The sequence below is a fragment of the Tenrec ecaudatus genome, chromosome 2 (genome assembly GCF_050624435.1).
Source record: "Tenrec ecaudatus isolate mTenEca1 chromosome 2, mTenEca1.hap1, whole genome shotgun sequence".
NCBI classification, from domain to species: Eukaryota; Metazoa; Chordata; class Mammalia; order Afrosoricida; family Tenrecidae; genus Tenrec; species Tenrec ecaudatus.
In genome coordinates this window covers 34548381-34620088 of record NC_134531.1, presented here as the reverse complement: position 1 = coordinate 34620088, position 71708 = coordinate 34548381, and the positions used below count along the sequence as shown (strand labels likewise).

General features: G+C 45.8%; 2 protein-coding genes across 2 annotated transcripts in view; both read left to right on the top strand.

Moving 5' to 3' along the window:
- The first annotated feature begins 11239 nt into the window (after positions 1 to 11239).
- UGT3A2 (UDP glycosyltransferase family 3 member A2) lies at positions 11240 to 37286 on the top strand. Its single transcript, XM_075543007.1, has 7 exons — positions 11240 to 11480; positions 12877 to 12978; positions 21337 to 21451; positions 25165 to 25696; positions 31558 to 31789; positions 33208 to 33427; positions 35796 to 37286. Exons 1-7 carry the CDS (start codon positions 11387 to 11389, stop codon positions 36070 to 36072), a joined length of 1572 nt encoding a protein of 523 aa, XP_075399122.1. The 5' UTR covers positions 11240 to 11386; the 3' UTR covers positions 36073 to 37286.
- Positions 37287 to 54087: 16801 nt separating this feature from the next.
- Positions 54088 to 71708, top strand: part of CAPSL (calcyphosine like) — a 22062-nt gene continuing 4441 nt past the window's right edge. The window contains exons 1-3 of the mRNA XM_075543006.1: positions 54088 to 54224; positions 62935 to 63112; positions 63376 to 63585. Coding sequence (XP_075399121.1) covers positions 54088 to 54224; positions 62935 to 63112; positions 63376 to 63585 — 525 coding nt within the window. The remainder of the gene's footprint in view (positions 54225 to 62934; positions 63113 to 63375; positions 63586 to 71708) is intronic.

Genomic DNA, 71708 nt, shown 5'->3' with positions numbered 1-71708 from the left:
GGGGCTTAGGTAGAGAGCAATGTTTTGAGAATGATGAGGGCAATTCATGTACAAATGTGTTTTACACAATTAATGTATATATGGATTGTGATCAGAGTTGTATGAGCCCCTAATAAAATGATTTCAAAAAAAGAAAAGGTGATTGGACCAATGGATTCTAACAGGGGTTACTAGATAGTTAACAGAGAGAGACTCATCTACTCTGGGTCAAGACCACAGGTAGACTTGCAACTATTTGTATGGTTCTATTTTTTTCCCTTAAAGTATTTTTTTCCTTCTTTTTCTTTGGGTGTCTATCTATTTAAGATAGGTAGAATAAGCAATTTCATGAAGACAGCAATAGGACCAATAGTTTTCAGCAGGACATGGGAGGGAGAAGTTGGGGACAGGGGAGTGCTGAGTCAACAATGATGAGAAGGGCGTAGTGTTCCTGTTCATGTTTGATCAATTGAAATATATGCGGGAGGAATGACTGAGAGGTGAATGATGGGCAAACATGATAATGAGGAAGGAGGAAAGGGAAAACAAAAACTTAAAAATTATATGTAGGTATAAATATAGATATGTATAAGGTATAAAAATAGTGTATTATGTAAATATATGATGATATTAGGAGATATATATAAATACAACAGTGTATATATATATATATATATATATATATATATATATATATATATATATATATATATAACAAAGAAGCAGATGTACTTTGGACCTTAACTTAAATCTTACCTCAGTCCATGAACGGTTTGTTCTAGTAATGTGGTAATGTTTGATATTCACCCTCCTGACAGGATCTTTGAAGACAAAATGGGTGCATAAGGAAATGTGGTGAAGACAGCTCATGGTGCCCAGCTATTAAAAGATATAGCATCTGGGGTCTTAAAGGCTTGAAGTTAAGTAAGCTGACTTCTAGCAGGGAAGCAACAAAACCCACATGGAAGAAGCACACCAGCCGGTGTGATCAGGAGTTGTCAATGGAAATAGGTACCAGAGGTTCAACCATAAGCAATCAAATTGACATTAAGGAGTGTAGAGAAAGTGGAGACTCCCAAACCCACCTGTAGGATGATTGGATAGTCCTCCACAGACGGCCCACACGGAAGGGATGATATGCCCAGGGAGCAGTGTAGCACTGACGAAACCCTTAAGTAACCTCTTGTTCTTTAATATTTCTCTTTTGGTCTGAGTTTTACATCATTAATCTAGTTAGTTTTAGTTTTTTTTTATCTTAGTGTTACCTCATTACTGTTTTGGTCTTAGTTTTACCTTATTGATCTTGTTATATCTACGTATATTCACTTGTATAATTAAGATCATTCTATGTATGACATCTAAGATAGATAATCCTTCAGAAACAGTAATGGGAGTGATGATTGCCTCGGGGCATGGGAAGAGGTGGTGGGTGGAAGAGGGAGCTGATTGCAATGATGACTGTATAACCCCAATCAAGAGGAAGGGATAACAGAAATGTAGGTGAACAGATACATTGGCTGCTGTAAGATACAGATATATATATATAGAGAGAGGTTCCTGGAGGTAGTGGGGGGAGGTGAGGATAAAGTGGATGTAAATATGTATAGGTTTAGTATTAAAGTAGCAGATGGATATTGGCCTCAACTCAAGTACTCCCTCAATGCAAGAACACTTTGTTCTGTAAAACTGTCATTACATAATGCTCACCTTCCTGACACAATCTCTGAAGACAAAATGGGTGCATAAGCAAATGTGGTGAAGAAAAGGAATGGTGTCCAATTATGAAAAGATACAGCATCTGGGGTCTTAGATGTTTGAAGTTAAACAAGCGGACATGTATCATAGAAGCAACAAAGCACACAAGGAAAAAGTACACCAGCCTGTGTGACCACAAGGTATCACTAGGATCAGGCATCAGGCATCAATGAACAAAAAATCATATCATTGTTAATGACGGGGAGTGCAGAGTGGGGACTCAAAGCCCACCTGTAGGCAACTGGGCATCCCCTTACAAAAGGGTCACAAGGAAGATATGAGCCAGTCAGAGTACAGTGTAGCATTGAGGAAACATACAACTTCCCCCTAGTTCTTTAATGCAACCTCCCCTCTCTTATCATGATCCCAATTCTACCTTACAAATCTGGCTAGACCACAGCATGGACACTGTTACAGGTAAGAGATGGAAACAGAGGGAATCCAGGACAGATGGACCAAGCCTCGGTAGCATGGTAACCTAGCAAAGAGGTGCTGTTATGTCAATTCCCACTCATGGGAAAGGTGCAATACAGAGAGAAGGTCCCAAGGCAGCCTATGGGTGAGCTACACATGTGCTCTGAAGTACGTATGGACATCCCGATACGGTGCAGCACCTCGTCTTGTGGAAAGAGGTGGAGGAGGTCATGCTGAGGGAAGTGAGCCAGGCAGAAAGGACAAGCACAACACCAGTTCGAAGTTCAAACAAGAGAATGCACATGCGGGGAACTGGAGCTATCACACAGTTTCTGATACATACATCATTAAAAAAATAAAAAGAAAAGAAAAATGATGCAGATAGCACCTTTGCTGAAAGACATCTTCCCCACCCATCACCACCACTCCCATATGCCTTTAGAGAGGCCCACAGAGGGGTGGGGGAAGAAGAAAGATGGCTATGGAGGACCAGGACACTAATCCACCCAGGGCAGGGCGTTGTTTATCTCTCCAAAGGAAAGGGACTGGAGACAGTCGACCCCATTCCTCCTCCACAAGCCTTGAGGGTGAGGTTCCTGCTCCTCTGAGCAGCGCTTTCCCAGAGATGCCTGCAGGGCCGCCCTCAGCTTGAGGTGGCCCTTCCCTCCATGACAGTGCCACAGAAGATGGCCCTGAAGACACGGTTTGGCAAGTGCGGCCTGTCTGACCGCCCACGTGGGGACACACTAAGGGGACTGCAGCAGAGCAGCAATGGGAGCAAAGCCGCAGAGACCCTGAGGAATCTTGATGGTAGACTTCTGACTCGGGCAGCACTCGGCACTCACCTGAACTGGTTGGAGCATATTCACAAGGGGCCACACTGAGAGTCTGAAGGTGTAACCGGGTGGGGGTAGGGCACTAGACCTCTCCATCCTTGACTGCAGGGAGAGCACGGGGTTCCTGTAGAAGGTGCGTCCTTCGGAGACGAAAGTTGAGGACGAAAGGGGTATAAGTGCTGTTAGGTAAGTGGATCCTGGGATATTGATTCCTGAAAGAAAAGGGATTGGACCGATGGATTCTAACAGGGCTTCCTCCTTAGTTAACGGAGAGATACTCATCTACTCTGAGTCAGGACCACAGGTAGACTTCCAGCTATTTGTATGGTTTCTCTTTTCTTCCCTTAAAGTTTTTCTCTTCTTCTGTTTGTGGTGTCTATCCATATAAGGTAGGTAGAATATGAATCTCACGAAGACAGCAACAGGACGGATGTTTTTGTGCCGGACATGGGAGAGGAGAAGGTGGGGAGAGGTGAGCGGTGAGTCAGTAATGGTGAGGAGGGCGTATTGTTCCTGTTTCTGTTTAATCAACTGAAATATATTCCAGAGGAATGACTGAGGGGTGAATGATGGGCAACATGATAATGGGGAAGGAGGAAAGAAAAAAGAAAAAGAGGAAAGAATAAGGAAGTGAAAATTATATATAAGTATAAATATAGGTATATATATGTACATCTATAGTCATATAATGATAGGCATATATATGTAAATATAAAAATATATAGAGAAACATATACACATATGTAAATACTACAAGGAAGCAAATGCACTTCGAACCTCAACTTAAATCTTACTTCAGTCCAAGAACGGTTTGTTCTAATACTGTGGCAATATTTGATATACACCCTTCCACCAGGATCCCTGAAGACAAAATGGTTGCATAAGCAAATGTGGTGTAGAAAGCTCACTGTGCATGACTATTAAAAGATATTGCATCTGGGGTCTTAGAGGCTTGAAGTTAAACAAGCTGCCTTGTAGCAAGGAAGCAGCAAAGCTCACATGGAAGAAGCACTCCAGGCTGTGTGTTTCATGAGGTGTCGATGGAAATAGGTATCAGAAGTTCAACCATAAGCAATCAAATCGACATTAAGGAGTGTAGACAAAGTGGAGACCCCAAACCCACCTCTAAGACAATTGGATAGTCCTCCACAGAAGGCCCACATGGAAGGGATGATATATGCCCAGGGAGCAGTGTAGCACTGATGAAACACTTAAGTAACCTCTTGTTCTTTAATATTTCTCCTGCTTACTATTTTGGTATTAGTTTTACCTCATTACTCTTGTTAGACCTGTGTATATTCATTTGTATGATGAAGATTGCTCTATGCCTGACATCCAAGATAGATAAAGCCTCCAGAAACACTAATGGGAGTAATGATTTCCTGGGAGTATGGGAAGAGGGGGTGCGGGAAGAAGGAGCTGATAGCAATGATGACCGTATAACCCCATTCAAGAGCAATGAATAACAGAATTGTAGGTGAAGGGAAACATTAGCTGGTGTAAGATACAGGGGTTGGGTGGGTGGGGAATATATATATATATATATATATATATATATATATATATATAAAGGATTCCTGGGGTTACTTGGGGGGGGGGAGGGTGTAAAGTGGATGCTTAAAACTCATGGTGGAAGCAATTGTACCATTAGGCTTGGTTGAATTTAATTGTGGATTGCTATAATATCTGTAAGAGTTCCTAACAAAGTGATTTTTTAAAAAGAACACCCCCCCCCCAAGAAAAAAAGAGTCATAGTAAATCAAAGCATTGACCACAGGGCAGGGACACTAGTGCTTGAGGGACTCAACTTAAGAGTCTTGGAAAGTCTTCATTTATGAAGACAAAGAGATTGAAAAGGAAGCATGGAGCCAGGAAGGAGCAAACACTGTATAAAAAGGGAGGACAAGGGGGAAAGCTCCCTAAGTATCATTTGGAGGGCAGAGGGTGGCGGGGCTACAAAATAAGGACGTGCATTCAAAAACAATGGAGTCACTTAAGCAACAAAAGCAAAAGTATATTTAAAAATAAAATCTGAACAGGGATTATCTTGAAGACATTCCCATGGTCATCTCTGGGATAATTTGAACATCAAAATAAAAATGCGGGTAGCTAAATGATTTTATGTCAACTAGACACTCCTGACTTGAGGTGGAGTCAAGCCTATCAATCAGGCCACAGCCTGGTAGTGCTTCATGGGCCATGTATCCTTCTCATAGGGAACCAGGGAGCCTCCTCTCTCTGCCACTGGCCCTGAAGCTGCTGAAGCCCTATGATGTTTCCACAGACCTTGGATCCACTTGACTCTGCCCCCACCAGCTGTTGACCTTTCTGCATTCTGCATCATTGCATATGTGCCTCAGTGAGTCTGAAGAGGACTTATGAAGTAGTATCAGGCTTATGGATGTGAGTTGAACTGGGTTGGGATGCATTCTTGATGCATAATTACTCCTGGACATAAAGCTCTCATGTGTGTCACTGGATTTGTTTCTCTAGTGAACCTGGCCTCCCACAGTTGGTAAGACATAGGCATCCCACTCAATGAGACTAAAAATTGGGAGAGAAAGGTAGATAGTTCAAGAAAATACTGACAGATGGGGCCCAAAGGAAACCTCTTTCTTATTGTAGAATCTAAAGTAATTAATATGAAGAGAAGCTGCTTAGAAGCATCATTATTTCGGATGATGTAAAATATGACAAAATAATAATAATTTATAAATTATCAAGGGTTCATGGGGAAGTGGGGAGAGTGGCGGTGGGGGTGCGGAATGAGGAGCTGATACCATGGGCTCAAGTAGAAAGCAAATGTTTTGATAAAGATGATGGCAACATATGTACAAATGTGCTTGACACAATGAATGGATGGATGGGTTGTGGTAAGAGTTGTACGAGCCCCCAATAAAATGATTTTTTTCAAAAAAGAAGTCCCTCGTGCATATGTCTTAATCTGTTTCTCTGTGTAGCTGTCTTTTCATTTGTACTCTGTCCAGATGTTCTGAACTTTGACCTCTGACCTCTCAATGTTTGCAAAATCACTGTACCCTGTGTGGTTTCTCCTCCCTGCACAGCACGTAGACAAGGAACCCCAGGAGAAAACTAGAGCCATTATGGGGCTGCTTTTTCCCAGGGTTCACACTGCCAGCTGTCTAACATCAGACAACTTGACTTATTGATTTTGGTCTCTTTTTATGAGTGCTTGTAGGCCTGATGGCCCCTAACAACAACAGCAGCACCACCACCACCAACAACGACATGGTAGGATTAGCATCAGCTAGTTACTCTATCAGACAAGAAAGGTTAAAGGCAGAAAGCATTATCAGAGACTAAAATGGTGCTGCCATCGTGAAGATTAATTGTCCCTGTGGCTGAGAAGATGCAATATATAAAAGATATACTTCTGACAATGTGTAGGCATCTGATGATTTGGGCCTAAAGTATGTAGAATAAACTCGGCGAGAACTGCAATAGGAGATAGAATCGTAGTGGGACAGTACTAACATGTTCGAAATAAAACGTCCAAATATTTCTAAAAGTAGAGCTTCTTGGGACCCAATACCCAACTTTGGTGATTATTAACTTCTGACGTGTTTTCTCTCTCTTGTATTCTTACTCACTTTCAAGTTCTCATTTCCCCCCAAATTACTTGGGAAATCCTAAAAGTCGTAACAGTTCATTTGTCAATGTTTCAAAATGTGTGCCTAAGAGATAAGGGCTTCCATTTTACGGAAGGAGCCATGGTGCACTGTTGGATAAACAGTGGGCTACTAACCACAGAGTTGATGGTTCAAACTCACCAGCTACTCTGTGGGAGAAGGAGGAGATGTCTTTGCTCCTGTAAAGATGTACAGCTCAGAAACTCTCTTTAGGGGTCTCTTTGGGTCAGGATTGGCTCCATTAAAGTGGATTTTTGTTTGTTTCGCGTAGCCACAAGAGTCTTAAAACACTTTCCCCAAACAGGGCACTAACCCTCCCAAGAGGAGGGTATTGTTTATATGTCCACAGGGAAAGAGGGACCAGACTTCAACCCAGTGGTTCAAGACGAGAATGCAACATATTGGGAATGAGTAGCGAGGTCTGAGGAGCCAGCCCCAATCTCAACTAAGTGGACAGCCACCCCTTTCCCAAGAAGAATTTACTTCAGAGGGCAGCACTGAAGCTACAGCTCAGGGAGAGGGACATGTCTGATCAGACCACAAGGGAACAAATGAAGGGAGAGGAAGAGAGAGTAGAGCACATGCTGGCCCACCAAGCCTTGAGGACGATATCCCTGCTCAGAGCAGCCAATGCAAAGAGAGAACCGTATGGCCTGCCCCACTACAAGACATGATATCCCTCACTGACCCATAGCCCCAAGGGGGACAACACTGGAGACACAGTGTGGTAATTGCACCCAATCTGACCCCACCACACAGAGGCAAAACACTAAGGGTGTGCAATAGAATAGCAAGGGGAGCAGTGCAAGGAAGTCCCGAGGAAGTACCAAAGATAAACTTTGGGGTCAGGGCGTTGCAGCCCCTCAGAGTCCACTGGAAAATACTCCTAAATGTCAACAAACAGACCTTGAATAATTTAGTCTTTTCTTTTTTTTGGTCATTGGTTTGTTGTTCTTGTTTTGTTTGCTTTTGTTGCTTTGTTTTGCTCTGTCTTGTTTTTGTGCATATTATTGTCTCTGAAAGTCTATCTAGATAAGATAGGCTGGATAAACAATCTGGAGGAGAAAACAATGGGACTCACTGTTCCGGGGTGGAGGTGGGGGTCATGAGAGAGGGAGAAGTGGGGGAAAGGAAGTGGTGTTAACAAACCCAGGGACAAGGAAACAGCAAATGATCCAAAATAGATGGGGAGGAGGGTGTAAGAAGCCTGGTAGGGCTTGATCAAGGGCAATGTAACTAAAAGGAATTACTGAAACCTAAATGAAGGCTGAACATGATAGTGGGACAAGAGGAAAGTACAAGGAAATAGAGGAAAGAACTAGGAGGCAAAGGGCACTTAGAGAGGTCTAAATACAGGCATGTACATATGTAAATATATTTATATATTATGGGGAAATAGATCTATGTACATATATTTATAGGTTTAGTATTATGGTAGGAGGTGGACACTGGGCCTCCACTCAATTACTCCCTCAATGCAAGAACACTTTGTTCTATTAAACTGGCATTCTATGATGTTCACTTTCCCAACACATTCACTGGAAATAAACCAAGTGCATAAGCAAATGTGCTGAAGAAACCTGATGGTTCCTGGCTATCAAAAGACATAGCATCTTGGGTCTTAAAGGCTTGAAGATGAACAAGCAGCCATCTAACTGAGAAGCAACAAAGCCCACATGGAAAAAGCATACCAGCCTGTGTGATCATGAGGTGTTAATTGGATCAGGTATCAGGCATCAAAGAACAAAAAGTCATATCATTGTTAATGAGGGGGAGTGCAGAGTGGGATCCCAAAGTCCATCTGTTGGCAACTGGACATCCCCTGGCAAAAGGATCACAAGAAAGAGAGGAGCCAGTCAGGGTTCAGCGTAGCAATGATGAAACATACAACTTTCCTCTGGTTCTTCTTCCCCCAAGACCTATTATGATCCCAATTCTACCTTATAAATTTGGCTAGACCAGAGGATGTACACTGGCACAGATAGGAACTGAAAACACAGGGAATCCAAGATAGATGAGCCCCTCAGGACCAGTGGTGAGAGTGGTGATACCAGGTGGGTGGAGGGAAGGAGGGGTAGAAAGGGGGAACCTATCACAAGGATCTACATATAACCCCCTCCCTGGGGCATGGGCAACAGAGAAAGTGGGAGAAGGGAAACATCTGACAGTGTAAGGCATGAAAAAATATATAAATTACCAAGGGTTTATGAGCGAGGGGGCGGGGAGGGTGGGGAATGAGCTGATACCAAGGGCTCAAGTGGAAAGCAAATGTTTTGAGAATGATGATGGCAACAAATGCACAAATGTGCTTGACACAATAAATGGATATATGGATTGTGATAAGACCCCCAATAAAATGATTAAAAAATACTTTCCCAAATCAGCAAAACCTACTGTCAAATATGGTGCTCACACATGTCTGGCAGCCCCCACACTTTGTAGAGTCCATTTGAATGGCAATGTGAAAAATGAGCACGCCTGATACTTGAGTCCTCACATCTCCATCTGGGCCATTTTCTTTTGTAACAGTTGCTACCGTCTGCTTTGTTTATTACTGTGTACGGCATCCTTCTGTTCAACAGAAGAGCATTTCCTGGCAAAGAGTTAGCTCTCAGTATAATTATTGAATAAATGAATGAGTTTGAAAGTAATGAACAAATCCATTCTGATAGGAAAAAGAATAGGAGATGGCCAGGAGCCTGGTGATGCCCGTTAATGCTCTATCATCTATCTATGTATCTATCATCTATCCATCCACCTATCTACCTATCCATCTATCCACCCACCCATCCATCTATCATCCATCCATCCATCCATCCATCCATCCATCCATCCATCCATCCATCCATCCCTGTCCCACCACTGTGAGCCTGGCAGTGTGAGAGTAGATGAAAGTTTTAATAATGTAATCCTTCACTGGAAACAGTTTGGGGATTGCACCTGATCTGACCCTGCCACACTGAGGCAAAACACTAAGAGGGTGCAACAGAACAGCAAGCGGCGAGGTCCCCAGGGAACCCTGAAGGTGGACTTTGGGGCCAGGGCACGGTGCCCCAACAGACTGAACTGGAAAACACTCCTACAGGCCAACAAACAGTCCTTGAACTAACTATAAGCTTTTTTTTTTCTGCTTGTGTTTTGTTTTCTTGTCATTGATTTGTTTTTATTGCTGTTTTGTTGTATATTGTTGCTTGGTTTTGCTGTCTTGTTTTTGTGCATGTTATCATCTCCACAGGTCTTTCTAACTAAGATAGGCTGGATGAACAATCTGGAGGAGAGAACAACGGGACTGACAGTTCCGGGGGGACATGGGAGAGAGGGTGGTGGGGGGAAAGGTAGTGGTGTTAACAAACCCAAGGACAAGGGAATAACAAGTGATCCAAATCGGTGGTGTGGAGGGTGTAGGAGGCCTGGTAGGGTGTGATCAAGGGTAATGTAACCAAGATGAAACATACACCTTTCCTCTAGTTCCTAAATGCTTCCTCCTCCCCCACTATCATAATCCCAATTCTACCTTGCAAGTCCACCTAGACCAGAGGATGTACACTGGTACAGACAGGAACTGGAAACACAGGGAATCCAGGGTGGATGATCCTTTCAGGACCAGTGGTGTGAGTGGTGATCCTGGGAGGGTAGAAGGAAGGGTGGGTTGGAAAGTGGGAACCGATGACAAGGATCTGCATGTGACTGACCCTGAGGGACGGACAACAGAAAGTGTGTGAAGGGAGATGGAGGACAGTGTAAGATATGACAAAATAATAATTTATAAATTATCAAGGGTTCATGAGGGAGGGGGGAGTGGAGAGGGAGGTTGGAAATGAGGAGCTGATGCCAGGAGCTTAGGTGGAGAGCAAAATGTTTTGAGAATGATGAGGGCAATGAATGTACAAATGTGCTTTACACAATTGATGTACATATGGATTGTGATAAGAGTTGTATGAGCCCCTAATAAAAACGATTAAATAATAAAAAAAGAATGCAATCCTTTAATTTCAGATGCAAAAACAAGACCTGCGGACAGAAGACAGTAATAGTACAAACCAGCACACTGGGGCCCGCTTGCTTGGTTGAAGAGAGCACTGAGGAGGGCTGACCTATTTTTGATTTGCATCTCCACTAAAGGCAGCCTGTGTGGGCAGGGAGAAGGCAGAGCAGACTTCAGGGAGTCGCCCGCCCAAGCCTAATCCCACAAGGGGCAGCGTTGGACGCTGTCTTCAGCATGGAGTTGGGGACACAGTTCTCCGAGTCAGGAAGGACGCAGACTTCCAGAAGCGCTCACCACGCTGGGACCCGCGCCCCGCGCCAGGAATAGGGTTCCGTTTGAAGAGCTGCCTGGCTCTGCGCGGTGAAACAGGGGGTGGGGGCCGCAGAAATGAGGCGACTGGGCAGTTAGAAGGGGGCCGGCTTACTAGAAATATGGTAAAGGGTCCAGCCCGGCGTGCCGGTCCCTTCAAAGCAGAGCTGCGCTCCAGCAGATGATGTCTTAGAAGTTCCTAGGTGGGGCGGGGCGTGCGCTCCCGGGTCAGCCCCGGGCGAAGGACTGCGCCCTAAACTTGACCTGCGGGGGGAGGGGGAGGCCACGTGAACCAGCCAGCCCAGCGGGAAGCGGGGCAGAAGCGGCCGAAGGGCGAGAGGGCCTGACCCCCAATCCGCCCCGTCTGAGCTCGCAGCCCGCGGTTCCCGCGCGGCTCCCCAGCTCCGCTCGGGGGCCCAGAGGGCGCCCAGGATCGGGGTGCAGCGCTCGGCGGGAGCATGGCTGTGTCGCGCGCGGGGCTTCTCCTCTGCCTCCTGGGGACCGGGGCCCTGCTGTCAGAGGCCGCCCAAATTCTGACCGTGTCTTTAGTGGGTGAGTTCTGACTCCCGGGATCCCGCGCAAGGATGCAGGGACCCAGCCTCCCAGGCTGGGCAGATGGCCGGGCAGGACGAGCGAAAGGGGTCGCTCTGGGGTCAGGAGGGGACAGTACTCTCCCTTCTCCGGGTGCTGGAAGCTGGAGAGCCCATCCTGCGCAGGACCTAGCAGACTTCGGGGTACATCCCACACCAGTTTGTTCCCCAAGACCACCTTCCTCACAACTTCCACTATCTCTTTTAAAGTGGGGATGTCTTTCTTTGAAAATCACGGATCAAATCTTAAAAAGTAAAATCCTTCGAAAACTCCACGAATAATCTTCTCTCCCTCCTCTTAGTCTCAATAGGAGTGAAGGAAAAGCCCCCCCCCCCCCCGACCTCCTGGGAGTTCGCTGTGGCCCTGCCTCAGATGACAAGGGAGGGGGGAGTTCCTCTTGCCTCTAGTGTAGTCTAGACCCTTGCTCACTAAGACCCACTGGGGACACTATACCCATAGCACCCAACTCTTCGATGGCTGAAAATGAGCAGCAGGAGCAGGTCGTGTGAGGTGCAGGGGGACTTGTACAGACAGCCAGCGCTACCCAAGGACACACGACCTCCAGAGTAAAACCTGTTCCAACAGCGGTAGAGTCACCAGGCCCTTCAGCTTCCCGCTCTGAGCAGGTGCGATTTCCTGATCTGGCTTCCTGGGTTTCTGAGTCCTCAGATTCCCTCCCTCAAAGGAGGCATCTCTTCTCTGTCCTTAGGATCCTGAGATTGCCCTATGCGCAGTGCTTCGCAGCTTCTCCAGGAAATTCTATCCAGCCGACTGGCCCCACAGCTACCCTGTGAGGTTCTAATACTAATACTAGGTTGGGCAAAGTTCAGGTTCAAATTGAGAAACTTCCTGCCAAATTACTGTTGGACTGCAAGGATTTGGGCTCAAAGTCTTGACTCCACCCCCTTTCTCCTGTGTCTTGGGCTCACTTTGTGGTTCCCATATTCCTGGCCAGAGAGGGTCTCAGAAATGGCTCTGATTGTCTATTAAGGAACATTCGCAGGAACAGCACCATGCCAAAATTTCCACCGTGCAGCTATTTCTTTGGCATATGGTGCTTCCATGAGGCATGGCACCCCACCCTCTTTCTACACCCTTCCCCCCAATCCCTGGCTGAGGAACTCCTTATCCAGGTCTAGACACACAGACATTGGGTCCCAGGACAGAGCTTTTTCAACAGAGGATAGATTGAAACAGCATGGATTTAGGAAGCCAGCCTCTGAGTGTCTGGGTGGAGACAGTTACCTAAGGGAGATGGGGTGACCGATGAAGCTTTTATTCATCCGCTCACTACTCCGTTTCTTGGTTTTACCACTCTTCATCTCCTGGGTTCTCAAGTTGTACATTGTTTTCCTAGGGGGAAGCCATTATCTCCTGATGGATCAAGTGTCTCAAATTCTTCTAGATCATGGTCATAATGTGACCATGTTGCAACAGGAAGGAATGTCTTTGATTTCAGGTATGTATGTTTTTCTTACTAATTCCAGGCTTACTTGATCTTATATCAGGTAACAAGCATCAAACACTCCCATTTTGGTTTTTGCTGCCATTTTAGGCTGTGAGAATGAAAAAAGCGCTGTGTGTGTGTGTGTGTGTGAAGAAATAGGTAGTTTTATAAGGTTCTGTCGACGTGACTTCACACTCCACATCGCCTTATTTCTCCCGGTTACATGGATGCCAAATCTATCTCAGGCGACTTCCCACACATTATTTTGGGTCACTTTGCTCACTGCCACTTCATTTTGTGAGACTCAAACATACCAACGATCATGAAGATGGCCCAGGATCACATGACGGCCTGAATCCGTGCCAACTCAATGGTAACGAGCAACAACAGCATGGCTTTAAAAATCTACCGAATGTAGGTGTTCCGTTAGGAATGTAACATTCCTAATATGTAAGCATCAGGTCTCTCCCTGTCTCATAGAATACTTTCCCTCATGTTATGAGACCTGATTTAAGAAAGTTCGCTTCTATATCCTTATTTTCTGCAGCTAAATTCCTAATTGCTCGTTGAACAGTTCTTGACATTCCAGTGATTGTCTGTGTGAGTTTGGATGCAGTTGTGTGAGTTTGTATGTATATTAGAAGTTATTTTTTAAGTGTTATTGGCACCCACTCCACACATATCAGACAATTGAATCATTCAATCGTATTAGGAAGAGCTGTGCATTCATCCCCATCAATTTCAGAACACGAATATGTCATGCAGTCCCCCTACCTCCTGCCTTCTGAACTCCTGTTATTTGGAAGTCAGTGATATATTCTATACTTTCTAGAGTTTATATAATTGATCCATGTTATTTTGTGTAGGTATATAGTTCGTTCCTGTTTATTGTTCATTAGTAATGGGTCCACAGGTGACAAGAAAGGTTTTGTGCTTACTGATAACCTATAGGTTCACAATTCAAGACCACCCAGTGGAAACTCACAGGGAGTCACTGAGTCAGCAGTGACTCGATGATTTCTTTACTTTGATATGTCCTTGTTATCCTAATTGATAACATCTGCATGGGAAAACCTCATTTCCCTCCAAAAAAGGTCACATTCCCAAGTACAGACACTGTGATTTCAACATATTTGGGGTGGTGGTGGGATTGAGGAAGAGGATACAATCTTTCACATATTGATATACCATTAGACAGACAGATAGACTCCACCACATATTGATATACCATTAGAAAGATAGATAGAAGCCATCACATATAGATACACCATTGTTGTTGTTCGGTGCTATTGGTCGGGTTCCAACTCATAGTCACTCAATGCAAGCAGAATGAAACACTGCCCCGCCCTGTCCCATCCTCGCACTTGCTCTTGTTTGAGTCCATTGTTGCAGCGTCTGTGTCAACTCTTTCTGTCAAGGACCTTCTTTTTTTTTTTTTCTGCCTCTCTACTTTTCCAAACAGGATGTCCTTTTCCAGGGACTGGTCTCTCCTGATAACATATCCACGTGTGTGAGTTGAAGCCTCATCTTCAAGTCCAAGAAGCACTCGCACCCTGGCTGTGCTTCCAAGACACATTTGTTCATTCTCAGGCAATGTGTTACTTGCAGTATTCTACGCCAGCACCGTAATTCAAATGCATCCACCCTTCTTTGGTCTTCTTTATTCAATGTCCAACTTTCAAGTGAATATGATGCAATGGACGGTACTATAAATTGGATCGGGCACACCTTAGTCCTCAAAATAACATCCTCGCTTCAAAGATTGTGCAGGAAATTTGCCCAAAGTGGTGATGTTAGATTTCTTGACTACTGCTTCCCAGCAAAATGAAATTGTTGATAACCTCAATCTTTTCTTCATTTACCATGATGTCACCTATTGGTCCAGTTGTGAGAATTTAGGGGTTTTTACATTGAATTGTAATCCATATTGATCATCAGCCAGTAATTCTTGATCATCAGCCAGTGCCTCCTGTTTGCTTTTGGCAAGTGGATCCACTAGCGTGTGCTTATCCAGTTGTCTTCTGATGATGCTTAGGTTGCTGACAGCTCTTGGCTCATCCAAATCAAGCTGCTATGAAAATTTATACTTAAACCTCGATGTGCACATGATGTAGGTTTTGAGATTGCTAGTGATAGCCACATAGAAGAAAAAAGGTTCTGCCATTGTCTACTACTATTATGTACCACTACTATCATAACAAGAGACTATGTGGGGAGGGACGTGCAGCTAAATAGGGGAAAGAATGACTTAAAAGAGGAGGGGAGGGAGGTGATGGGATTTTTATGGTAGTGGGTGAGGGTACCATGAGGGTTCCCCAAAGTGCTTGGAACCTCTTACTGGCACCAAATGAGGGAGTAACTTTTCCTCCATTGACCAGACGTGGGGAAGAGGAAGGGAGAGGAGTGGACTGTCACAAAGGGAGCCAGACTCTTAATGTTCTCCCCCAAGGCTCGAGAGATGACTGGTAGTGATGATCTGGTTTCTTTGTTTTTATTGGATTTGAACTTATTTAAGCAAGTCATTATGGTACTTGGTGAGACCTATAGCCTAAAGCCAATAAGAGAATAAATATTTTCATTGACCATTTTATTAAAAAGCCCAAGATTATATACACCAAAGTGTAAAATTTGTGTCTGGTCACTATTCTGCATGTCCAGGTGCCTGAAAGGAAAGGGTGTCTTGCTGAGACTTTATTATGCTTCTAGCAGGTGGAGGGACATGTGTTCTCTCTCTCTCTCTCTCTCTCTCTCTCTCTCTCTCTCTCTCTCTCTCTCTCTCTCTCTCTCTCTCTCTCTCTCTCTCTCTCTTTCTCCTTCTTCCCTCCTACCCTCTTTGGAAGTTACTGGGTTTACTATGGCATGACAAGACTCTCTAAACTGCTCAGATTTAAAATGGTCTTTCTTCAGAGAGTTCCAAATCGGTATCTTCAGGGTGAGGGGTTTCCTCCAAGGCCACGAGTGCATTTCTCTATAGTCACGAAGACATTTGCCACCTGCCTCTTTTGGGCCTCATCCCTCGATGCCACATCACATGTGTGCTCTTGCCTCCTGATGGTGGGGCTGTTGCTTGGATAATTAGTCAGCGCTTATGCTAAAATGGAAACAGAATTCAACTGGAGATAGATAGGTAAACCTTGGCCAAGATGCATGACTTAGAACCATTTTATTTATTTCCATGTGGTTTTTATTTTTAAACCATCACTTTATTTGGGGGCTCATACAACTCTTATCACAACCCATATATCCATCCATTGTGTCAAGCACTTTTGTACATTTGTTGCCATCATCATTCTCAAAACATTTGCTTTCTACTTGAGCCCTTGATATCAGCTCCTCATTTACCTCCTCTCCCCTCCCCCTCCCTCATGAACCCTTGATAATTTATAAATTATTATTTTGTCATATCTTACGCTGTCCGACATCTCCCTTCACTCACTTTTCTGTGTCGTTCCCACAGGGAGGAGGTTATGTGCAATCTGTTCCCCCTTTGTACCCCACCTTCCCTCCACCCTTCTGGTATCAACTCTCTCACCACTGGTCCTAAGGGATCAACTATGCTGGATTCCCTGTGTTTCCAGTTCCTATGTGTACCAGTGTGAGGGAGTTTATTAAAGACTCCGCATGGTTTTTAATGGGGGTGATCTTTCAGAAGTAGATCGCCAGGTCTTTCTTCCAGGGCACCTCTGGGTGGATTCGAACCCTGCAACCTTTCCATTAGTAGCTGAGGGCTCAAACGTTTGTGCCCACCCAGAGACAGCCCACAAAATCCTATGAGAGAGAGCTCTGACTGTCCCTGCCGGCCAAGGTCACCCAGCTGGTTCCCGCAGCCTGGCTCCAAAGGCAGCTCTCTGCAGTTGATGGCTTGGCTTTGTTCTCTAGTGTTGAGGCAGCTGAAATGCCCCCGTGTGGGTGCTTTGAACAAACAGAAATCGATGTGCTCACTGTTTGGGAGACCAGAAGTCTGAATTCAGGGGGCAGGTGCAAATGAAAGCTTGCTTTCTTGGTCAGCTCTGGAGGCAAGTCCCTACCATCAGTATTTCCGTGGGTCTCAGAAGGAGCCCAGTGGCGTAGGAGTGGTTACACATTGGGCCGCTGACCTCCAAGTTCAGCAGTTCGAAACCACCAGCCGCTCCTCTGGAGTAAGAGGAGGTTTTCTACTCCCGGAAAGAATTATAGCTTAGAACCGTTTTAAAGAGCCATGATCTCATACTCCTGTCTCTAAATTCCAGTGATTGAAACGTCTGAGTTAATTTGGTTAAATATTTGACAAATGGAGCCCTAGGATTGGCCCTAAACCAGTTCAAAGTGCAAGATTGCAAGCAGACAGTAACTAAACATCCATGCTCACCAGTGAACTCGCAAATGGTCTTGTGGTTGCCCTTGGCTGTGGGGTCAACCCTTCACCCCAAATTTCCTGGTACTGATGTTGAAGCCCTCTTGGTGATGGGTACACATTATATAAATGTTTATATATAAATGTATACTCAAAAAAATAAATAAATGTATACTCATATATTTATAAACATCAATACATACAAATATATATATATGAATAGGAATATGCAAACCATTGTTGTTAGTTGAATCCAACTCACAGTGACCCTGTAGGGCAGAGTAGAACAACCCCACGGCATTTCCAAGGCTATACAATGTCATGGACATAGACTGTCACATCTTTCGCCCGCAGAGAACCTGGTGGGCTCAACTTTCTGACCATTCCTTTAGCAGCTGAGCACTTTAAAAGCTGCGCCCAGGGCTCCCTGAACTGTCACACAATGAGGCTTTTTGGAACTGCAGAATAGGCTCCAAAGAACTCCGAAGAAGGAATGACTGATTGAGCTTTTTGTTTTGTTTTGTTTCATTTGAGGTTCTGGCTTGGGCAAGCGTGAGGTTTCCCCTAGCTCAGTGGTTCTCAACCTGTGGGTCGAGATCCCTTTGGGGGTCGAACGACCTTTTCACAGGGGTCACCAGATTCATAACAGTAGCAAAATGACAGTTATGAAGTAGCAACGAAAATAATTTGATGGTTGGGGTGGGGTCACCATGACATGAGGAACTGTATGTGTTAAAGGGTCGCGGCATGAGGAAGGTTGAGAACCACTGCTGGACCTCGGTTGGCATGACATGAAAGTCCACCAGCAGCAAGAGAGGGAGCAGGTGGGCTTTATTTTTTTTAATCATTTTATTAGGGGATCATACAACTCCTATCACAATCCACACATACATCAATTGTGTAAAGCACATTTGTACATTCATTGCCCTCATCATTCTCAAAACATTTGCTCTCCACATAAGCCCCTGGCATCAGTTCCTCATTGTTTACCCTCCCTCCCCACATCCCCTTCCCTCATGAACCCTTGCTAATTTATAAATTATTATTCTGTCATATCTTGCCCTGTCTGACGTCTCCCTTCACCCACTTTTCTGTTATTTGTCACCAAGAGGAGGTCACATGTAGATCCTTGTAATAGGTTTTCCCTTTCCAACCCATCCTTCCTCTACCCTCCCAGTATCACCGCTCACACCACTGGTCTTGAAGGGATCATCTGCCCTGGATTCCCTGTGTTTCCAGTTCCTATCTGTAACAGTGTACATCCTCTGGTCTAGCCAGATTTATAAGGTAGAATTGGGATCATGATATTGGGGGGGGGGGGTTTTGAAGCATTTAGGAATGAGGAAAGTTGTAATTTTCATCGTTGCTACATCACACCCTGACTGGCTCATCTCCCCCGAGACCCTTCTGTAAGGGGATGCCCAGTGGCCTACAAATGGGCTTTGGATCTCACTCTGCACTACCCACCTCATTCACTGTGATATGATTTATTGTTCTGATGATTCCTGATAGCAGGTGAGCTTTCTTACCAGCTTTCTCTGATGAGGCACCGAAAGGGGAGGGGAGGGGAGAATAGCTATCCCCAGTTACACTTAAATGAAGGAGTCTGTTTCACATGGGCAATTGGGGAGTTCCTGGGTGGGGTAAAAGGCTAACACCCTTATTGTTAATCTAATGGTCAGACGTTTAGTACACCCAGAGACACCTTAGAAGAAAGGTCTGTCAACAAAGCTATCACAGAAAACCCAGCAGAGGCTTCAAGCGCTTGTGGGCATGGAAAGTGCATTAAGTAACTCCTCTCCCCTTTCCCACAGCAACCGAGCAGCTAGAATTGGGAAGAGGAGGGGACTGTGACACGAATGACGAATGCCTCCACCACCAGTTGCCTCCTCTGCCAGTGAGACAACTGGATAGTGCCTGGAAACCATTACTGAATATTTTCTTTCTTTTAAAAAATCATTTTATTGGGGGCTCATACAACTCTTATCACAATTCATCCATCCATCCACTGTGTCAAGCACATTTTTACATTCGTTACTCTCATCATTCCCAAAACATTTGCTCTCCACTTAAGCCCTTGGCATCAGCACCTCATTTCCCCCCCCTCCCTCCCTACTCCCCCTCCCTCATGAACCCTTGATAATTTATAAATTATTATTTTGTCACATCTTACACTGTCTGATGCCTCCCTTCACCCACTTTTCTGTTGTCCACCCCCTAGGGAGGAGGTTATATGCAGATCCTTGTAATCGGTTCCCCCTTTCCACCGCACCCCACCCTCCCTCTACCCTCCTGGTGATTCTTAGCACCGGTCCTGAAGGAATCATCTGTCCTGGATTCCCTGTGTTTCCAGTTCCTATCTGTACCAGTGTACATCCTCTGGTCTAACCAAATTTGTTAGGTAGAATTGGGATCATGATAGTGGGTGGGTGGGGGGAGAGGAGGAAGCATTTAGGAACTAGAGGAAAGTTGTATGTTTCATCATTGCTACACTGCACCCTGACTGGCTCTTCTTCTCCCCATGACCCTTCCGTAAGGGGATGTCCCATTACTGAATATTTTCATCAAAGATTCTCCAGAAGAATTTTTATCAAAAGGGGGAAACTACAGAACACACATTGAGAATTTCAGGAGATCCAGACATTCTGGAACTACTCAAACTTTTGACCTAAGGTCATCTTTAAATCCCTTGACGTCTTCTTAAAACTGACCGTAGTTTAGCTTAACAAGCAAAGAATGTCTGCTTGAGCAGTGTGCTCTTTCAGGATGTATTTATATGGGGACAACTGGATCACAGCAACTGGAAAGATGAGATAGGAACTGTAGGGGTGATGAGTTGTGTGTTAACGGGGAGAAACAACTAAAGAAATGAAGTATGCAAATGGCTGCACAGCTCACAGAAGGCAGTCATTGTTGCTGAGTTGTCCCTGCAGAAGCGGTTGAATTGGTGGTTTTTCTTTCTCCAGTTTTTTCTTGTGGGAGTTTACATTTCAGCTGGACTCTTTATACAACAGTGTAGACTACAAATCAACCTCCCCAATAGTTTACCTTCCACTCCCTTCTGACTGTCACTTGACTTGACCCTCTTGAGGATCACTATCTTCTTTTATCCCCAAGTCACACCCGTCTTCTTCCGCCTAGCCCATTGCTGTCCCCCAACCTCGATAGTCTCCAAAGTCTGTTCTCTCTGGTATGAAAGTCTGTATCTGAGATTTGTATAGCTTTTCTCTTATAGCAGTGGTCTCTTATAATAGTTGTTCTTTTGTGATTGACTAATTTCACCCAGCATGATGGATTCCAAGTCTATCCATGTCTTGAGGGCCTTCCTGGTTTCAAGGTTGTCCTCTGCGACGCAGGGTGATCCATTGGGTGTACGTAGAATTGGTGAATGCTGCACTGCCCATGTTCCCCACAACCCAGACAAAACCTGGTCCCCAAAGGAAAGCAAAGCCTAAGCACGATAGTTCAGGGATTCGGTGGCGACTAGTGGTTGTCCTGGGGCAAAGGCCAATCCGGTGTGCTCAGGATGCAGTGGACTAGAATGCTTAATTTAGCTTTTATTGCTTTTTGACCGAGAAAGACTATGTGCACATATCACTTTAAAAAACGTTTTCTAAAATGGAACATTCAAACAGGCTTGTAGTGAAATACAAACTTTACCACTCACTTTGTATCCCACCTTGACAAATGACCTTGAACTGAACTAGTCTTTGTCTTCTCCCCTATGAAGTGTACGCTGCCATGAGTTAAGCTGAATAAAAGCGTTGGGATCACTAGAAGGTTCTCAGTCCATGTTAACAGTTTATATAATGCATGGGGAAGAGAATGTCCTCATGGCATTCGAATATGGTGCAGGTGAGTATTTGAAGAGTAAAAGGTGGATTGTGATAGGCAGATATTGTCAAGTCCTCATCTCTGAACCCCCCCAAAAAGGGGGTGGGGGAAGCACCACCCAAAGACAGAGGGTATTGTTGGAATGAATACAGTTGGGTGTTGTGATGCTATTACATTTTTTTCCTTTATTGGTATTTTCATAGATTTTAAAAAGGGAAACAAACCTTACCAAGTTATCAGTTGGCTTCCACCTGAAAGTTACCAAGAAGAATTTATGAATTATTTCAATTTCTTTGTCGAAGAAGCTTTGAATGACAGGTAATTTTCACCTTATTCCTTGAACCTGAGAGTCATTATTTCAGTAATAAAAGCAAATGGAAGGATCCATGGATGCTTTGAGTGAGGTAAAGCGAAGGATGACATGGATGGATGGATGGATGGATGGATGGACAGACAGTTGAGTATGCAAGTGACAGCCAGTGGAGATTCTGCAGATGCGCTGTTCTTGCCTCTTCCATGATTAGCATGAATGCAATGCTGCCGAAACGGATGCTTTGTTTCCTCTGAGTTTTCTTTGTTAACACGTTTCTTATAATTTTTGTCTCTAATTTCCCAGCACAGAGATGCAAACAGGCACTTTCGATTTTGGTTGGTGGGGTCATCAGAGAATCTCCACCCCCACCCCATTTATTTTTTCCTCTCTTTTTCTCACATTAGGAATTTTGGGGGCCTAGTGAATGAAGTGCTGGGCTGCCAGCCACAAGGCGGGCAGTTCAAGTTCACCAGCTGTTCTGTGTGGGAAAGAGGAGGCCATCTCTCTGGGGAAGATTTGCAGTGATGGCAACCCTAGGGAGAAGTTTGAGTTTGCCTTGAGTCGGAATTAACTCACCGGCAAGGGGGTTTGGTTTTTCCTCACGTTATCTAGTTAGTGACGGAAACACTGCTTTTGAAAAGGTTGAACTTTTGACCACGGCAAGTTCTTGCAAACAACCAAACAATTAGTCTGGTGCACCAAGGAGAAGCCCAGCCAACTCTCTTTTACCTGGACTGCAAAGGAAACTCCATTCCCTTAGACAAAGAAAGGATGCAAATCCCCACCTCTCTTGGATTATCACAGTGTCTGTACACCTTTTGTTTTTTCCCCTGAGGATATTCTACATATTAATGGAATTCCTGGTCCTGTGTGACTTTTTCCATGAAGTCTTCTTCCTCATTCAAGCTGGATGATTACATTTCTTCTTGTCTAAGTCTGAGCTAAATCATTCATGTAACACCTACCGGTAGCTTATATCAGTTTGTGTTGTTAGTTATAGTCTCAAAGTCTCCCAGTTGGATATTTTGGGGGACAGATTACAAGTAACAGTGCCTTCTTAAATTAGATTTTTTATCTATTTACAAATAATTATAACTGGTAAATTACAACCTGAGAATGTATACCACCTTACTGAAATCATCCAAAATATTTGGCAATCACTGAATGTCATGATAAGTTCAATACAAAACTGAGGCCAGTTTCAACCCACTAGGGGACTTGGAAGTGGATTCTGAAGACCAGCGTAATGCCAACAAGTTCTTAGCCTCAGGGTCTTCTCTAACTCGGGTCCCCTAGTGGGGTGGTGTGCTGGTGATGGGGTGTCTGGAGTGGCTCTCTTACTTCTCCGTGCAGACAGATGGCCCTGGGACTTCCTTAGCTTCTGTGCCTGTTTCCTATGTCTAGGGCATCCTCATCGATTTACACCGTTGCTCTAGGAAGAGTATTATTTTCTACGTTGGCAATGATGCCATAAAAAAACAACAACAAACAAACAACAAAGTAGGAACCGCATCTGGCCTCCTGTTTTAGGGAGAACAGAGATGACCATCAGCATCAGCCCAGGACCATTTCCTATGAGATGGACGTCAGACATATGTACACCCACCCGCTTTTTACCCATTCTGAATCCTAACCTTCCCTCTCAAAGCATTCTCTCCACTGCGGTGAGAAATTCATTGCAGTGGCCACGCAGAACTCACAGACAATACCCACTGTTATGGGCCTTATTAGGGAAGTAACAGGTCCCAATTCAGAATCAGAGCTGCTCAGGATCGATTTCTCTGATCAGGACGGCCTCTTCTCAGCAGTGCCTACAGGCATAATTAGACCCTGCAGTCCTTTGGGCTTTGCCCTACTTTCAAAGAGGGTTACAATGCTCTTTTGGCTCTGCTGATGATGCTCAGAGGTACTCCATTCTGCCAGCAAGCCTCGCCCTCCGAGACACTCGGCTTTCTCGCTCTGTGGGCTGAGAGCAGCGCTGCCCGGTCTGCTGCGGCTTCTGCCGCCTTTGCTTCCGCGGTTGCTGCCGTTTCTCTGCCAGTGCTTCCCGCCATCCCTGCTGTCACGGCTCTCGCTTTCCTGGATCGACAAGGTTCAGTGCAGGAAACTTGGGTCCAAAGGACAGGCTCTACTTCTGGCTCTTTCTTTCTTTTTTTTATTTATGAGATTGAATGCATATGATATATCATTCCATATTTTAATCATTTCAAGTAGAATTGTACAATTGCTACCACAATCAGTTTCCAACCATTCGTTTTCTACATGGACTACTTGACATCGTCTCTCTTTTACCCTTGGCACCACCACTGTGCCCCCATCTCCTGAACCCCTTATCCTGCTTGCTGTCCCCATAGGTTCGTCAATCCTGGGTGTCATATACCGAACAGGAGGGCCTCCTTTTCACCTCCGAGAGGGCTCATGTTCAGCCTAGGGGGATGATAAAATGGACCAATCCTCATGTTAGAATTCCATACAACTTATTCGCAGGTTTCCACCCCCATAAGGATGCTCTATACATTGCTCTCCATATTAGCAAGCTATCCAGTCCCCTTGGTCGGCCACATGGACCTCACACTTGCAAAGCCCTATCTAGCCATTGAGTGGGTTTTACAAACTACAGTTAGAAGGGCCGTGAGAAGTAATTCACAGATCACAGGTGGTCTTCGGATAGTTCATACTTGCCCTCTTCTTCTTCATGTATATTATGCAAAACTGCTTCTAGTTTTTTTTCAAATTAGTCTTCAGTTAACTTTCTAATGCTGTTAAATAATGGGAAGATCCCAAGTGGTGCAAATGATGCAGCCCTTGGTGACCAGCCAAAAGGTTGGTGGTTTGACTGCACCAAGCGATGCCCATGTAGAAAGGTCTTCTGGCACTGGACTTCTGAAAACCCACAGCTATTGAAAATCCCCAGGCAACAGTGCTTCTCTGAAACATACGTCGTCCCCATCCGTCAGAATTGATTTTTAAGGTAGGGAAATCATTGCGAACAGCATGATCCCTAAAATGTCCTCAGAGAGAAAAGTCCTCATGAGGAGTCAGGGAAGCTACCCCATCCTCTAATCTAAATATCCTAGCAAGCGCCGTGAGTCATGTTGAACAAAAGAGGAATGCGCTTCAAAGCCAGGATTTTCACTGACCTATTTATTTTCAAATGACTTAACCTCTGAGCATAGGAAGGTGGAAGTCTTGATCTCAGCTGAGAGTTTGGAGTCATAAAGAATCAGCAAAGAGCCTCCTGGGTGAGGAGATCAGTTAAAGGCAGAATACATAAGTGATTTAAAAATAAGGACAATCGCAGGTATGCTTGAGACTCAACTGGCACACAAAGTTTGGCTGAGGAAACAAGACAGGTCACTGGTAACAGTGTCAGCATGTAGTGGAAGCTAACCAGGGCATCACAGAAAGTGTCCAGGAGAAAGAGATCCATGAGGACTACTATGTTGAGAGGCAAATAGAGCAGAAGGCCATCGAGAAATGGATAGGATCTGGATGAGACGTGAAAAGGGAGGGAGGACCGGGGACCATTCTAAGGAGCAGAAACACATAGACCAGGGAGACTGCAAGAGAGGATATTTGTGGGACATTGGTTGAATAAGTGGGCTGGTGCTAGAATGTGTTCTTGCTTCTCTGGAGTTCTTTCTGTCCCCAGGATCATGTATGTATTGTGACATTCATACCTCTCACAAATGTTTACCATTTATTTTCTTTTATACAGATCAACATTTGAACATTTTTTAAAGTTCATGGAAAACCTTGCAATTCAGTGCAATCATTTGCTAAGAAGAAAGGATATCATGGATTCCTTAAAGAATGAGAACTTTGAACTGGTGGTGGTGGAAATTTTTGACTACTGCCCTTTACTGGTAGCCGAGAAGCTTGGCAAACCCTTTGTAGCTCTTCTTCCATCCTCCTTTAACACTGCGGACTTTGGCTTACCCAGCCCCTTGTCTTATGTCCCCATATACTACTCTCTGCTGACGGACCGCATGGACTTCTGGGGACGAGTGAAGAATCTTCTGAAGTTCTTTGATTTTTCTAAGAAGCAATGGCAAATCCGATCTCAGTATGACAACGTCATAAGGGAGCATTTCCCAGAAGACTCGAGACCAGTATTGTTTGATCTTCTACGGAAAGCGGAGTTATGGTTTGTTAACTCTGACTTTGCCTTTGATTTTGCCAGGCCCCTGCTTCCTAATACGGTGTATGTTGGAGGTCTAATGGCCAAAGCCATTAGACCCGTGCCACAAGTAAGTACCACCTTAGTACCCTCCTCGGATTTTATGCCAAGGCCCTCACGGTAGAATGTTGGTGGCTGCCTCTGGCCAGTGGGAATCTAGGCTTGAAGGAGGCAGGCAAGTGAGGTACCTAGGGAAACACCCACTCTCATGGTTACACAGGTCAGCATTGTTGTGTCACCCCAAGACTGGAGGGTGTGTTAGTCTGGGTTGACTAGAGAAACAAATCCAGGGCACTCACATAGGAGCTTTTTGGGTACCATTACAAATCATTTTGGGGGGCTCTTACAGCTCTTATCACAATCCATCCATCCATCCATTGTGACAAGCACATTTGTACGTATGTTGCTATCATCATTTTCAAAACATTTTCTTTCTACTTGAGTCCTTGGTATCAGCTCCTCATTTTTCCCCTCCCTCCCTCACAATCCCTTGATAATTTATAAATTATTATTTCTTCATGTCTTACACTGGCTGATGTCTCTCTTCACCCACTTTTTCTGTTGTCCATCCCCCAGGGAGGAGGTCATATGTAGATCATTGTCATCGGTTCACCCTTCCCCTCTCTTTCCCTTACCCTCCTGGTATTGCTACTCTCATTATTGGTCCTGAGGGGTTTATCTGTCCTGGATTCCCGTGTTTCCAGATCTTATCTGTACCAGTGTACATGCTCTGGTCTAGTCGACTTTGTAAGGTAGAATTGGGATCATGATAGTGGGGGAGGTGGGGAAGAAGCATTAAAGAACTAGAGGAAGTTGTGTGTTCCATTGGTGCTATACTGCATCTCATCTCTTCCTTGTAACCCTGCTGTAAGGGGATGTCCAGTTGCCTTCAGATGGGCTCTGGGACTCCACTTCCCACTCCCCATCATTCACAATGATATGATTTTTTTGTTCTTTGATGCCTGATACCTGATCTTATTTATACCTGGTGATTATATAGGCTGGTGTGCTTCTTCCATGTGAGCTTTGTTGCTTCTCAGCTAGATGGCTGCTTGTTTATCTTCAAGCCTTTTAAACTCCAAATGCTATATCTTTTGACAGCCAGGCACCATCAGCTTTCTTCACATTTGCTTATGCACCCACTTTGTCTTCAGCAATCTTGTCAGGAAGGTGAGCATTGTGGAATTCCAGTTTAATAGAACAAAGTGTTCTTGTGCAGGATACTCATATATGTATAAGAGAGCTTTATATTGTTACAAGAGCAATTTTAAATTGAGAAAACACCCCAGTCCTGTCCAAATCAAGTCCTTAAGTCTGATATTAACCTGTATGTCCAATACCAATAATAAATTCCTCTTCAGACTCATGTAACACATGCAATGATGCTGAATTCAGGAAGATCTCAGGCCAGTGGGTGGAAAGTCTTATGGATCCAGTGGCAGTAGAAACATCTCAGTGCTGGTAGGGGTCTCTACATGGCTCCTCCAAATACAGGGCTGTAGTTCCATCAGCATAACTCCATGTGTTGGTCTGGCCTCTAGTGAGCTATTTATCTTCATCACGCCTTCAAATGAGGTCGTCAAGCTGTGACCTGATTGACAGGCCGAACTCCACCCCCTCACTCTTTTTTTTTTTTTACTTGCTTTAAAAAAAAAAATCTTATTAGGGACTCATACAACTCTTGTCACAATCCATACATACATCAATTGTATAAAGCACATCTGTACATTCTTTGCCCTAATCATTTGCTCTCCACTTAAGCCCTTTGCATCAAGTCCTCATTTTCCCCTCCCTCCTCGCTCCCCCCTACCTCGTGAGCCCTTGATAATTTATAGATTATTATTTTGTCATATCTTGCCCTGTCTGGCATCTCCCTTCACCCCCTTTTATGTTGTCCATCCCCCAGGGAGGAGGTCACATGTAGATCCTTGTAATCGGTTCCCTCTTTCCAGCCCACTCACCCTCTACCCTCCCCGTATCGCTCCTCACACCCCTGGTCCTGAAGGTATCATCCGCCCTGGATTCCCTGTGCCTCCAGCTCCTATCTGCACCAGTGTATATCCTCTGCTCTATCCAGACTTGCAAGGTAGAATTTGGATCATGGTAGTTTGGGGGGAGGAAGCATTTAAGAACTGGAGGAAAGCTGTATTCTTCATCGTTGCTACATCGCACCCTGACTGACTTAGCTCCTCCCCTACACCCCTCTGTGAGATCACCCCTTCACTCTTTTTTTTTTTTACCCCTTCACTCTTAATAGTCTCAAGTTGATGCCAGATTATGTAACTACCACAGAGGGGTATCCTTAAATCATGTGATTTAGACTCTTCTCGTTCCTTATCCTAGTCCTGGCTTTCTGAAATAAGCCATTTCAAAAATGGTCTCTTTGCTAGCACTTTTGTTTTGTTTTGTTTACAATGAGTCCTGTTGGTTACACGTGTGCAGAGCCTCTGGGGAATATTCTCACCTCAGTCACTCCAGCATTCTTCTCTGTGTTCTTTCACGGTCTCCACATGGCCTCTGTGTTTCCCCATTTAGATGTGCAGCTCTCGGTGCCTCATCTGCTCTTTTTGTATCAAAAGTGATTAGGTTTAAGACCCATTGTACGCTGCTATGGTCTCATTACATCACAAAGATAAGCTTATCCCCAAATGGGATCACATCCACAGGCACAGGGGATAGGATTCCAATACCACTTAAAAATAGTTTTATTGGCATATAAATCACATACCATACAATTTAATAATTCAATCACATTAAGAAGAATTATGAAATCATCACCACAATCCATTTCAGAATATTTTCTTCTTTCTCATACTTGCCAACTCCCCATTTCCTCCTCATTTCCCTGCTATGCCCCAGGGAGTTATTAATCCAGTTACTGTCTCTGTTGATTTTCCTAGTCTGTATTTCATGTACAGAAAACCATACAGAACACAGACAGCAACAAGCAAACAAAACCCAACAATAGCAAAATAAAGCTGAGAAAAACCTCAGTCAAAAAGAAAGCAGAAAATATTAAAGATGGAAACAACTTTAAAGTGTGTCAAAAGGGAGCTCAAATGATAAGGTGCTACATTTTAACCTAACTACATTTCCCATAATCGACTTTATAATGTTCTCTGTCTGATAGTAATGATATTCACATGTCTGGACTGGAGTTTTAATCCATGTGGGGACCCTGCAAATGGATTTGGTGTTTACACTGTCATGCATAGCCTTCTGCAAACCAGGTGTTCACAATTTAAGTTCTGATACCATTCCCCCCTTTGGATTTATATTTTATTATTTACAATCCTTAGATTACACAGGCCAGTGTGCTTCTTCCATGTGGACTTAGTTGATGCCTCTCTTAGATGGCTGATTATTTTTGTGACAAGCCTTTAAGACCCAGAAGCTATTCTTTCTGATAGTCAGGTACCATTTGGTTTCTTCAATACACTTTGGTATAGCACCCATATCTTCAGTGACATCTTCATGAGAGTGAGCATCAATCAGGGCCATGTCATAAAAACTAATTTCCTTAGATTGGAGCTAGATTTAAGTGTGAGATCAAAATTTGTTCATCTTTCTATGGTTTATGTATATCTCTGGTTCACTTTAGAGACACCATTGTCATTCTATGATAGAGAACACTGTAAGTCACCTACCTGGACATAAAGCAATTCTATTGATAGTGTCAGTCATATATTCAACAGTATTGATTTTAAAACACTGTTGAGAAAAGGAAACGATACATGCATAGGCCAGCTTGTAGAGATTAAGTACTTAAGTGAACTGCACACTATTTACATGAACATTTGGGATTAGTTATTGAACAAAACTTCCTGTAACACTCATTTGCCAGGGCAGAACCATGCCTACACTATTCATTGATGGTACTCAAAAGCAGAGAGAGCACTAAACTAATAAATAGATGTCGTCCTACGCCACGATCCAATGGGCATCCTCAAAGTCCAATGACCAACCATTACATAACTTTGAGATAACAGTCATCAGCTTCTTCTCACACTAGGCTGTTTGAGCTTTCACTCCAAAGGAATATGTCAGTTCCTTAAATATGTTACAGCTGAGTTTGAGATTAAGCCCAATTCATTCAGTGGGGTTTCCACTTTGAATCCTTCTGCTGTGACCGATGAGAGATGTTGAGTGACACCATAGGATAGTCTAAAGTCACAGTAGTGTATAGCACATGGCCTGCATCACCAAAAGTTGGATGGAAACTAGGTCAAAAGTATCCAATTAGGAACCCAGTACTGGGCTTATTTTCCCCTGGGTTCTATATAAGTATTATTAAACATTCTTTTCCTGATGGGAAAGTTGCTTCTCTAAGTTGATCCACTAACAGAAATTTAATCAATCACCTACTCTAAGACTCACATGCTCCCCCCCACCCCCCATCCCGTTCATCTGGACTTGAAATTCCAGTAAGGTTCGATGATCACTCTTGTAGGAATGTCTGTTGATTTGGAGTGACCTTAGCACAAGATTGTATGGCAATAACTGAATGATCTTCTCCTTGAATCTTGAGAAACGGACCCCACCTGAGGTGAAGTCTCCTCTCTCAAGGTGGTTTTTAAGGTGTACATAGAAATGGGTGATACATGGTTCACGGGCACTAGGAAGCTCTCTACCTTATTGCTGGGTGACTGAATTAGAACTGAGAACAGAAATCTGCCTTTGTCTTGGTGTTTATCTTGAAAGGAGTAGACCGATAAAATATTTTTCCATTCATGATTGGCCAGCTTCCCTCAGCACAGTGGTTTCCAGGTCCATCCATGCCATGAGATATTTCATGGTGTCATTGCTATATTTTAGGGATGCATGGTATTCCATTGTGTGGATATACCAGAGTTCTTGAGCTGGTCATATTGATGGGCAATTGGGCTGTTTCCAGCTTCTGGCTATTGCAAGAAGTGCTGCAATGTACATGGAAGAACATATTTGACCATATCCTGTCTCTTACTTTTGGGGCCATATGCCTGGCAAAGGTATTTATGGGTCATATAGTATTTCTGATCCCAGTTGTTTTAGGTATCACCATATTGCTTCCACAGTGATTTTGCCCAGCATATATATATCTTTAGGGGATCACAGTTCAATCTGTAATCCACGCCCACTGCCATCGAGCTGATTCTGACTCCAAAGGACCCTGTAGATCAGCTTAGAACTGCTCCTTAGGGTTTCTGAGAGTATGGATCATTACAGGGGCTTCCAAGCTCATCTTTCTCCTTTCTGGCCTTTCAGTGAGTAGCTGTGTTAGTCTGGGTAGAAACTCATATGTGTATAAGGGAGAGTTTTATATAAAGGGTAAGTGTACATTAATAAAGCATCTCAACCTAGTCCAGTCCAAGCCTATACGTTGGACATTTACCCATATGCCCGACACCAATCTACAAAGTCCTCCTCAAATTCACAAACCGCACATGATGATGCCAAAAGCAGGAGGGTCCCAGGCCAGTGGGTAGAACGTCTTTGAATCCAGTGGAGGTGTGAGCATCTCAGCGCTGGCAGGGGTCTCCACGCATGTGGCTGCTCGACTACCCAGGGCTGCATCAGGGTAGGTCCATGTGGCTTCTCCTCAGGGATGTGCCACAGTAAATGAGCCTTGCCAGCTGAGGCGAAGAACTAGCTAAGGCAGCCACACTCTGCTTTGACCATCAGAGAACAAGAGACCAGAGGAAACAGAAGGGCATGGCTCGCCAAGCCATTTATCTTTTCCCCCTTCAATGAATCCCACATGTGTTTATTGACCAGGTTGGCAAATAAACCTTAACTAGCACAGTAGCCTAACAATGCTACTAGAGTTCCTTCACATTAGTATTGCGGGTCAGCACTGAAGGAAGTTTGGGTTGAGTAAATAGCCCAACTTTCACTTGGCCTCTAACTTTATTTACTTGCATTCTCTCTCCTTTTTTGGTCACTTCCATCCAGGACTTTGAGAATTTCATAGCCAAGTTTGGAGACTCTGGTTTTATCCTTGTGACCCTGGGCTCCATGATACATAGCTATCAGAGCCAGGATATCCTCAAGGAGATGAACAAGGCCTTTGCTCATCGTCCTGAAGGAGTAATATGGAGATATAAGAGTTCGGAGTGGCCCAAAGATGTGCAATTGGCAGCAAATGTGAAACTTGTGGACTGGGTTCCGCAGAGCGACCTCCTGGGTAAGAGCTTCCCAGATCGGCTTCCCTCTTTTCATGTCCCTATCCTTGGGTTCTTGTCTCTCCACGGGCATTCCCAGCAGTACAGGAAGGCTCTAGAGGACAGGAGAGGTCCAGTCCACTGCAGTCTTGGAAATCAGTCGGTACTCCCATGAGATCAGATGCCTAGTCATCTCACCTTTACTTTTTCTTTGCCATGTTCAATGTTTACAGCCAGAAATGGTTTTCTTTGCTAGGTCCCCTGACCCCACTGCATTCGCATTGAACAAGGCCACTCAAATAAGATCCATGACAACATGTGAACCCCAAGAATACAGTCAGGGTGGGAGACAGCGACAACATGCACATCCTTCTTATATTCTAAGAATTTGGTCCCCCTATTGATGTTGAGCCTTTTGGAAGTGTCACAATATCTGACTGCCAAGCTGAGAAACCTCACTGCTGGTTATTTTGCCCCAAACATTATCTAGTATGTGCTCATCACCCACTCAACTGTTTTTTTTCCCATCCTCTGTGCCCAGGGCTGTTTCTTGGGCACCTCTCACTGCCACAGGCACTGGCTGGATCAGAGACCCTTAACCAAGACAACGGCTCAATGAATTGATGTATTTAAGAAACTCCACAATGTGTTTCACTTGTCTGTGATGTGGGACCCATGCCCCCGTTTCCGACCAGTGCACATGGAGATTCTGATGTAATTTCTGATTAGAAGGTGCAGGTCTGGAGGATGTCTTCATTATCAGCAGTCAATTTTGTTCACTATCAAGAAGGGTGAGACACAAAGATGCAAATGCAGATTAGAGGCTTCTTCCCTGCCTTCTGGGGCTTCTCATAGTATTGAAGAGAAACCTCACACAGACTCTAAAGATGACAATACAGTGTAGGTTCTTTGATTGCAACAAGTGTAGGTTCTTTGATTGCAACATGAATTGCAATGTACGTTAATGTGTCAAGAATTCAGAGAAGATGGAAGTAAGTGGGTAGTGGAGACGGTGAAAAGATGGCAGGGGGTGGGGAGAGAGAGAGAGAGAGAGAGAGAGAGAGAGAGAGAGAGAGAGAGAGAGAGAGAGAGAGAGAGAGAGAGAGAGATATCAGAGATTAGCAAAGCACAGACAGAAGAGAGAAGAAAGGGGTATGGGCAGCTAGTGCCCTTCTCTGAAGCTTTCTTTGAGATATCAGTGGTTCTGGACAAGGGACGGTGGCCATTCAGGAGCAAGTGTTGGGAAGATGTCCATTCAGGAGCAAGTCTTGGAATGTTGTATAGTGGAAGATGTACCCTCAGGGTAGCTCTGGTAAAACCAGTGCCATTGCAATGGTCCCACCACACCTTGAGAGTCCTTTGGCATTTTCTTCTACCCTTGCTCTACCACCTGGGACTATGGAGATTTTCACTTTGAACCCTTCTGTTTTCTCGGAGACAGCTCATCCTAGCATCCGTCTTTTTGTCACCCACGGTGGGCAGAATAGCATCATGGAAGCCATCCAACATGGTGTGCCCATGGTGGGGATTCCACTCTTTGGAGACCAGCCTGAAAACTTGCTCCGAGTCGAAGTCAAACACTTTGGCGTTACTATTTCATTAAAGCAGCTCAAGGCAGAAACGTTCGCTCTCAAGATGAAACAAGTCATAGAGGACAAGAGGTATGCAACTGTCTGGGATCGTGGCCATTTCAGCCAAAGGAAGCATTGTTTTGTATAAGGCTGTGTGGCCCCCTTGTTAATAGAGCTGAAACTTCTCTGGCATGGAATGAGAATAATCAGTGTGTTAGTCTGGGTAGACTAGAGAAACTAAAATTGTAGACACTCATATGTGTATAAGAAAGAGCTTTATATACAAGAGCAGGTGAACACTGAGAAAACATCCCAGCCCAGTCCAGATCAAGTCCATAATTCTGGTATTAGCCCATATATCTGATGCCAATCTATAAATTCCTCGTCACACTCAGGAAACACATGCAATGATGCCTAATGCAGGACGATCACAGGCCAGTGGGTGGAAAGTCTTGTGGATCCAGTGGCAATGTGAGCATCTCAGCGCTGGCAGAGTTCTGCATGTGGCTTCTCCAGCTCCAAGGCTCTGGCTGCCACCAGCCTGTCTCCATGTGACTTGTTAACAAGAATGTCTCATGGGGAGTGAGCATGTGTCCCACCTCCAGCGAGCTATTTATCTCCTCAGTGCCTCCAAATGAGGTCATCAAGCTGTGACCTGATTGACAGGCTAAACTCCACCCCTTCACTCATCTGTCTCAGATTGACAACAGATTATGTAACTACCACACTCAGGCATGCTAAGAGCTGACCTGTTTCCTCTGAGACCAAGGCTAGAACAATGTAGCCTGGATGCTAAAAATGATTTTATTATATTTTTTACCTTAAGAATTGTGAGGGACATGATAATTTTACAGAGATCATTGATAAATCATGAAAACAGTTCCATTCCTATAAAAATATACTGAGACACAAATTGACTTTTGCGTTCCCCACATACACCAACATCTTCCTCTCCATTTCTGAGTTGCTGCCCATGCTGTGCTCTAGAACACTCCTTCCCCTCTCTTCCTTTGCCTGGCTCTTGACATTCTGGTCCACCTTCATGCCACCCTCTCAGAGAGACCTCTGCCTACATGGTTAGTCAGCTCCCTCACCCACCCTAATTATATTATTTCCCTCTGAACACGATTCCGTTCTGTAATGATCCTGTTGGCCATGTTTTTATATCTGGTCAGTCACCCCATGCTAGAGAGGCAACGCCACAAGAACAAGAGCAGGACAAGTCTCCTGTTTTCCACTGGTTTCCAGAGCCAAGTCTCAGACCTTCCACAGAACTTGGGGTTAATGATTTCTGCTCAGTGAACCTAGGAGAGGGCCAGGTGACCTTCCCCATAATGGCCTATCTGGCGAAGTGGCCCTTCGTGATAAAATTATCACAAAGAAGCGCTGAAAGCACACATCTTCAGCCGCGCATCCTTGCTTACTGAAACGGCTTGGCACATTTTGTGAGGTGCCTTCCAGTTGGTTAGGACTCTTCGTGACCCTGAAGGACAGAGCAGAGCTGCCCCGATGGATTTCAGAGGTGGCAGCACTTTGTGGGAGCAGAAAGTCCTCTTCTTTCTCCCACAGAATGGCTGGTGGATCCGAAGTAGTGCCCGTATCAGCACAGTGCACGGCCCACTATGTCACAAGGGCTCCTTTCCTTTGCACAGAGGGGACAGAACATTAGTTTTCTTGCATGATTGGGAAACAGCTACATGGCTCGGGGTTCTTAGACTGAAAAACATGGGCAAGTCTTAGGCGTCTGCTAACCCCAGGGATTTGGACTATCTTTTCTATCTCACCCGTCACAAATATTCATGTTCTGAGGAATGGATGCCTAGCATTCGCTAGGTTCTCAGGGGAAAGCATCCCCAATACCAAGAAGTGCTTCCCCTGGTATAAGAGTCATTCTGGTCTAGAATCTTTCCCAGTTTGCCACACCCAGACTGACTATACAATTTGTGTGTCTGGATGCCAAGGAAACTTTGAGGTTTCTTGTATACGATGTATTAGGAATTTCAAGCTGGAGAGTACAGAGAAGAAATAAACCAAGTAGTGGGTCCTTCCCAGGGATGGACTCGGTGGGGGAACAATCCTACACCCATGCAACTGCCCTGTCTCTGAACGCTCCGAGGGTGCAGGCCTTCCCGAGGGCCCGTCAGTCCAGAATCACTTTTCTCATGTAGTCCAGAGCCTTGACTCTCATGTTTGATAACACAATAATTCCACCACATGTAGTTCTCCAGGTCTACCCTTAGCACCCTTGGGGGAAGCATTAGTTGAATGAACTTACACCATTCTCATAGTCCAACACTATGTGTGTACCTCTGTGTGTATATTTGTTATTGGGTTTTCCAAGGACTCAGACAAACAGGCACAGCCAGATCAACACCTCTTCTTCGAAACTCCCTCTTCTGTGCATCTGGAGGAGAAATGCATCTCCTGCAAGTCATGGTACCTCTGTCTCTGCCAACAGGTACAAGTCGGCAGCCATGGCCGCCAGCGTCATCAGACGCTCCCACCCGCTGAGCCCCTCCCAGAGGCTGGTGGGCTGGATCAACCACATCCTGCAGACAGGGGATGGGGCACATCTCAAGCCCTTTGCTTTCCAGCAGCCTTGGTATGAGCAGTACCTGCTGGATGTCTTCTTGTTCCTGCTGGGGGTCGCTCTGGGCTCCATGTGGCTCTGTGGGAAGTTGCTGCGCGTGATGGCCAGGTGGCTGCGTGGGTCCCAGAAGCTGAAACAGATGTGATAGGAGATGCCCGGGTTGGCTGTGCAGGGGACTCACAAGCCACCCGCAGGGTTCTCCTGACTCCTCTATTGGCTGGTGATTCTGCCATTTGCTTCTCAACATTGGCTTCCTCTAGTCTGAGATGCTGAAATGCTCTACTCTCTGGCTTCTCACCTGGCTCTCGGGGCTCTTGTAACTCAGCCAACCCTGCCTTTCTCGTCACTCCCGTGTCCTAGACATGGTTCTCAGGCCATTTCATCTTCCTTATCTAATCTCCTCCATTGCTTTTATTGTTTTTAAATGAAGGTGCATTGCAGCTGAATAAATAATAGACTCAAACTGGAAACTACCAACATGTCTACTAACGAGTGAAGGAGTGCTTTTTAACAATAATAATTAATATCAATGACTGACACATGCAACCACCTGAAGGGTTCTCCAGAGAATTATGCTGAGTAAAAAAACAAAACAAAAACCAAAAGCACTTTCCAAAGGATGTATATTGTATGATAGTATTTCTACAACATTCTTGCACTGACAGAATTATAGAATAAGAAAGCAGAAGGAGGGTCCCAGGGTTTAATGAGTAATTGTGTGATTGAAGTGGATGTTCCCATAAAAAGGTGCAATGAGGGGCCCCAGGGGTGCTGGAAATAGTCTGTCTCCTGACTGGATCAATATCAATATCCCAGCCATGCACGATACTGGCCTGTAGTTCTGTGAGCTGTTACCAAGGGTGAAGAGGGTGGGGATTAGATAAGAGGCACAATGGGATACTTTACATTCTTTCTTACAACTGCTCGTGAAGCTATATTGATCTCACAACGGAGACTTCCATTGAAAAAACATAAAGGCCAAACCTGCTTGCTGTGTTCTCTGGCCCCTTTTCTTGGCCTTGACTGCTCACTGCCTGGGAGGCCTTGCTATTGTTCTCATCTGGAACCCCAGGGTCTCTATTGCTTCTGAGGGCTTCTCTAAATATGGCAAAGGGGTCTGCTGTGTGCCAGCCTCATATGGGAGCAGAACAAGCATTTTCTTCGCAGATTTCCATCACTTTTAATTAAAAATACATACGACTGGATTCCTCATTCGAGACACAAAAGCTAAATCATGAAATAGGGAGCTAAAAACAATGAGTACAAGAAAGAAGGTAACATTCTAAAATTGATTATTGATTGTGGTGATGATTATCCAATGCTTCTTGATGGGCTTGAACTATTGAATTGTATGATATGTAGATTATGTGCCAATAAAACTGCTTTTATTAAAGCGAAACCATGAAATAAAAACCTTCGATCACTCGGATTTTATAAAATTAAAAACTTTCACTCTTCTAAATACACCAATACAAAAACCAAGGCAAGGCATACACTAGAGGAAACTATTGATTAGACATTATTTCCGACAAGGCAATTGGATACAGAAAACCTACATCACTCTTGTCACGTAATCATCAGACAAAGGCTGACATCTTTCAGCAGCCGCATCACAAAAGATGTACAAATGTTCAATTAGTTCAAGATGAGAAGGTGCTGAACATTAGCCATCAGAGAAATGCCAAATAAAACTATAATTAGTTAGTACAACGCATCTGGGATGTTTCCAATTCAAAGACTGTTAATACCAATGTTGTTACTGTTAGCTGTCCTGTTACTGGGAACGCCTAAGGACAGAACAGACAGAACTGCTGGTTCCATACCATCCTCAGAATTATTGCTGCGTTTGAGCCCATTGTTGCAACCATAAATCAAGCTATCACCTTGAGGGTCTTCTTCAAAGACCCTCTGCTTTTCCAAGCATGCTCTCCTTCTCCAGAAACCGGTCCCTTCTGATCACATGTTCTAAGTATCCTTATAAGGAGCCTTCTGACGGTACTTCTTCCACCCACATTTGTTCATGCTCTGGAAGTCCATGGTACTTTTAATATTCGTTGTCCACATAATAATCCAAAGCCATCGATGCTCCCTAAGTCTCCTTTATTCCTTTTCTAAATTTCTCATGAATATGTTGTTGTTGTCAGGTGCTGTGCGCTTATGAAAACCACAAAGGAAGGGCCCTTGCTAGAAATGCACTTGACCCAGTTCAATAAGTTGTCTCATCCAACACCGGTTGATTTCATGGTGGACAAGGTACTGGGCTGGGCACTTTTCAAGATGCAAAGGCAACTGAACTCTCTCTGTCCTCCCAGGTCTCCCAGTTGGTGACACCCTGTCTTACTGGTTGATTAACGGGAACATTCGTCTGAGATTGGTGGGGCGACATGTCCAGTGGGTGCTCCCTAAGTGCTAAGAAGGTTAGCATAGTGCTTTTATCTTAGCTCAGTGAGAGCTGAAAGTCATAGCCCAAGATCACTGGGTGCGCTGCAACGAGGATGGGTGTTTTGAGATGAAATGGCTTGTGATGTGTGCAGAAGACATTCAGAGCTGTCTTGGGGGTGATCTGTCATCTGCCACTGGCAGCACTTCCTTAGTAGGTGTCAGCCACCACAGACCAGGTCTAACACTCAAAGTGAAACAATGTGGTCTTCTTTTTTTTCAAATCACACCCTGTGGAATGTTCCTTAAACAAAGTCAAGTCTTTTTAAAAACCCACTAATCGTATTGTCTTGGACACTGACAAGGTAGAGATTGTGCCTATTTCAGAAGCCTCAGCGAGTGATGTCTCCACTTAGCTGAGAACAACCATGATTTACGATGAAAAACAGAAAGTGGCACTCATCTCTTCCTAGTTCCAGTCCTGCATTCTCCAGACCCCCTGAAGGCAGGGAGTGAAGGGGTGGGATTGATGTGATAGGCACAGTAAGGAAAGGACTAAGCTTTGACGTTTTTTCTTTAAATAAAGCCACACCCATTCTGGCACATCTAGAGACGTTACAGAACAAAGTAGACCAGCCCCTCAGGGTTTCCAAGGCGATCAGTCTTTATAGGAGCAGACGGCTTCACCGAGGCCGGTGGATTTGAGCCATCGACCTTTTCAGTTCGCTGTCTAGCCTTCACCGCTGCATCAGCAGGACTCTCAGGACTCCTACAAACAGAGCCACTAGATTGCTTCTTCCCTGACAAACTCACTGTCAAGGAGTGAGTGTCAAACGAGAAGTGTTGAAGAGAACAGAAGGAAGCAAGGATGGAAACAGTGGGCCAGGCACCCTATCGATGCGTGAATTCAGAGGGAGGAGGCCCTTGACTCACCTATAAGTACACCAGCCTGCTTGGGTGTGCTGTGGTTTTGCTCACCTGGTAATAAAATGCCCTTGCCATAAGCCATTGGGCGACAACACAAGGGCAAGCAAATGCTGCCTGGAAAACGTAAAACACTTTTCTAATTATTACCTTTTAAAATATAGAATACCAGTGTTGATGTCATTCTAGAAACCAAGTAATTTCCAGCAAACTTCCTGCTGGCTTCTCTCCAGAGGTAAACAGCTCGGGTTTTTACGGTGCTGGGATCGCCTAGGTAACAACTGTAAACTTGGAGAAAGAAAAAGGTAGGGCCAGCTTGAAGATGGACAGTGAGCTAAGCCAATCAGGCTGTGAGTTTGTGGGCATGATTCCCAAGTTATCCAATGAGCGCTAAAAAGGTGAGACCAGGAGGCTGGAGAGAGAAAGGTAAGACAGGAAGAGATGGGAGGGGACCAGCCTTTCTTCTTCTTCTTTTTTTTCCAGCTGCAAAAAAGAGCGTCCATAGTTTCAATTTGAAGCGACTGGTGGTGACAGGTTAGCATATAAGGTAAACGGATCCCCCGCCCCCGTTATATTGATTGGATTACTTTTTATTTTGTATTAACCACAGAGAGACGATGGGAGATGCGTTACTCTCTAAAAAGAAAACCTATTAGTTCGTGAGAGTTTGTGGAGGAGAATCATTAGGCTGCCATTCAGGGAGACGTTCGCCTGGTAGTGGGAGAGGTTTTTGTTAGGAGATGTTCAGATACCAGTGGACACATTCATTCAGTCAGTATGTACTGGGTATTGGGAGTGTGAAGTATTTGGGTAAATTGACCTTGTGAAGCGATCTATCTATGTGATTTAGCTTCAGGGAGGTTCAATATCAATGAATAGATGGAGTTTGCATCTAGACCAGGGTGTGAGAGACGTTCAGAGCTTGTGATCTCTCCCACACCCTGTTGAACTGACCACGTAGAATCAGAACCAGAGTTCTGATTAAGATGTATTGATACGGCTTGTGAATAATTGTGTCAGAGTTGATGTGATTGATTCCGGAGGTCGGATTATTAAAACGGAGAGACTCCGTGGGCTCCATGACGGAATTGGGAAGGGCCGTAGCACACAGCAGCGTCAGTTATTCACGTGTTCGGACACTTGTCTCCGTTTGGGCAAAGTGAAACCGCGCTTAATAGATGACAGTCTTCCCTGTTGTTAACAGGTCTTATTTTTCCCTCCAGACCTTACAACTGCAGGATTCTTTCTTTTAATTTTTGCTATTGTGGATTTTAAATATAATTCCTCAAGTTGTTGCCGTTCGTTTGCATTTATACTTAAAAATCCATATAGTAATAGCTCTGGTCAGTTCTGCTGGCAAAATAATCGCATCATGCTAAGTGTGGACCATAGAAGTCACAAAGGGCGCAACCTGGCCCCTAGGACCTCGAGAGTCTAGGCGGTAGGCAGTTCTGAAAGCAGAGCGCTGCCTCACAGTGTAATGTGGACAGAGCTCCAGGTTTGCACAGGGATGCACACAGGAAGATGGTGCTAGGGGCTATGTGAGGCATCCCCGCAGCGATTGCACAGGATGAGTAGAACTTCTCCTGGTCCACAAGGAGAGGGAATGTGCCTTAATGTTGGCATGGCAGGTGCAAAGACACCGAGGTAACGAGCACCCGGGAGTATTCGGAGGACTGTAAGGGACGAGCGGTGCGGATTAGGTTTTGGAAGGGTTGGGGAGTTACCGGAGACAAGGTGGGAGACGCAGGCAGGACCCAAACATGTTAAGGAGCTTGGCCTTGATCTGTAGGAAATAGGGAGTGCGCACAGTGCTTTAAACTGGAGGGGGATGTTCAGATTTCCAATTTATGAGGATGGCTTTGCCAGCCATCTGGGGTTTGGGTTGGAAGGGGGAAGGGCCAGAGGTAGAGACCCAGCTAGGACACAATTTCGAGAGGGGAAATGAGAAAGGAACGGGCAGATCCTGGGCTTAGTCAGTATCCACGGTGAGGGAAGAGAAAACGGAAATGCAGGAGATGCCCTTGTGGTGAAATCCCCCAGGATGTCTGTCGCTGCTGATCGGATGTCAAGGGCGAGCAAGAATCTAACGTGATGCTCCACTAATGGTCAGGGCTAAAAGGTGTTGTCACTTCCTGCGGCAAGGAATCACGAGGAAAAGAGAATGACGCTCGTTCTGGAACATTCAATCGGAGGTAGCTCTAGGTCGTTCAAGAAGGTACGCTTTGTGAGAAATAGGAGATCTGATTCAGAAAGCTGGGAGAGGACACCAGTTGGAAGAAAGGTCTACGGGTCACCAGGGTGTCAGGGACTAGGACTGAGATGGCCAGGAGACGTCGTGAAAGTCAGAGGAGGCTATCTAGTCAGAGCTGGGAAACAGTTGTGTTTAAAAAGCAGGAAGAAGATAGAGAAAACATAAAATAAGAAAGACCAGGGAAGAAGGAGGAAAACAAAGCAAATGAGATGAAAAGACATTAAAAAAGAGTTTCAAGAAAGAAAATAATGAATCGCGTCAACCGTTGTTGGGACAAGTGAAATGGGGCTCAGAGAACTGTTCCAGGTGACACTCGGGTTAGAAATGACGTATCAAGTGTTTGTTCACTGGATTGACGGATGGAAGCCTGAACCCGGGGAGCTAAAGTACGACGAGGCAGGACCGAACTCAGGCCAACAGCCTGATCCTAAAGGGTGATGATAGCTAGAAGGAGGTCAGGATTGAGGGACCACCAAAGAGACACTAGAGGAACACGAACGGAAAAAGAGTTGATGGGAGACTCCGAAAAGGAACTTAAAGGGTAAAGGGTTGGGATCGGTGTCTCAGGCAGATATAGGTTCTCCTTAGCTGGGAGCAAGCTCAGCTCTCCTTTCCAGGGAAGACTGGCTGACGTCAGGATGTTCTCAGACATAAGTGCCGTACAGCATTGGAGGGGTGTGAGAGAATCCAGATGCGGTAGTTCCGTTTCTTCTGTTGAGCTTAAGTGTCAAAGATTTGCTGTGGCTTCTGAGAAGATTGGAAGATGACTCTGACCAATGGTTGGGTGCTTCTGAGGACCAGCTGGGGTTGGAGAGTAAATAACAGCCTAGTGGCCCCGCCCATGCTGGTGCCTGGGTTTCTTCACTTGCACTTCCCACCTTCCCTCTAAGGAAGGAAAGCAGGAGCCACGTAGGCATTCCCTGAGAGCATGGGAAGGTGGTGAGTGGCTGGGAGTGATCAGATGTTCAGGATGTATAGGGAAGGGAATGAATCCAGAAGGCAAATGAGGTGGACAATGAAAGACAAACAAACAAATAAACAAAGCGGGGGGCAAGGGAAACCACAAAGACCCGGAAATGGACAGTAAAGAGACAATGCTTTTGAAGTTTGAACTTTTGGAGGGGACCGGCTTTGGATAATAACAAAATGTGAGACACGCCCTTGAAAAGCAAGCTGATGATGTTGCTGGAAACTGGGGAGCTCCCGGAACTCCAGGGCTGCCTGTTGGCAGGATTTCCTGGATGAGCCCTGAGGTGTCCCAATCTCAGATGCAGACATCCGAGATGAGAGGGCGTCACAGGGATCTAGAAAATGACCATGAGGATATAGGGAGCAATGCAGACAGGCTGTGCTTCAGAAAGAAACATGGGGAGGAGAGTGGGCAGATACCCAAGAATATATAGAGGGTTGACAGAGGGTACTTGTCTAGGCGCATTTACCTATGCTGCAAATATGCACACACAGGAGGCAAAGTTACAAAAACTTCTTCGATATCAGTAAACACTTTGAGGAAATGAGTTACTGGTCCTGGGGGCTCAGGACCACAGACTCAGGAGACACGAGGAACAATTAGCATAACAGTTCATAAAGATGCTATTCTGCATCCTGCTTTGGTAACCAGAGGTCAAGTTCATGAGTGGCCATCTAGCATGCAAGTATCAATCTTTCTCCACCCAGAAGAAAGAAAGATGATGCAAAGCAAAAGACACATGGCCCTATTCAGTCAATGGCAGAACTCTCGGTCTCCACAATGTGGAGACCGGAAGAACTAGATGGTGCCCAGTTACCATCTGCTCTGAAAAGGACTGCATTAGAAGGTTCTGTATAGAGTGGGAGGAACGTGAACCCCAGCTCAACATCATAGAGGAGACCAGGCTCGCTGGAGGGACAGATCCTGGTGGAATCTTGAGACTATGGCACCTGAGCCCACACTTGCAACTCAGTTTCCAGTCACAATAGACAGGCTGGTAAGGGGACTGACAATGCTAGTGAGGTGCACCCACCTTTGAGTAATCAAACATATAAGATCAAAAGGGTAAAATTTACCCAGGACAAAGGATGAAGGGTGTTCTGGGTAAGCAACCGGCAGCCCCTTCCAGAATACCACAATCATCTTGTAGTGCTAAGAAGACATTGCAGAGTGATTACGGTATTCTAGAAAGGGCCCATGTTATTTCCTACTGCCATCTGGCCACTTGCTCCCCCTCAGTGCTCATGAAGATGTCCCCGCTCACACAGTGCTTCAGCACGTGGTTCCCTCACGTATATGCCTACTCCTAATTCCATTGCCATCTGGCATCTTGTTTTCCTTGTTCTCTAGCCTGAGAATAGTTTAGCGAAACAAACAAGCAAACAAGTGCATGTTTGTAACAAAAAGTCAACATTGAAACTTCCCAATGATTGTCAACTGAAAGGTGTGACACGAGGCAATAGGAAAGTCCTTAGCTCGAACTCACTCCCATGCAGTTGGTGCTGCTGACGCTTAGTGACTTGGTAAGGACAGCGGTAGAGCAGCTCCTGTGGGTTTATGAGACTGGAAAACCTTGTCTTTCTCCTGTGGAGTGACTGACAGTTTTGAACTGCTGACTTTGTGGTTAGCAGCCTAATGTGTAACCCACTACACCATCTGAGAGGTGGGTTAAAGATGTTCTTCTTTCTTAGGAAGCTGGACTTTGTGTTTTTACCTCTACTGCTGGCCCTCTGATGCCAGCCCGGCTCTTCATTTGGAGCGGGGAAATGGGTGACATTATAGTAACTTACAATGGCAATTGTCCTTTCAAAGTATGCTGGACTCAGAGCGACCCTGTAGGTGGAGGAGAACTGACCCTGTGGGTTCCTAAGGCTGTACACCTTTATGGAGTAGAAAGATGTATCTTCCCCCTGCGCACTCAGTTGGCGAGCGGGCCGAAGGGTAACCCACTATGCCAGCAGAACCCCTTAGGATGCATACAGGTGACTGGATTTCCAAGTGACTGCACAATGAACCTAAAATTGGCACATAGTGCCCCAAGTAGCATTCTAAGTGACTCTAAAATAGTTAGGAAGCAATTTCAGTGGCTAATGGCTGCCACGGGACCAGCCACAGTCAGAACTGTGGTTTCACCTGTATCTAAAAGGGTGACAGCACGTATACCATTTGGCCCTTCCCTTTGCAATGGAATTGAAATGCTCAGACGTCATTGCACCGGGAAAGTGACAGATGTGGGTGCTACCTGGTCGGTTCTAAGAGCACTGTCCGTTAGACCTGGGAACTTGGAATGCAAATTGGAAGCTTTTCTTCTGTTTGTGTACGTGTGTGTTGAGCAAAATCCAGGCAAGGCTTGCTTACCTAGGTCTAGTTGGTTATCTTCTTTCTGTGTTCCTTTAAGAGCTTCATTTGGCAGGCTGGCCTGACTCAGAATAGACTGCAAATCATTTCCTGGCAAAAGCCCTCCAGAGACTTGAGGGGCGGGAGAAGGCTGCAAGGGGAATGCTGTTGAAACAGCAGAACCCTGCTGAGTCCCAGCGGATGCTCCTTAGCACAAGTATCCTGTGACCCAGGGCCTCTGTGCTTTATAAACCCAGGCTTCACCCCATTGTGTTAGTTATGGGGGACTTGGGTGGATGATGAAGACTTGTTCTCACTCCCTCGCATAACCCAAATTGCTGGAGAGTTTCCCCACGGGCTGATGAAATTCTCCTGAAAGAGGAGGCTGTGATGGAGTCACTTTCTTGCTTTCCCCAGTTCTTAGGGGAGCTGACTGAGTACCTCCTTGCACTGGATTGCTAGTAATTTTACCCTGGTAGAGGTCAACGTAAACGTTGCAGGAATAAGCTTTGCCAGTTATTTCAGTTGGGAATGCTTTGAAGACCCATCTAAAAGCGGCTTAAGCAAATATGGGTTTACACTTCTCCCACGACCTGAGTGTCCAATTGGATAGTTGGCAATTTTGGTTCAGTGAAGCTCTAAATTTCATAAAAAATATTCAGCACAGGAACTTCATGTGATTCTGAGGCTTCCTATGATTCTTTGCGCTGCACTGGCCCTTCCTTTCAGCTTGCAGATCAGGTACCACTGTTCTAGACACCATGTTCATACCCCAGGAAGGAGGAAGGCAAAACAGAGGATGGAGGTCTTCCAGATGTCCTAGCAGATTTTCACTTACATCTCGGGCCAGACCTGGTTCAGGTGGCCACTCAGAAAGAGAATTTGAATGGCCTCTGGCTTATGTCACTATCTGAAAGTTCAGTTCTAATGCAACCTCAACAAGGTTATAACCACCTTAAAGAACAAAAGCAACTTGAGCGTGGAGATCTTGGCTGTTTGATTCATTGCTACTGGGTTGCATGTAATTCAGTATACACAAGTTGAATGCTGGACCAAGACTAAGGCGAGACAAGGTAGCTGCTTAGTGCACAATATTTAAGGAGGAACTGGGTTCCAGGGGTGGACAAGTGCAGGGGATGCATTTATATGATCCTGAGACATAGCACCCCCTTAAAATTTGTGCCCAGTTCTGAACCTGTGGAATGAATAGAAGTAATAAAAAAAATTATGAAGCAAAAACTTTATAATAATGATATTTGTAAAGCATTATTATTACATTGTGCTATATTATGAAAGTTAAAATGACTTAATTCACTTCATAAAGATCAAACCCACTCCCATGGAATCACTTAAGTGTGGGTTAAATACTATTATGTTCTCAGTGGTACTCTGAAATGGTCAATCCAAACAAACATCAGATGTTTCCATATTCATGCCCTGCATAAAAATTGGGAGTCCTGGTAGCATGGTCTCGAAACCCACAGGGGTAGTTCCACCCTGTCTTATAAGGTTAGAATCAACTCAATGGCAGTGAGTTTGGTTAATTTTCACTAAAAAATGGTGGAGGAGCTCTAAATTCCATAAAAATTAGTACAAGAACTTTGTATTTAGATTTAAACAAAACAAAACAAAACAAAAAGGCCCTCAAAGCTTACACATTATTTCATGAAACCGACCAACAAGCAAAACAATGAACAAAAACCCAGAACAATAATCACAATTTCTGTGGCAACAGGAAGAATCTAAATGGAATTGCTCATCCCAACCAGGAGTTTATGCTGAGCCTTAAAGCTTTGAAAACCCTCGTACCCACTCGGAGGTGGGAGGGAGGGACTGTGGAGTGGCCACTGAGAGAGGCCTGGTTTTGGTCTACACTGACAGCTCCCGTCCTGTTTGGGGTTGAAATCCTGCCAGCACCTCAAGGCCATCTTTGTTTTACCTCCTGGGTCTTTTCTGAGCTCCTGCAGTGGGTTCTCAGGATTGATTTAGGCAGACAGGACATCCAGGCAGGTGCGAGGCCTGGCCCTGCACCCTCAGGTCAGCAGCTGAGTCCTCTGGGTCTCTGTTTGCTTCTTGGTAAAGTTATTGTTGTTGGTAGAGGCCGTCTACTCAGCCCAACTATCGGCAACCCCATGGGCAGTAGTAGGAACGTTGCCAGACCTCAGCCACCGACATGATTGGTGGTGGATCAGACGACTGTGATCTATAGCGTTGTAACTGGCTGATTTTGGAAGTAGATTGTAAAGTCTTCCTTCCCAGCTCATCTTAATCTGGAAGCTCCCCCTGAAACCCATTCATCATCATAGCAACACAGCCACAGAAGAGTGGTGGCTGAACTGACCAGGAAGCACACCTGAGCCTCTCACATGGAAAGTGAGAATTCTACCACCAAACCATCAACTGTGGTACAAAAGAGACCTCCACTCCGGCTATAACTTAAGGCAAACATTGATTAAGTCTTAAAGTGGAAAAGCCAATGACACATGATGAGAGAGACCACTATGACTAGATCCTAATGGCACCCAAGGGCTTAGAGAGAACTGGAGACTTAAATAGGACATGGGCAGGTGAAGGAAAGTGTATCCAAAGCATGATTGACAACAGATACATACGTCACAACGAGGAGCCTGGAAATCGAAGGAGGCATTAGGATCAGAACCTAAATTGTGAGAATCCGGTTTGCAGAAGACTATGGTTGTCAGTGGGAGCTACATAGGAAACAGACCTCCAGTGAACTCCCTCGATCCACAATGGAGGGCTGGAAGGGAAGGGGTTATTGAATGGAGGGCACTGAAGAGATGAGGACAGAAGGTATAGATATGACCGAACAGTTAAAACGTTGTCGGTCGATCCCCTCTCTGATGCATACTGGACTTGATCTGGTTTTCAACATTTCTTGTATTTCTGCTGTTTTGTTCATTCCTATTAGAGTGTACCTCAGAGGCATTATGTCTTCCTCAATGGCCCTCTTGAAGTTGTGTTATATGTTTTTTTGAATATGAAGCCCAAGATCGATGAACCTATTGGGACAGCAAGTAGAATAAGGGTTTTGGGGGTGGGGGCAGGGGGAACACTGGTGGTGGTGGGTGTGTGTAAAAGGGCAATGACGTCAAGGAGTACAGGAAGAAAACGAATGTTTGGAAACTGGGCTAGCAACTGTACAATTTTGCTTGACCTGATTGAACTATGGAATGATATGACATATGTATTAATTCCCAATTAATAAAAAAGAATTATATATCAACAACACATCCAAGCCCAGTGCAGATCAAGTCCATAAGTCTGATACTGGTTCATAAGTCCCTCTTCAGACTCACACAGCCATATGCAATGATGCAGGATGCTGGAAGATCACAGGTCTTGTGGATCCAATGGTAGTGAAAGCATAGGGTGGGTGGGTGACGGTGTTCCCGGGGCCTTCCTTAAGAGAAGGCCATGCCCACAAGGAGGCACCATAAGGCTGTGACCTAATCGACAGTTGAACATCACCATTGCACTTTTATATATCTTCAAATTGACACGAGGTTATGTAACTACCTCAGCTCTCTGATTAATAGTAGCTAATTTATTGGCTGGATTTAGTGGGAAGGCAAAGCAGAAATTGTTAAATTTTTTAAACTGTCGCCTTCAAATATTTTCTCCTCCCATCCTTGGATGACATTTCAAGCATTAGAAGGTTGGTTGAACTCAAGTGATAATTTCAATCTTATATCGACTTCTGGGGTCGACAGTGAAAGAGTGCCAACCTCCCCAAGACCCATCCCCATGACTGGCCCCTGAGCTGTCAGGGCTGGGCTAGCTTGGACTTGGATGGAAACTCCAGAGCAGGCAAATGTGCTTCCTGTCTTCTGGGAAGTAGCTCCCTATATTGCCTTCCTCCTTCCTCCTCCAAGTATAGCAGCGGGGTTTAAAGCCCACGTAATGCAGCCCCTGGGCTTCCTCAAGCAGCACATGTTTCCTGAAAGAGCCAGGATTATAAAGTCAGAAACCCAAGAAGGGAGGGCTTTGCACCAAAGAGGAAGACTGCTTTCTCCACACGGATGCTTGAGTGAATGATCTCGGGGGTGGACTGTAGGCTCCAAGACCCACTTACAAAAAAAGTTTTATTAGCACTTCACCCACACGCCGTACAATTCAAAAAATCTAATCATATCAAGAGAAGTTGTGAAATTGTCATCACAATCAATTCTCGGACATTTTCTTCTTCCGTGTACTCATTGCTATTCATGTCATCATCAATCGTTTTAATTGTGGCAAACATATAACCCAACAACAAAATTCTCCAGTTTCACAACATCCACGGGTATGCTGGACAATCATGGCTGATATCCTTTTCCAAATTATTCTATCACTATTGACATAAACCCAATGCCCCATGGGCAGCAACCCTTTCTCCTCTATCCAAGTGAATCACTGCGCAAGTCTGGTTTTTTTCTTGTCTTTTAATACGTTTTTTATTGATATAGTATTCACATATCGTACACTTCCATGGTTAAATCGCTTTTAAAGAGTTGTATATACATCGTCCACAATAAATTCGAGTGTCCCCTCCCCCTCCCGCATTCATTGTTTGCTCCCCAATTCCTTCCCTGCCCCCCAACCCCGTTCCCCGATAAACCATTGCATCAATTATTGTAAGACCCACTTTTTAAGCCTGAAGGTTTGGGGTTTGAAGGGGCCTTGTTGAAAGTTGTTCAAAAAAAGGAGACGTCTGTCATTCATTTCGTTACCACCAGAGGGGACCAAAGACAACCCAAACCAGCGTGCGTGGGGGCGCGAGCGGTTTCGCCAGGCCCGGAGCTCCCTGAGTTCTAAGGGGGCATCGTAGGGCGCTGGGCCTCCGTGCCTTTTCATCCCACTCACAGCCGTGCCTCCTCGGGCTGGTGCCAGTCAGCTGCGCTCCGAAGAGCTTTACCTGGGACCCCTGAAGCGAGACCCCTGAAAGGAGCTGAAAAGTCTCTTTTGGTGTTTGTTTTTTTTAAACAAGAATTTTGGCAGCTCCACTCAACTCACTCTGTGCCCCATACTCCAAATCTCCGGATGGCGCTGCCTTGTGACTCCCACGGGCTCCTGTGGGTAGGGGGTGAGGTGCGAGGAGGGGGGGGGTGTTTCTGAGCAGCGCGAAAGAACTGGGACCCTCAATCCCCCTCGACCCCCCCCCCCCCAGCGCCTCCCTCTCTCACATCCCAGCCGCTGCGGTGTCTGGCCTCTCCGAGGTTCCATCTCTGCCCTCACTACCGCACCCCTGTTTCCATACCCCACCGCTCCTGGGCTGGGGCAGCTCCCCACTGTTCGGCCCACCCCACCCGCCTTCCCATCCATTCCCCACTGCACCCAAAGGCGTCTTAGAAAATGCCAATGGCCACTTCCTTACTGAGGATCCTCCGTGGCCTTTTGTTTCTCTCGGCTCACAATCCAAACGCCTCACCCTCCGCGCTGGATCTAGTGGTGCCTGGGATTACCTGTCCAATGTCCCTTGGCGCCAAATCATCCCAGGCCAGTCCTTGCTTCACACCCTGGAGTGGCGCCCACGGCCCTATCTCGCCTCACTCCGAAAGGCCGGCCGGGAACGCACTGGCACTCATTCGTGCTGTCTGTCCTTGGAGTCCATTCTGACGCACAGCCGCCCACCCCTTTGGGCAGAGTCCAGCCGGACCCCAGAAAGTTCCAGATGTGACCTTCCAGAAGCCGCCTGCCAGCGCAGGACGGCTGGGGTCCAACCGCCAACCTGTCCGGCCACAGGGACACGCGCTCAATTGTGGGCACCAGCTAGACCCTCCAGTAAAGCCGGTCTCATAGTAACCCCACAGGGCAGGCTAGACCTGCGGCTTCCCTAGGCTGTAACTCTGCCTCCCTCCGAGTGCTTACTGGTTTCAAACCGCTCACCTTGAGCTTAGTGGCCCAGCGTGGAACCCTGCCTACAACCACCCAGGCTCTTAGGCTCTGTTTAGCACCTAACAAATCCTTCTGAAGCCAGAACCTGGTGCCCTCGAATTGATTCCAGTTCACAGGGGTCCGATAAGAATGAACGTCCCCTAACCAGCACTCTACCACTCCTTTCTCTTGCGAAATGGTTGGTGATTTCCAAGGGCTGGGCCTTTCGGTTTGCAGGGGCTCTTACCGGCTTTGCTTCAGAGTCTTGGGGAGGAACGCTGCTCCCCCGGCCTGGGGCAATGCGCAGACGCTATGCCAACACCCGGGGGCGCTGCAGCCACGCGAATCAGCGTGTGTGTGTGTGTGTGTGCGCGCGCGCGCGCGCGCGCGCGCTCTCGTGTGAAGGTGAGGGGGCGGGGTGGGGTACCCGTCCTGTTTGGAAAGGGTTTTCTGGATGCAAAGCGTCCTGAAGTAGTGCAGTTGCTGTTAGCGGCTGTCTGACGCTGCCTGGTCCTGCGCCATCCGTGCAGCCGCACACAGTAAACACAAGCCATGTGCGGATGCACCCAGCGACTACATGATGGAAAGGGAGGTGGATGTGGCATTTAAGTTCTGTGGCGGACTGCTGTGAGAGAATACAAACGTTTTATATCAAATTGTACTCCACAGATCTAGAATCAGCTTCAGGGGGCAGAACAGGTTGGGGTACAACCATTTCTCAATTCTGGGCTCCTGGAGGAGAAATTCCCTCTTCAGAGTCAGAAGCCCTGTGAATTGCTTCATAGTTTCCTTGGGGGCAAAACGAGGGCAGTGTGTGTGTGTGTGTGGGGGGGGCGGGTATTAGGTGACCATTCAGGGCACCCAATCTTAGCCTGGTGGGAGCAGAAGGTGTCTGCTTTCGGAACTACTATTAAGAGTAACAACTGGTACATGAGATTGTAGGGCAGTAGCACCTGGTGGCGAGGGCTGTCCTGAGGACTGGATGCCTGCCTGACACATATTAGGGGCACTTAGCTGTTAGTCATGCATGGCTAATATGAAGGCACTTCAAAGATTTCTTGGGAAAACCCCATGCCTTTTCAATCCCATTGTCCAAGGAACTATGTGAACCTCCTGGACATTATTTTCAGGTGCTCAAGACTGTGTAGAGACACCTTCTCCTCCTGCCTGGGCCTCTGCTTCATGTGTGGAATAGCAACGTCTCCCTACCCAAAACAAACCAAAACCTTACTGCCGTTGAGGTGATTCCAACCCACAGTGACCCTAGTGGTGTAGAGGTTATGCACTGGGCTGACTGAAGGTCAGCAGTTTGAAACCACTGTCCGCTCTGCGGGGGGGTGGGGGGAGCTGAGGTTTTCCACTCCCTTAAAGAGGTACAGTTCTAGAAAGCACAGGGGCAGTTCTGTAAGGCCCTATAGGGTCACCTCCTTTACGTGGTGGTTATCTGATGCCTCTCTCCACTCCTCACCTGCTTCCAATGAAAACAGAGCAAGGTGGACAGGGGAAGGGAAAACTCATGGGAAATGGGGACAGCTTGGGTGCCTGGGGTCAGCCACTGGGCAGAAATTGTTGAGGAAGCAGAGACCTGCAAGACAGCTGGGGGCTGGGCAGGATGGAGATGGGAGGGGTGGGAAGTACAGTTAGCAGGAGGTGGTGCCTGGATGAGCCATTGGTGGAGCTGCATGGGAACACAGACATCTGATTGGCAATGAGGGGTCCCAGTGGGGTGGAGTTAGGGTGGGAAGCTGGGGAATACCTCTGGGAATTGAGGTCAGGCCCAGCCTGGGCATACAATAACAACAGGCTCATATGCCTCATATGAAGGCAGTTAGAAAGGTAACAGATCTGGGCAGCCCAGGTCACCGTGGAAGTCCATGAGAATTTGGAACAGACTCTTTGTACCTGTCTGATCTCCTGTTGAAGGAGCTCCCTACGTCAGCAGTTTGAACACACCTGCACCTCTGGAAGAGGAAGAGGAGACGGTCTGCTTCCAGATAGACTTACCGTCGGGAAGCCTGAGCGCAGGGAGTCTCCTGTGTTCTGCAGGGTTTCATCCTCGCAGAAGCAGGTGGCCACTTCTTCCTCCCTTGGAGGCGCTGCTGGGTCCCCAGGTTGATGTTTCCGTTAGCAACCCAGGGCTTAGTGCTTGTGCCACCAGGCCTCCCTCTTACATAGCAGATACTTGCCCACTCTCCTGGCAGCTGGTCACACGAGGATGACATGCATGGTGCTGTGGTGCGGGAAGCCTTGCTGTCCGTGAATAAGGAAGACGGGAAGAGAACCAGTGCATTTAATGATAATGCTGGCGAGGAATATTGAAAGTACCCGGACTACTGTGTTAGTCCAGGTTACCAATCCTGAGACACTCATCTATATGTAAGAGAGAACTTTATATCAAGAATTATGCATCGATAAAACATCTCACCCAGCCCAGATCAAGTCCATAAATTTGATGTTAACTCATAAATCCGATATTAGTCCATGAATTCCTCTTCAGAGTCACACAGCACATGCAAGAATGGACTTCAGCTGAATGTCGGCTTGTCGTGTCAAAATCTCCCATTCTGTAGGAAAGTGATACCTTTTTGTCTTCTCACTTCGTCCAGCTCCCCCACTCATTTTAATACCCTTTCTTACGTTTAAGAAAAAAAACAAAACCAAGGTCTAAATATTGGCGATAACTTAGCCTGTCAGTTTTGCTGCACTTAGCGCAGTTGTTTGCGCATGCGTTTGGCACCTAAGCTTGCATCTGATTGGCTGTGCTGTCTATCAATCAAGTGATGGGCTTGATGATAGGCTTGCGTCTATTTTTTTTTTTAATGCTATGTGATCTCCCCACACTACATTTGCGATCGACTAGTAGATCCCAAAGGACTTATTGAGCACCCCTGGTCTGGAGTGAGCTGGTCACCCTTTTTCTGTCTGGGAAACCTTGCTAAGTGTTCATAGACGAGAGAACCTGTTAATCAAGGGACACGAGGTAGTTATCTGCCAATCCCTGGTGGCATAGTGGTTACGCAGTAAGCTGTAAACGGCAAGGTTAGCAGTTCAAAACCACCAGCCCCTCTGGGGTTCCGAGACTGTAACCCTTTATGAGAGAAGAAAGCCTAGCCTTTCTCCCAAGACTTCAAACGGTTGACCTTGCAGGGAGCAGCCCAGGTCATAACCACTATGCCACTCGGGCTTCTTGAAGGCTCCAGGAGTGAGGCATAAATATATCATCCATACAATTGGTGTAGTTAAACATGGAGAATTATGGGAAGTTTGATCAGTTCCTGGGGGAGGGAATGGTCGAGCAAGCTCTCAATTTCCTTCTCAGTCAGGTTGCTGGGGGGTCCTGCCAGACCCACACCCCAGCGACCGTCTCCTGCACCCATCTCAGAGTCCCACCCACTCATTCATGTTGTGGTTTCTCCCCTCAGATGGCGGGGACAGCGCGCCACGATCGAGAGATGGCGATCCAGGCAAATAAGAAGCTCATCACGGCCAAGGACCCCATTGAGAGACTGCGCCTGCAGTGCCTGGCCAGGGGCTCGGCAGGCATCAAAGGACTGGGCAGGTACCGGCTGGGCAGGGGTGTGGTGGAGGGAGGAGGAGCAGGCAGGTGAAGATGGCTGTGTGACCTCCATCAAGTCACTTTCTTCCAGGGTCACAATTTCTCCTCTGCAGCCTACGGAGTTGAGAAGATTTGATCTCTGATATCTTTGGGTTGTAGACCCCCGGCTGTTACCGAAGAGATGGGCTCCTGGCCCCTGAGTGGCTTTAGGGAAAAGGGGTACGGATGGAAGCTGGGCTGGAAGGAGGAGGAAGAGGCTGTGATTTCGGTGCAATTGTGGAGTTGGAAGTTTCGATATCACTGTCAGGTCTTGCACCTCAGGGGCACTGGAATATTCTGGAGCATAATTAACAACCCCTGCTCGTAGGGACTGCCGCTTGTGGGTCACTTGTCATACGGTGGCGGTTTGTGTGGTGCTGTGATGCTGGAAGCGATGTCGCTGGCATTTCAAGTGCCAACAGGGTCGCCCCAAGTGAACAGGCTTCAGCAGAGCTTCCGTGCTAAGAACAGACAAGGAAGGAGGGCTCCGCTCCCCACTTTGGAGGACAGAGCCACTGACAACCTTTTGCATCGCTTCCAAACCTTGTCAGATACTGAAGGCCTAGAGACGAAGCAGAATGTTGTCGGAGAGAGCGCTGGGGGGTAAAAGGACCAAACCAGGCTGTCTCCAAAGAAGGACGGCCATAGTGCTCCTGAGAGGCAAGGATGGCAAGACTTTGTCTCGGGCATTCTTTGGACCTGTGGTCAGGAGAGACTGGTCTCTCAGGCTTGGCAGAGCAAAGGCAACCAGAGAAGAAAGGCCCTGGACAAGATGGACGGACCCAGTGGCTGCGTCAATGGTCTCAGCGTGAGAACAACTGTGAGGATAGCAGTGTTCTGTTGTGCACAGGGAATCGGAGCTGACTGGATCGCACCTAACAACAACAACAACAACAACAACAACAACAACAACAACAAGTGGGAGCTAACAACAACTCTCAGCTAACCTAACAGCAACTCTCAGCTGGATGAGTCTGTCTCCAGCCCTCTGAGGGCATGAGTTTCCTTCAGAACCAAGAAACCTATCCTAAGGGCTGGTCCTCTCTCTTTCCAACCAACTACTGCAACACGGGGTGGGGGGTGGGGGGTGGATCGCCCTGGAGAAGAGGTCTCTGAGCTGCACGGGTACTTAGACCCCAGGGAGGGTCTCACAGCTGTCCCTCTTGTTTTCATCTTAAATACTCACAGAGCGAGCACCCAGTGTCTTCTCCCTGAACCCTTAGGATGCAATTTTGACCGGTTTCTTTGCGTCTTAATGTTCAGTCCTTCACTGCACGTCACCCCTGGTTGCTAGAGCTCTGTTCCCATTTTGGGGTGAGTCCCTTCTTTTTGAAACCCTTAGCTGATCTTCTTTAATGACAAAGTTCCAATGCTTTCGTTTTGTAAGGCTTTTCCAAATGATTCAGAGTCAATTACCGACACAAATTCTCGTCTTTCTTCTAGCTTTCTTTCTGTACTCTTCTTCTCCAGCTTTGTCAGGCGGCGCAAGCCCCCCTTCCAAACTGCGGGCACCCTCTTCTCTCCTCTTCGCTCTAAACGGCCTTTGTTCGGCCGGCTGCTTTCGCTCTCTCCTTCCCTCAATGAGAGATCTTCGGGCAGAGACCCAGTCCCGGTCATCTGGGTGTTCAGCCTCCGCAGGCTTCCTGTGGTGTCCGGCACTTTGCAGACGCCCACTCAATGTCTGATGCTGTCCGCGCACACATGGCAACTTAAGGATTACATCCCAGGCTCTGAGGGGCTGAGACTGTGCAAGGAGACGCACTCCTTCACTTCCCGTGGCACTCTTGCTTGTTCACTACGCAGCCGACTCCGTCACCCAGGCCACAGGCTTCGTGGACGTGTTGGGCGTCCAGAGAGCCGTCGAGAGCTCTGCCGTTCTGCCTCCCTGCTCTGCGCACGCTCCCTTCCCTCAGGCGTCCTTTCTCATTTTAATGCTGGCATGTGACATACAAGGGGGGAAGAACCTTGTGACACAAAGTCACGAGTTGCGACTTGAAAATGATGATACAGGGAGCCCCCGTTTATCCCGCCACCTGCTGCCTCGACTTTTCTGTCTAGGCAACAGACTCTGAGAGGTCTCACGTGGAAAGCTTGCCCATGGTCACACGGCTCATGTTTGGCAGCAAAACTGGCACGAACCCCCAGATTTTCTGAATCCTCTTTGATCGACGATGTTAGGCTCCCAGCAAAAGGGACTGCTCTCCAGGGAGCCCAAGGGAGCCGGTGGGGCGGGGGAGAGGATAGATGCTAAGAGGGGGACCACGGTGGGGAGCCTCAAGAGTTAGAATTAAAATGAGAAATGATACCTGCGTGGATCACAGTCTTTATATTTTATAACAGTTTTAGTATCCCAGAAACGCGGGGATTATGCTGCAGAAACTTTCTTTGTACTCCCTTACCAAGAGGTCGAGAGAGATCCGCTGTTGAGTTGACTCTCTTTCACGGTGGCCAGAAGCAAAACAAAATGAAATATTGGCCGGCCTGTGTCATCCTCCTGCTCACCAGCAAGTTCAAGTCCATCGACACTTCCCCTATTAGTAACATCTATGTTGGAGCGTGTACATAGGACATTTGCCACAATTAATGAACCACCATTGGTACCTGCACAACAACAATGCAAATACATCGTTTTAAACTCAAATCTATGCTCTGTGTAGGTTTCTTTACCTTTCCTTTTCCTTTTTTTACTTAATTTCTTCTTCTGTTCCCAGATACCTCCAGGAGTCTGCATTGCATTTACAAACTATATTTTCTCCAAGGCTCCTTTGGCCTGTGATCATTTCTCAGACTTGCCCAGCTTTTATTAACTTGATAGCTTTGGGGAGCCATTGGTCAGATCTTTTGTAGATCGGTTTTTGTTTGATGCTTCCCATGATTTGACTGAGATATTGATTTGGGGGAACCTCAGAGGAATGGGGCTATTTTCATCACCTCATATCACAGATACATGCTGTGAACATGGCTTATCACTCTTCATTCTCACCTTGATCACTTGACTGAAGTCATATCTGTCAATTTCTTCACTAGAAGTTATGCTTTCCCCTGCCCCTGGTTCTACAGCGTACTCTTTGGAAGAAGGCCAGTAGGTGATGACAGTACTCAAGGTATGAGAATTATTCTTCCTTTTTTGAAGATGGAGGACCTACATAAATTATTTAGATATCATCTTCAAAATAAATCTGTTTACCTATTCAATTTTTTATTTGGACTCATGGATATTTATTTTACACTTTCAGTTAGGATCCAGTAGTACTTTATTATTTTTTTTAACAATTTATTGGGGCTCATACAATTCTTATCACAGTTCATACATATACATACATCAGTTGTATAAAGCACTTCTGTACAGTCTTTGCCCTAATCATTTTTTTCTCCTCTTTTCTTTTTTTACATCTTATTAGGGACTCATACAACTCTTATCACAATCCATACATATACATACATCAATTGTATAAAGCACATCCATACATTCCCTGCTCCAATCATTCTCAAGGCATTTGCTCTCCACTTAAGTCCCTTGCATCAGGTCCTCTTTTGTTTGCCCCTCCTTCCCCTTTCCCCCATCCCTCATGTGCCCTTGGTAATTTATACATCGTTATTTTGTCATATCTTGCCCTATCCGGAGTCTCCCTTCCCCCCTTCTCTGCTGTCCCTCTCCCAGGGAAGAGGTCACATGTGGATCCTTGTAATCAGTTCCCCCTTTCCAACCCACTCACCCTCCACTCTCCCAGCATCGCCCCTCATACCCTTGGTCCTGAAGGTATCATCCACCCTGGATTCCCTGTACCTCCAGCCCTCATATGTACCAGTGTACAGCCTCTGTCCTATCCAGCCCTGCAAGGTAGAATTCGGATCATGGTAGTTGGGGGGAGGAAGCATCCAGGATCTGGGGGAAAGCTGTGTTCTTCATCGGTACTACCTCGCACCCTAATTAACCCATCTCCTCTCCTAAACCCCTCTATGAGGGGATCTCCAGTGGCCGACACTTGGGCCTTGGGTCTCCACTCTGCACTTCCCCCTTCATTTAATGTGGTATATATATACATATACATATACACATATACACACATATACACATACATACACACACTTATATCTTTTTTTTTTTGCATGATGCCTTATACCTGGTACCTTGGCACCTTGTGATCGCACTGGCCAGTGTGCTTCTTCCATGTGGGCTTTTTTGCTTCTGAGCTAGATGGCTGCTTGTTCACCTTCAAGCCTTTAAGACCCCAGACACTATCTCTTTTGATAGCCGGGCAACATCAGCTTTCTTCACCACATTTGCTTATGCACCCATTTGTCTTCAGTGATCCTATCATGGAGGTGTGCAGTCAATGATATGATTTTTTGTTCTTTGATGCCTGGTAACTGATCCCTTCGGGACCACTCGATCACACAGGCTGGTGTGTTCTTCCATGTGGACTTTTTTGCTTCTGAGCTAGATGGCTGCTTGTTCACCTTCAAGCCTTTAAGACCCCAGTCACTATCTCTTTTGATAGCCGGCACCATCAGCTTTCTTCACCACATTTACTTGTTCACCCACTTTGGCTCCAGCCGTTGTGTCGGGAGAGTGAGCATCATAGAGTTCCAATTTAATAAAAGAAGGTATTCGTGCATTGAGGGAGTGTTTGAGTAGAGGCCCAAGGTCCTTCCGCTACCTTAATACTTGACCTATAAATATAGACACATAGATGTATTTCCCCATCCTCCTATATATATTTGCATGTACATGTCTTTGTCTAGACCTCCATGAATGCCCTTTGACTCCTAGCTCTTTCCTCCATCTCCCTTGACTTTCCTCCTGCCCTACTACCATGCTTCGTCGCCACCTGGGCTAGAGTATACTTCTTCTCTAAGCAACCTTACCCTTGATCATTTCCTACCAGGCCTGCCAGTCCCCCTTCTCTACCATTTGGGGTCCCATGTTTTTCCCTTGTCCCTGGGTTTGTTAACACCACTTCCTTACTCCCCCTACCCCCCCACCCCAAGTCCCCCTGGAACTGTCGGTCCCGTCGTTTTTCCTCCAGATAGTTCATCCAGCCTGTCCTATTCAGACAGACCTGTGGAGACACTAACATGCACGAAAACAAGACAGAGGAAAACAAAGCAACAGTATGCAACCAGACAACAAAACAACAAAAACAAACCACTGACAAAGAACAGAACAAAACAGTTCACAAGAGAAAAGCTTGTAGTTAGTTCAGGGATTGTTTGCTGGCTCTTAGGAGCGTTTTCCAGACCAGTCTGTTGGGGCACCACGCCCTGGCCCCAAAGTACACTTTCAGCATTCCCTGGGGACCTTGCCACTCCATTCCCTTGCTGTTCCGCTGCACTCCCCCAGTGATTTGCCTCGGTGTGGTGGGATCAGGTCAGGTGCAATTCCCACACTGTGTCTCCGGTGCAGTCCCCTGTATCGCCCTTAGTCACTGATTGGCATCATTTCTCATAGTGGGGCCAGCCATGTTGTTCTCTCTGTGGACTGGCTGCTCTACTCAGGAACATCATCATCACGGCCTGGTGGGCCAGGCTGTGCTCCACTCTCTCCTCCTGCCCCTTCATCTTCTCCCGTGTGCTCTGATCAGATATGTTCATCTCCCGGAGCTGCAGAGTCAATGTCGCCCTTTGGAACAAATTCTTTTCGGGGGAGGGGCAGGAATCCACTTAATTTATGGTGCTGGGGCCAGCCTCCCAGATCGCTCCACTGGTTCCCTACTCCATGCCGGGATATTGCATTCACACCTTGCGACACTGGGTTGAAGTCTGGTCTCACTTTCCCTGTGGAGATATAAACAATACTCTCCCCTTGGGTGGATTAATGCCCCATGACCCCACTATCCTTTTCTTCCTTGAATTCATCCTTTTGTTTTCCTTTCCCCACCTCCTCCACCATTGTCTACCATGCACATCCCTGGTTTTGGTCTGGTCTCTAGTACTTTATTTTACTGCTCAAATTGTACCAGCTTTTTTTTCAGTTGGTTCCCATGCTCCTTTGACATGCCAAATGTTGGTGGAGGCATTTTGTTCTTATTGTTTGCTTATTTTGTTAGCTAGTTTATTTACCTACTACTTTCTTACTTTCTATGGACCCCCAGTGGTGTACTGTTTAAGCATTGGGCTTCAATCCAAATGGTTGGCAGTTCAAAAGCACCTGTCACTCTGAGGGAGAGAGGCTGGGCTTTCTACTCCTGTAAACTGTTACAGTCTCAGAAACTCACAGTGGGTTGCTACGAATCAGCATTGACTTGAGGGAGGTGCATTTTGAGTTGTTGAGTCCTTACTTTCTGGAGGGAGAAGGATGAAGCTTTCGACTTCTGTGAGGTGACAGGACTTAGTTACCCATAGGTTTGCTGTCAGTCAGAATCGACTCAGTGACAGGGAGTTTGGTTTTGGACTTCTTTACTTTCTGGAGCTATACGATTGTCCAGACTCATCTCGTATTTTTCTTGCCCTACTATTAGAATTCGCCAGTCCTCCAAGGAGCCCTCACTGCTTTTACTGGAAAAGGGCCTTAGAAACCAAGATCTAGACACTGGGAGTGCTCATTGCTACTGTTGTGCATCTAGTTGTTTTAGGTCCTCTCATCTGACTAACCAAGAAATATGTGTATATATAATAGTGTGTGTATGCATAAACCTATAACTATTTTTGTATGTAACTGTGCCTATTTAAAATTAAACATGAGTTCAGATTGACGGCTCTAATGATAATCCATCATTGCATGTATGTTTCTCCCATCCTCCACCTCCTCAAACCCAAACTCATTACTGTAGAGCTTATTCCATCTCATAGTGACATTGCAGGACAGAGTGGAACTGCTCCATTGGATTGCGGAGGCTGGAAGTCTTTACTGAAGCAGGTAGCCTTCTTTCTTCTGCAGAATGCCTGCTGGGCTTCAAGAGTCAGCCTTCCAGTTAGCAGTGTGATGCCTAATTCACTGTGCCACCAAGGGCACCTCACAGTCCCCTTGCTTAGCGGTAATTTCTCACCTCAATAGCGAGAGACTTGACACTTTCCCATCCATTCTGGATAGCTGTTTGATTCCAGTTGGCATGTACAGCAATGCCAGAATTGTTCCTCTGTGGCCCCATGGGGACAGCTCAGTCAACTAGAGTAGAGGTCTTATAGGAAGCCCCTTTTGCCTTTAATCTTACAGATTCAACTCATCTTCAAATGTACGTATTTTACCACTTTTTCTTTAGTCTTATTTTTAACCACCACTCCCTTTACTGAGGTCACTTCCTGCATTTGTAGTACTGTTAGATTTCCTTATTTTGGCCTCTGTTCTTTCCTGGTATTCCCTGACCTTTTAAATTATTATTTAAAATATGTATACATCAATGTCTATGTTAGTGTTGTTCGGTTCTATGAGTTTTGACACTTGTAGAATGTCATGTGTCTGTCATAAAAGTGTCTTAGGGTCATTTCATTATAAAAATCCACTGTTTCACCTATTCAACACACCTCTTCCCCCAATAATCACTGATCTTCTTAATATCTCCATAGTTTAGATTGTACAGAAAATCTTATGATTGAAATGATATCGAGGATGCATGTTTGAGTGTTGTTTCTTGAGATGCTGAGCAGGCTCTCTATGTTGAGAGGAGAGTGCAGAGTAAAATCTCAGATTTCTATATTTTATCTATTGATTGATGCCCCCTTCTCTAAGCTTCATTAATTTTGTTGTTGAGAATATGCACAACAAAAACACATACCAAACCAGCAATTTCTACATGTACAACTTAGTCGCATTGATTACATTCTTCAAGTTATACAACAATTCTCACCCTCCCGTGTTAAGTTGTTCCTCCCGCATTAACATAAACTCACTGTCTGCTAAGTCTTCTATTTAATCTTTCCAGTTGCTGTTGCAATGGGACCCCAAAGAGGTAGTTCTTCAAAAAGCATAGTGCTCAAGGCAGACACCTTTTTGCTAGTCAAACTAAACTATATGATTGCTTGGTTTTGAAATTATTTCGAAGGATAGTTTTGATCTCAGATTTAAAGATGCTCTCAGAGCCATAGTTTCAGTGGTTCAATCATTTTCCATGGTTTCAGAAAGTCTAGACATCACAAAAAATGGAAACCCTGTGCTCCACTTCCCCACTTCGGGTCAGGAGTCTTCTGTGGATCTTTTGATCAAAATGTGCCACCGTGGGAGCCGGGCACCATCCAGTTCTTCTGGTCTCGTGGCAGAAGTGCAGTTGTTCGTGGAGGCAGCTCGCCACATGGTCACACGGCCCATTTCCTCTGCCGGATTCTCCTTCTTTCTCTTCTTCTGGTTAGCTTTCTTTGAAAGGGGCTGGCAAGAAGGATGGGCCTGACTCCAAGCCAACCAAGCAAACTGTTACAATTCCCACCGAAAGCTGGACTCCAGCCCAGTCTCCTCCTGTTTCTCTCCAACTCTCTGGTGGGAGAAGCCAGGAGTCGTTCACTTGGGAAGATGCTAGGGACAGCTTGCTTCGTTCCAGCCACGCAACAAGGCTGTGCTATGAGGGACAGCAGCACCCAGCCACCAGGTCCACAGCCAAGGAAGGCAGCTCCATCGGAAGATTTCTGCATGTTCACTGGCAAAGTCTGAGAGCAGATTCCTTTGGAGGGCTTATGTTCACACCTTGTTCTCTATGTCTGTTTCTTTCTTTCTTTGTGCTTTGGGTGCGTGTGTTTTCTTCAGAGTGTTCCGGATAATGGATGACAATAACAACCGGACCCTGGATTTCAAAGAATTTCTCAAAGGCCTAAACGATTACGCCGTGGTCATGGAAAAGGAAGAGGCAGAAGAGCTCTTCAGGAGATTTGACAAAGATGGAAGTGGGACCATTGACTTCAATGAATTTCTTCTCACGTTAAGAGTAAGTGGTGGTGAGAGTCAGGGTGCTGCTGGCTTTTGCTTTCGTGTGGTTTGGTTTGGCTGCTTTGAGGCTTTGGTTTCAGAAGTCAGTACATTTCCAGAGGACTGGGGAGAAGACCTGGGAACAAGGTGAGGGGATTTCTGGAGATGATACAGGCAATTTCATGTTGAGGAGCATCGGAATTCTATGACATAGGATTAAAAAAACACCCCAAATCATTGCTTGTGCATGCGTGTGTAGGTTTGTGTTTTCTCGTTCTCTAGCCTCCCATGTCCAGATCCCGTAAGGAGGTGATTATGCAAGCCTTTAGAAAGCTGGACAAGACCGGGGATGGCGTGATAACTATCGAAGATCTTCGGGAGGTGTATAACGCCAAACACCATCCGAAGTACCAAAACGGAGAATGGTCAGAGGACCAAGTGTTCAGGAAGTTTCTGGATAACTTTGACTCGCCCTATGACAAGGATGGATTGGTAAGTGGAAGAATTTAATTTAAGTGAAATTTCTTCTACCCAAGGTTAAATTGTCAATGAGATATTGACCTCAAGCCTTAAAATCGCAATATACCTGTCATATGTGTTGTGGAGACAAGAGAAAGAAAAATATTCTCATAGGGACCATCTATAGGCTTAAGAACTAAAGTACAAAGCGTGCGTGCATACACACACACACACACACACACACACACACACACACACTATCTATATTAAGCCAAACTCAAAACTCACTGCCATTGAGCTGATTCTGACTCACAGGGACCCCATAGGATAGTGCAGAACTGCCCTTGTGAGTTTCTAAGACTAGAAATATGTAGAATCAGTAGAACAATGGACTACCTGGGATTTAACGAGTCCTGTCAAGGAGCCCTGGTGGTATTGTGGGTTACTCATTAAGGCTACTAACCTTAAGGTCAGCAGTTTGAATCCACCAGCCAATCAAAGGAGAAATCGGAATCTTTCTGCTCTTCTGCAGCCTCAGAACCCACAGGAGCAGTTTCATTCCATCCTGTACTCACGGGGCTCGCTCCACCCTGCCCTACACGGGCTCTTAGAGTTGGCATCAACTCCATGGCAGTGAGTTGTTGTTGTTGTTTTTTCTTGAAAATGCCACTATGAGTCAAAATTTACTCTACGCCGTGAGTTTGGTTGAGTTTTTGGTAATGCTGTTGGAGAAAGAATTGGATTGCTAACCACAAGGTTGGCGATTTACACCTACCAGTCACTTTTCAGGGGGAAGATGAGGCTGTCCATTCCTATAAAGATTTACAGTGTGGAAATCCCTCTGTACAGGGACACTGAGTAGCAATCAGTTGGACGGCAGTGGATTTCCCCCCCTCTTTTTTGTGACCTGCCATTTGGAGAATGGTATTTTGAGTAACCGTTCCACTTCATGGTTACCATATTGACCATACCCAGTTAGCCACATTCCACTGAGCTAGACTATAACACCATCGCTAGCCAGCCGGTTTGTTATACGATGGTGGTTTGTGTGCTGATGGGACGTTGACAGCCGTGCCACTGGTATTTCAAACATAAGCAGGGTCATGTCTTAAGGACAGGTTTCAGCAAAGTGACAGGTTTCAGACTAAGAAGGATCAGAAAGAAAGAAACAAAAAAAACCCAACAAATTCATTTCCATTGAGTTGATACCTACTCAAGGACAGGGCAGCACTGCTCTTGTGGGTTTCTAAGATAGTATCTCTTAACGGGAGTAGAAAGCCCCATCGTTTTTCCTGAGGAGTATCTGGTGGTTTCAAACTGCTGACCTTGCAGTTAGTGGCCCAACTTGTCACCATATGCCACCAGGGTTATAAGGAAGAAAGGGCTGTGTTTGACCTCCAACGATCAGCCAGTGAAAATCCTGCAGAATATTGTGGAATATTGCGGAATATCGTGCTGGGGAGTGACAGCCTGGGCTGCAAGTCACTGAACGCACCCAGGGGCAGCCATGAGCTGTGATGCGTGCCAGTCATCATGAAGACGGGGCAGGACTCCGCAGCAGACACTTCCTCCTGTTGTACACAGGGGTCCCCCTGAGTCAGAGCTGACTTAGGTGGTGACTCAGCATAATAAAGTATATTTAATTTTAAGATGGGACCCCCACTTAACTTGGCTGAACACCATTCACGAGGCACCCTCAGCTGCCTCAGGACCTTTTCCATTCCTCCTACGAGCCTATTGTTAGCCCGTAGCCTGTGCAGAAATACCACGTAGGGAGAGGCTCCCAGGCAAGGGAATGCTTGTGATTAAATTGCATTTCAAACTTCACTGCCTTTAGAAACACAAGCCGCTGTCCCCATGATCATGAACTGAGACCTCCCTGGTACACCTGCATGGTGTGTTGGAGAAGAAACACGATCTTCCACACTGGAAAGACAGAGGGGCAGTGCACAGGGGGCGGGGGAGGATTCTCGAGGCCGGGGGCTGGGGGTGGGGGCAGATGGACACAATACCCCCACCAAGAAGCTCAAGTACATGGAAGATTGTGAAGCAGCTGCAGCATCAGATGCAGGTTTTCTTCGTCTTGTTGTGGATAGGTGCTACCTGGATGACAACCCCCAACCAGGCCAGGCTGAGAAAAAAATGTGCTTTTCCTTCCATTGACCACCATGTGTCAATGTTTCCGCCCTGAGCCACACCCAGGGGCTTGAAGGTGGGGGCTGACGGGCAGGGGAGTCCTTTCCGTGGCCAGAGCCAGCAGCTGCAGCAGGAGGGGTTAGTGTCCACATGGTGGAGGGGAAAGGGGATGGGTGGCGGGGACAGGAACTAAGCTGTCTCCTTTCTCAAGGGAATCACAGGCATTTCAGTACAACTCGATCTTGGATTCTGTGAGGCAGGAAAGAGGAAGGGCTTCTAGGCAGAACACCTTCCTCTCGTGCCCGCTGACAGTTCGTCCGTTTAGGTTAGAAGACGGCGGTGAAGGGGAAGGCCAATAAGCACTTGGGTGCTTCGGGTAGCAACCAAGTGTGCTTCCCTGCAAGATGGTTGGTCTTTGAAGTCTGGAAAAATAGTCAACGGCCATTTCCCCAAATTAGCCCAAGTCGATCTTGGATGGCAGGGGGTCTTTGAGTCCCTCGTGGCAGGTGGTTCCTTCTTGTTGCCAGGGGAAACCTCAGCTGCCCTTTGCTCTAACCCCAGAGCGACCAGCCTGTTGTGGAGTTGGCAGCTGACTGAAAATCCTCTCACCTCCCCCCACCCCTTTGACATTTATCTTAATAAACCACATTTCGTTCTCAGGGCCTCATAAAGGTCAGCCAGCTGCCGGAGCAGTTACAGCATTTGATGTCACGTCTGTGGTAGAATCTCTAGGGACACCTACAAGTCCCAGGGTGGCACAGATGGCTGTGGGCGCTCAGCTCCTAACCCAAACATGGATGATTTGAACCTACCCCGTGGCATGTGGAAGAAAGGTCTGCCCATCTGCCAGGGTCACCACCAAGCAAGCAGACGCCATGGGACAGTTCTGAAGTGTGACACATGGGCAAGCATGAGCTGGTATCAGCCAGAGGGCAACCTCCTTGCTTGTTGGTTTGCCTGTTTTTCTTATCAATACTCAGGCGGTCCGGTGGGGCAATGATGAAAGGTTGGTGTTTTCAACCTTCCAACTGCTCCCTGGGAGAAAGATGTCGCAGCAGCCTCTGTGAAGAAGCAGTGGTACTCTGGCCTTAGGGCCACTAGGCGTCCGACTCGACTCGCAGGCGATGAGTTTTTTTTTGTTTTGTTTTATAGTAACACCCAACTGTGAGAGTGTCTGCACAGGGTGCATGCTTTAAAAATACAGGTTTCTGAGCTGACCTGAAGTACCACCGAGTCAGATTTCTATTGGCGGAGCCCAATGATTTATAGTTTTCACAAATGTACCACATAATGTTTACACACGTTCCTATTGGCTCTCCATCACTCTAAAACATAAAAAAAGCCCGTGTTCATGACAAAATAAGTTACGATAATAAATTAATCTATTAACTCTTTAAAAATAAGTTACGGTGTGCTTGTTAACATCACTGAACACCCTGATGAGAGTGCGTGACATTCGCTACTTATTCACTACAGTGGTGCGGGAGGTCTTCCACGGGTCACCTCCTTCCGCAGACTTGGTGAGTACGTTTCCACAAAGGCCCCCGTGATTCAAACCTGTGCTCACGGAATCATATTTTAACTGTCCCAGGCACCGCCGATGGACAAAAACTCTATGGTAAATTCTTTCATAAAATGCATAGTAGCTGTGAATTTACCTTCTCACAGAAAAGTTGAGTTCTTCTGTCCTGGTGAAGCAACAGCAAAAGAAACGCAGGTGATGTGCAATGGGAGAGAGCTCAGAATAAGGGAAGCAAGTGAGCCGAGTCCCTTGCCAGGGATAAAGTTCAAGTTGGTGACGTTTTAATTTTCTACACTCAGCTCTCCAACACTCAGAGAGGTTATTGGGGTTTGCAGCAATTATGGAGTTAAATGTCCTGGATCTTGGACTGGTTTCGCACACTCTGCTCTCAGAGTCACCTGGGGGAAGCCATTCTGAGGGACTCACTGAAGGACCCCCTTAGTGGTTGAAGCAGACTTCCCTCCGCTTCTTCTACCTCTGATCCCGTCCTAAATGGGTGAGACCTTCACTTCTCCACCCCCACCTTTAGGTTTTCCATTCTTCAAGATGCACAGTCAGTCGCTCATAAAGATAATTTAAGTCGAATTTTTTGTAAGGAGGTACCGTTAGGGTAATTTGTATCTAACATCAGTCAAATGCTTATCTTAGTATATGTAGTTTACCATGGTACGCATAAAAAATTAAAGAGACATTTTCCTTGATGTTAAAACCTCTGTACCATAATCCTATAGTAATAATAAGAACCATATTTTAATGCATGCCACAAAATGGCATCTGTTTGTTAGGATGAATCATTGTATGTACCCTGAATGTTTAATAGAGCAGGTTTTATAGGGATTGGTTCATGAAGCAGCAAGTACAGGGCGGATAAAGCGGAAGATGATCCCTTTAGGTGGTCAACACTCCACATATTCCTGGGGGAGGGAGCTAGTTCACCTGAACGAATGGATGGAGCAAAGCTTTCAGGATTTTCCTTTCTCCGCTCATGTGGCTTAACTCAAAAGGAGATGAAATAGTTGCACCCATCCGTCTGTAGTCAGAATGTAGACAGTACAGAGTCTGCATCTACAAAACCCGGGAGTCGTTGGAAATGAAGTGGAGCGCGTGGAGCCTGACATCCTAGCTATCCATGAGCTGGGCTGGGTTGGTATCAGCTAGTTGGACATGAACAGTCTTTTGGTCTACTGCGCCAGGACAGACACACAGAAGAGAAATGACACCACATTAATCTTCAACAGGAACCCTTCAAGAGCTCTCTAGAAACACAATGTGTTAGTAATAGGCTAATTAATATTCAGACCCTAACAAGACCGGTTAATACAAGTCTTATTCAAATTTTCACATCAACCACTAATGCAAAGGCGAAGAAACTAAAGTTTGTTATTATTTTTTTCATCTTCAAACTTCTGCAGTTTGAAGTTGGTTAAACAAGCAATCAAGATACATTGGTGATTACAGATGCTTGCAATATGGAAACTGGACACGAATAGGAGAACTGCTAATTGAAAAAGATGACCTTGGTGATAGAATGATTAGCAGGATATAATTTTGGAAGAGCAACAATTTATTCATGTTACTCACTGCAAATGAGTTGGGGGGGCGCGCGGCAGGGAGGCAGTTGTTTTAGTAGAACACAAGGATACTGTGTGTTTGAAGATCAGGAAATGTGTGCGACAGGTTTACCACCCTTATTCAATCTTTATGCTCAGCTAATAAGCCTAAACACTGGACGATATGAAGAAGAGACACCAGGATTGAAAGCAGACTCATTAACAGCTTTCGATGCGCAGACGACACAGCAGCGGGGGCACATACTGATGGAGGTCAAAGACTCCATCCATCAACATAAGGGAAACAAAAGTTATAAAAAGCAACATCACAATGAATGGAGAACAGCTCGGCAATACTTTCTTTCACTTGTTTCCCCAATCGTTGCCCATGGAAGCAGCAGACAGAAAATCAAACAATGTGTCACACTGGGCAAATCTGCTACCCAAATTCTCTTTAATGGATTCAAAAGCAAAGAAGACATTTTGAATAGTAAAATGTGTCTAGTGTGAAGCCATGTGGATGTGAAAACTGGATATGAATAAGGAAGATCGAAAAAGAATGGATCCATGCGATTTGCAGTATTTATGATGGAATGGATTTAACATTGCCTGCCTGAAGAAAAAACAATTTTGCCTAAGCAATACTTAGACTGTTACTTCAAAGTGGGCATGGGGAAGCTTCGTCTCATGTACTTTGGACATGCTCTTAGGAGGAACCAGCCCCTGGAGAAGGCGGCATGATTGGTGGAGGGTCGGTGAAGACCCTGATGAGGTGCAGTGGCACCCCTGCCGCAACAACAGGCTCAAGCGCAGCAGTGTCTGTGAGCATGGGGTAGAACCGGGCAGTGCTTTGTCCTGTTGCTCATAGGGCTGAGCTGAGTCAACCACCTTGATAGCTACAACTGCAGCGAATAACTACCACAACAGCAGCAGCAACAAGAACAACATTGGAGGTCTGTTCTTAACTACAGGTTGCAAGTAAGTCAGATGCTTCTAACCCAATGACTGGATTGTTAGATTATAATTAAATTATTATTAATAGCTTAGTTTGTTTTTTTCCCCCCAAAGTTTTATTGGCACATAATTTACATATCATACAATTGAATAGTTCAATCATTCAATCCTATTAAGGAGAACTGTACAATCACCATCACATCAATCTTAGAGCATCCCCCCCATGATTAAATCATCTTTTAAATGAATTGTGCAATCACATTCAGTTCTAATTCTCCCTCCCCCTCCCGCCTTCATTATTTTTAAAACAATCACTTAGAACGAGATTAGCATTAGAAGGGATATGAATCTTATCCTTCCTTCATTCATCTCATCTGGGATTTGTTAAACAATTAAATACATTTTAGGTATATTATTGAGTTTTAGAGTTTTTTAATCAGGCTTGAGCTGAGATGAAAGGCTTGCATTTTGGTTCTGACTTAGGGATTTCCACTTTCACCATCTGGGGCCTCTTCCAGTGAATGACAATGGCACCCACCCACCCCCGTCCCCCACTCCTGGCAAATAAGATACCATATATACCCAAGTATAAGCAAATATCAGCTGAGGAATCTAAATTTTACAACAAAAATTGCATTAAAAATCTGCTGAAAAACTCAGCTTATACTCGAGTATATATGGTAATCATGGTTAAGAGGCCTACCAAATGTAAGGGATGTCCATTTCCCTGTTTTTTTCCCTAGTGTGTAACTATGTAATAAGTTATTATCAGTTAAAATTAACTTCGTATGATGAGGACAAGTTAAGGGAGCTATCAGAGAATTTGTGGTTCTGGCCATTCTCTATCAAGGTTGACTCTTGAATGAGAAAAGCAGACAGCATAGTAAGACTAGCCTGTGGTCTTTGTGAAATGGTTCTGGTTTTGTGTGGCCTGACTTCTGGAGTGGGTTTAACATTCACCCTACCTCCTACCTCTTCTCTGGCACCTTCTCCATTCAGAGCTAACTCGTTTCCCGGTCACTGTAACTGCTTAAGGGAGTGAGACCAAAGTGTGAGGTGACACTATCAGTCTCAAACATGTCTTGATGTACTGGTTAGAGTTTGATTTCAATATCAAGTAATAGAACATCTTATTTAACAGCAGAATGAACAAATTCAGTTTTTTTCTTCACTGTACAGAATGTGTTAAGTTGAGTGGCTGAAGTCTATAGAACTGAGACGTCTGCGATTCTCTTGTCTTTTACTTTATGGTCCCAAGATAGCTTTTTTATTTCAGCCAGCACACCTGAGTTCTGAGCAGCAGGAGGAAGAAAGAATAGAAGAGGCAAGGAGGAAGGGACAGAACCTGGGCCAGGAAAGCAAAGACTTCCTCAGGAATCAGCATCAGATTTGCAGTTGTGTGTTATCAATGAGGACTGTGCCACATGGCCATCCAACACTACATTTGCAAGGGACTCTCGCCAGGTGAATTTTAGTTCTTTCCCACTTCTGTAATAGAAGAGGGAGAAAGACAGGCCTTTCTATACCCATAAAGAACTACCGTCTCAGAAAATCTGGCAGTGAGAGTGGGTTTGGTTGGGTGACAGAGGAAAGCTAGGGAAAGGGATATAAATATAGTGTGTTAGTCCGGATTGACGAGAGAAACAAATTCATAGACACTCATGTGTGTAATAGAGAACTTTATATCCCAGAGTAATTATATATTAAGAAAACATCCCAGCCCAGTCCAGATCAAGTCCATAAGTCCGGTATCAACCCATATGTTCCAAATCAGACTATAAATTCCTCTCAGACACAGGTAACACATGCAATGATGGCCAAAATGCAGGAGAATCACAGGCCAGTGGATGGAAAGTTTTGTGGATACAGTGGTGGTGGAAGCATCTCAGTACTGGCGTGGGTCACCATGTGGCTCCTCCAGCTCCAGGGCTCTGATTTCATCCGGGGTCTCCATGTGGCTTGTCAGCAGGAAGAAAAGCAGAGTGCGCCTCCCT

Coding starts and splice junctions, on each gene's coding strand:
- UGT3A2 (XM_075543007.1), top strand. CDS start 11,387: ATGGCTGTGTCGCGCGCGGGGCTTCTCCTCTGCCTCCTGGGGACCGGG. Junction 31,790..33,207: donor TCCGCAGAGCGACCTCCTGG/GTAAGAGCTTCC, acceptor TCTCGGAGACAG/CTCATCCTAGCATCCGTCTT. Junction 33,428..35,795: donor CAAGTCATAGAGGACAAGAG/GTATGCAACTGT, acceptor CTCTGCCAACAG/GTACAAGTCGGCAGCCATGG.